A 62,757-nucleotide genomic window follows, 5' to 3' on the forward strand; every position below is an offset into this window, starting at 1 on the left:
CTCCTGAACGCCGATCTATGCTACCTACCTATCAAGCAGAAGAAAAGGAGTTTCACTATAGAACTGTGGCAAGTGATCGCTAACGAGGTGTAGAAGTTGCTTGGTGCCGGCTTCATTCGGGAAGTAAAATACCTTGACTGGATGGCCAACGTGGTAATGGTGAAGAAGGCCAATGGGAAGTAGAGGATATGTATCAATTTCACTGACCTAAACAAAGTCTGCCCCAAGGACAGCTTTCCCCTATCGAGGATCGACCAACTTGTCGATGCAACGGTAGGGCATGAACTCCTAAGTTTCATGGATGCCTTCTCAGGGTACAACCAAATTTGGATGCACCTAGACGACCAAGAGAAAACGGCCTTCATCATCGATCGCGAGCTATATTGCTACAAGGTGATGCCTTTCGGCCTCAAGAACGCTAGCACTACCTATCAGCAGATGGTGAATGAGGTCTTCAAGGATTAGCTCGGCCGAAACATGGAGGCTTACGTCAACGACATGTTCATGAAGAGCAAGAAGGCTAAGCATCACCTTGCTGACCTAAAAGAAGTCTTCGACACCCTCAAGAAGTACAAGATGAAGCTAAACCCGACCAAATGTGCCTTTAAGGTTGGCTCCGGTAAATTCCTGGCATTTATGGTGACACAGAGGGGAATTAATGCCAATCTAGAGAAAATATAGGCCATCCTCGACATGCAATAACCTCAGACTCACAAGGAGGTGCAACGCCTCACTGGAAGAATAGCTGCCCTTAGTAGATTCATGTCCAAATCCGCGGACCGGTGCCTGCCCTTCTTTAAAGCCCTAAAACGTCTGAAGGACTTCTAATGGACCAAGGAATGTGAATGGTCCTTTAAAAAACTGAAGCAGTATCTAAGCTCGCCACCTCCCATCACCAAACCCTTCTTTAAAGCCCTAAAACGTCCGAAGGACTTCCAATGTACCGAGGAATGTGAATGGTCCTCTCAAGAACTGAAGCAGTATCTAAGCTTGCCACCTCCCCTCACCAAACCGAGCCCAGGGGATGAGCTGTTGCTCTACCTCTCATCCGGGGATGAGGTTGTTAGCTCGGTGCTGGAAAAGATGGCTTTAACATTGGTCACCTCAGTAAGAAAGCTCAAACCGTACTTCCAAGCTTACAACATTCGAGTGCTCACCGACCAATCCCTCAAACAGGTACTCTAGAGGCCGGAAGCATCTAGCCGCCTAATCAAATGGAGTGTGGCGCTGAGCGAGTTTGACATTGATTACACACTCCATCCTATGATCAAAGTCCAGTCCTTGGCCGACTTTATCGCCCAATGTACTTTCATGACTCAAGTCTTGGCCCTAACACCACCAGTATGGACTCTCCATGTGGACGGTTCATCAAACCGGCAAGGCAGCGGGGCTGGCCTCATACTCCTTGGCCCGGATAACACGGCATTGGAGCACACCCTCTAGTTCAAGTTCAAAGCGTCAAACAATGAAGCTGAGTACGAGGCCCTGATCGTCGGATTCCGACTTAGCCTGGACCTCGGTGCACGAAGGATAGAAGTGTTCAACAACTCTTAGATGATCGTAAACCAAATTCACGACCAGTTCAAGACTCAGACACCCACGATGGCGAGCTACTTACGAAAGGTGTAGGAGCTCATCCAAAGGCTTGAGCAGTTCAACACACAGCAGATTCCTCGAGCCAAGAACATCCAAGTAGATGCCTTATTGAAGCTGGCTAGTTTGTCGAAAGTAGACCTGAGTTCGATAGTGCGGATGGACACCTTGGCGTAGCCGAGCATTGCACCAACGGCCCTACTCATCTTCCCTATGTAGCACGGCCCATCCTGGATGGATCCCATCATTCAGTACCTCTGGGATGGCACACTTCCAGAAGATAAGACAGAGGTTAAGAAGCTCATCCAGGGACAACTCTACCACCGCTCACATACTCTCCCGTACTTGAAATGTCTTTCCCCAGCCGAGGCCAACTATGTCCTCTAGGAGATACATGAAGGCATCTGTGGAGATCACCCTGGTGCTCGAACCCTGGCTCACAAGGCACTCTGGCAAGGATACTTTTGACCGATCATGAAGCAAGATGCAACATAGCTTGTGCAAAAGTGCGATAGTTGCCTGTGGCACACCAACCTCCACCATCAGCCAACAGTCCTCTTGAAGTTGATCACCAGCTTATGGCCATTCACGCAGTAGGGCATGGACATCCTTGACCCCTTCCCCACTACGGTTGTGTAGAAAAAGTTTCTCTTGGTGGTAGTGGACTACTTCACCAAATGGGTGGAAGCCGAAGCACTAGCACGCATTGCCGCACACAATGCCCATAACTTTTTTTGGCAACGTATTGTCCGCTGGTTCGGTATTCCATGGTTCCTCATCACAGACAATGAGACGCAGTTCACCAACCAAAAATTTGAAGCTCTTTGCATTAACATGAAGATTGACCATTGAACCACCGCCGTACATCAACCCTAGAGCAATGGGCAGACCAAGGTAACCAATCGGACCTTATTGCACGGCCTAAAAACCCGACTTGACCAGGCCAACGGAAGGTGGGTCGAAGAGTTTTTGAGCATACTCTGGGCATACAGGACTACTCCGCAGACGACTATTGGAGAGACACCCTTTAGTCTGACCTATGGGGCTGAGGCCATGGTACCCGTGAAAATAGGCTCCCCATCTCTCCGGACCAAGCTTTATAATGAAGATCAGAATGACGAGGACCTGGTGGAAGAAGCACGGGATTGAGCACACGTAAGGATGGTAGCATAGCAGTAGAGGATGGCCAAGTGCTACGACTCCAAAGTCTGAAAACGAGGGTTCAAAACAGGTGACCTCATCCTCCACAAAGTCTTTATGCCTGCACCAGGAGAAGGCAAGCTTAGAACAAATTGGGAAGGGCCATATGTAATCACTAGAGTCCTCGGACCCGGAACCTACAGACTCGAAGACCTCGATGGCTGACCAATACAAAGAAGTTGGAACACTGGGAATCTCCAAATGTACTACCAATAGTTCATTATCAATAAAGAGTTTATTCAAGCTATATGTTGATTGCTTAACACACCGCACACACCCACAACGCACGACATGCGACACACTATACACAACACATTGCACACACATCACGTAAGCCATGCAACACACGCCGCACAACACATGCTGCACAACCACACGCGTAGCTCGGTGTGCAACACTAACTCGGCTTAACTTTGAATGACTAGAGCCCATGACGCGTAGCTCGATAGCATATTTTTGACCAAGAAAACCACCTCGGCTGACCACGACCTGAGCTTAAAGCAGAGAAGAACGCACCCGCTCATCAGGGCCTGAGGGTAGTCATTGAATTCCACACACCCACTGACTAACAGTTAAACCAGAGCTAGCCGAGTAACGACTAGCCCTCAAAGAGCTAAAAAGCTCCCGAGACTAGTAACTGGGCATCCCGAAGATGAGAGCTCGGAACACACTTCGGCTGCCCAAGTCGGAGACCAACAAGATCTTCGGCAACTTCCAACCTTGGTCGGAATAAGACCGAGGACTAAGGTTTCACAAAAGAGGAAGGGGAAAACGATATACATGCTTGGAATGTGAAGGTAAATATGTTTCCATTAACTGAAGTAGTGGTACATAGATTAAGGCTTGGTATACCGAGCCACTGCAAAAAAAAAAAGAAGGAAATGCAGTACATGGAATAAGGCTCGGAATACTGAGCCGCTACAAAAAAGAGAAGTCAACCACAAAGGGCTTAGGGAAACTCCGCGGCAGCTCATTCCTCGGTAGGGGGATCCGTAACCTCTTCCCCTTCCTCCCCATCCTCGTCCCCGCCATCCTTGGTAGCAACAAGGTTGTCCACAGCATGCGGGGTCTCATCATCGTACATATCCCAGTCCTGTGCAATGTTGAAAAGTTTCGGACAGTGACGCAGCGCCCTCCTCCGGAAGAGGTTGAACCCCGTCTCATAGGATCTCAAGGCATACTCATCCATCTCCTACTTATATTCGACTGATCCCTTGAACTAAGATACGACCTCTGCCTTCTCCTGCTCTTTCTCTACCCTTAGCTCGAGGATTTGCTGCTTCAAGCCTCGAATGACGTTTGCTTGCTTGGTTATTTGCCTCTTCAGCTCCGCCACCTCTACCTCCAGCGTAGTAGTGCGCTTGCCAACTGCTCAAAACTCGGCCAACTGAGCCTTCAAATTCAGATACTCGGTATGCTCCTTTTTGTACATACCGCGTAGTTTCCATAGGCAGTCTACCATAGCAATCGCCGAGCATGCATTATGTGGACAAGAAACAGTTTCAACACAAAGAGACTTCGATAAAATGATGGGGACAAGTATGAACTTACTTGAGCCATGGCACGGATGAGCAAGCACTCTAAGGCTCTGCTTCCAGATTCCTAGCTTCAAGGTTGATGGTCGCGGTCAAGAGGTCACAGAGAAGTTGATCTGGCACCCTGGGCATCTCAAGCCCATCCTCGTTGCGGACCAACCATCGCGGCATGTGGATGGCCAAGCTACTGCCCCCGATTTCCGTCTGTGGAGGAATGGAGGCCCGACAAACGTCCTCTAGATCCACCACTACCACGTTCTCATCATCATTCCCCTACTACCGTACCCTCTTTTGATGTTGGGACACCCTCTCGGAAGATCTCGGTGAGGGGACAACCTCTGGGCGGACCTGAGGCCGCACATCAGCCCGGTTCTCTTTCACTCAACGAACAATCTCTTCCTCACTCACCATCTCCACACCTGCACCACAAAATTATAATAGAGTAAGCATAAGATCGAAAAAAGAAAGGATTCGACAAGTAAATCGAAGCAAAAAAATAGACCAGCCACCCTACACATCAATCTGACGAGCATCAACATCTCAAAGCATGTGTATGCCACCACATCTATCTCATCGATCATGCTCAGGGCCGACCTCTCCTCCTAGGTAAGCATGGGCCACTTGGGTTGCGGTACCTTCATCCTCGGTGTTTGCAGTGTGAATGGGAAAGGTAGGCCCCCAGGACAGTGCACAAAGAAGAACTCCTCCTTCCAATGCTTCATAGAGGATGGGGCCCTGACCAACACTCTAATGTTTTTCCTGGCCGAGAAATAATAGTAGCCCTGCTGGCGAAGCTTCAGCTGGAGGAGATAACTCACCATGCCGAAGGTCAGCTCGATGTCATGGACCGTACAATTTGACATAAGGCCAGGCAAAAATCTAAAAGAGTTCGGCATCAGTTGCATTGACAACACTCGGTACCATTCAAACACCCTGGCTACCCCTTTGTTCAAAGGAAACCTTAGCCCGACTTATAAGCTGCTCTCGTACACACATACCTTGCCCGACCAAGCATTTGTTAGCCTCTCTTCGGCCTATGGACACCTCATCTCAAACTCCTCGGGAATGTCATACATGGCTCGGATCCGAACCAGGTCCCCGGGAATCAAAATGCAGGGGGTGGTCCTGAAACAATGACCAACACGCATAGGAAGCTCTACCTCCACTCTAGAAGGACCAGCCTCGGCCTCCTTGACCTTGGCAGCCTTAAATTCCCTGACCTCAGACTCATAGTTGGAGCCACTAGAATTGGAAGAAGAAGAAGAAGAAGAAGAAGAGGAACGGGAAGATGGGGAAGACATCTTACCGAACTTGAAGCCGCAGAATCAGAGCAAAAGTCAAGCAGCGCCAACAACCCCTGTTGAGCTATCTAAACAGATCCTCTCGCAAATGGCGAAGGAGGAATGCCCTTCCTCCCCTTCTTATAACCCCCAGAAGTGCAAATCGAAGCTAGATCAACGGTGGAGATCAAGCGCCGCTTTAACAAAGCTCGGGAAGACTAATCGATGCGATTGTCACTGCATGCGCGAGGCCTTGGGAAAGGAAGCAATGAATTGCATCGGTCCGCCCTAAAGTGCCGGTCCAACCAACTCTGCAGAGCCCGCGGTTTGTAGATATCACCGGTCCAACCAACTCCTTAGATCTCCTCAGAGGCCCAATGACAGACCCTGATCAAAGGAACTTGCACTGCACCCCAACTGGGCACTCCATTCTTCGACTTCGAAACTGAGGGAGTGATGTTCAGATTCCAAAATTTCAAACACAATTTCCTCATCTGCTCATCCACTCTAACATGTATAGGTTCTTCAGCAGCAAGCAACCCTAGACAATCACAAAGAAATTAAAAATGAAGATTTTCAAGGGGAAACGTTCTCTTGGTAGTTGGTACTGTTTCTGTGGCTAAGTGAAGCAGCTCTGGTTCTGGGCAAGAGACATGTGAGTGCAGCTAAGGACTTTTTCTAGGCCTTCAGCATTGATCAAATATGAGACTTGAGAGTAACTTGAATGTTCCTTTTTTTAGAGAGAGAGAGAGAGAGAGTGGATCTCATACACTCATGCTTTCTAGAGCATAATGGAAGGACACGATTGGTGTAGACGACCCCAATTGGCTGAGATCCATCAAGGCTGAGTTAAGATTAAGGATGGATTGAGTTGAGTTGAGTAGATTGGTTTTTCCTGTCATCAAAATTTCACCCCTAATTAATTACAATTTGTCCCTTAATTAGCCAGTAAATAAAGTGTTGCACTGCTTTTCCTTTCGACTTTTAAACAAGCACTTTTTGAAAAAGTGCTTATTTAAATAAGTACATTTCAACATTTGGTCTGAAGGCTGTAATTGAATTGGATTCAGCAAAATCTGAATATGACCCATTTACTGAAAATTTTTGACCGAATCCACTCCGAAAACTAATTAGATGTAAAGACCTCGGATTTGAATTTGAATCTAATGGATTCAGATTGGATTTGGATTTAATTCAATTCCGTTTTTAATACAAAAGTTAAAATTGTAATTACTTTTAAATCACTACTCATCATTCCAAGTCCTAAGAGAATACAATCAGTTATATATAGCAATAGAAACTAGCTAAATATGAGAAATCATCCAAATTGGCTTCCCAATATTGCTAGATTTACGCACGAATCTGTGCAGTGGTGCAGCCATTAAATGACCCAGAAACGTGCAAAGTGCAGTGTTTACAACCATGATTTTGGCTATTTAAAGAGAAGAGGAACATTTTGGTTGTTCATCTTACCTCACCTCACCGCTTCCAGCAACCAGCAGCAAAGAAAATGAAGATGTTCAACTTCAATTAAACATCCTCATGAGTGTAGTAGTACTGGTTCTGTGCCTGAGTGAAGCAGCTGTGGTTCTGGGCAAGATAGATGTCCGTATTACCAATGAAAAAGGGAATGGACATGGTCTGAGCATTCATTGTCGATCCAAGAACGACGATCTGGGGCAGAAGATGCTCAAGGGGAACATGTACGCAGAATGGGCTTTCGATGCTAACATCTGGGGCACAACGCTTTACTACTGCGACATGGTGTGGCAGCTTGGGTGGGGCCATTACAACGTCTACGAGGGCCTCGAGAGACAAGTCTAGGTGCCATTATAACTGCTGGTATTCCGCAAGGCAGGATGGGTTGTATGCGTATGATGAAGTGAATGGAACTTATTCCTTTTGGGCTAGATGGGAAACCAACCCTTCAGAGTAAGGCCTTTTGTCAAGGGACAATAAAAAAAAAAAGCTAATAAGAGTTTGAAAGTGAATGTTCCTTCCACTTTTTACTTTCTTGAATCCCTTTGTTGTTCTTCTGCTTCCTTTATTTTCTTTGTTGTGGGAAGGAATGAAGAATTGAGGTCGGGAGGTGCTTTTTATGAATAAATTGAATGGAGCAACAATGAACAATCTGTTGCTCTAATGGTAATTGTGTTGATATCCCCCTCTTTCTATGCATTTTGAGACAAATTAAGAGACTTGGTAGCCGGACAGCACATTCAGTAATAGCAAAGTTCTTATACTACATGCTTCTTGGCAAGGTCCCTTCTTTTCTGGGGATTTTGAAGGAGGTGATCAATGGGGTTGTGATTTCCATTTACTAATTTATCTATGTTAATTGATGGTGCTCATGGTTTGGTTAACCAAATCGTAGGCCTAACTTTCAAATCGAACTGATAATACCGATCTTAAAAAACCGGTAACCAAAATTGAATTGAAGTCGATTGGTTGATTGGTTTGGTTTGTTGGTTGTTTGATTTTTTTTAATTATAAATAAATATATAATAAAAAATTAGAAATACAAGTGGCATATAATAAATGAAACATGTTTTTTTTTTTTAAACCAACCTAAGAAACAAAAACAATTCTTTAATCCCTTGATGTCATATGGGGTGAGCTCTTGATGTCATAGTTAAATAATAAAATTTTAAATAAAAATAATACAAAAAATATATAAAAATTTGGGCACATATCTAATATTTCATATTAAAGAAAAAATATAAGTATGATAAACAAGAATTATTTTTAGTGATGATAAAAATGAAATACAAAATTTAAAACTGGCCTAAATGAAAAATTGTCCCCTTTTGACAGTGGATCAACAATCTAACCTTTCAAGCTAGATATGTCACCACTCGAAGTCATAATTAAATAATAAAATTAAACATAAAAAATTAAAAATATAAAAATTTTATAGAAAATGTTTAGATACTTCTCTAATATTATATATTTATCATATCAAACATAAAAAATGTGATAAATAATTATTTTTATAGTTGTAAAAGTATAAAAATTTAAAAATTTTTAAGCACATATCATCATCAATAAAATTGTACGAATTGATTGGTCACCATTTTTTTATTGTTATGCCACTTTTTCGGTATTTCTAGTCCGCCCCTCAAACTTCCGTACTTGGGGTTAAAACGTTAAGTTTTTTGTATTCAAGCCCGGCCCATAAAATTTTAAAGAGTGTAGACCTGGGCCCGGCCCATAAAATTTTAAAGAGTGTAGACCTGGGCCCGGCCCATGATCACCCCTTGCTACTTAGTACTTACTGGTCGGATACTCGGATACGTTTTTTATTTTTATTTTTCCAATTCTAAGTCTCAACTCGGTTTCTCTTTCTCTTCCAAAAAAAACCTCAACTGGATTGCATCCTCTTCCATCTTCTCAACTCTCAAAACCCAAGACACCTGGTGTTGTCTCGAAAAAGCAAACACATAAACAAGCACATCAGAGAGAGAGAGAGGGAGAATGGTTCCTCGACAGTGTGAAGTCTGCAAGGAAGCACAGTCGAAGTACAAGTGCCCCTCATGTCTGACACCCTAGTAAGCAATCACTCTCTCATCTCCTCCTTCCATGCCAGAAGCGTTAAGGAGGAGAAGAAGACGAAGAATAGCTCGTTATTCAATCTCTTCTGAAAATTTTAGGGTTTTATCTTATCTTACTAATTATCTTCTTTTTTTTTTATCTGGTTTCGATTTGTTTTTTTTTTTTTTTTCTATTTCTTGTGGGTTAAGATATATGCTTGCTTTTGTGCTTGGGCAGTTGTTCGCTGGCTTGTTTCAAGAAACACAAAGGTATGCTTCTCTTCTTTTTGTATAGTCATTTACTGAATGGAGATGGCGCTGAATGTGTCCAACATGAGAGAAGAGAAGTTATTTAATTTTATATTATAATTAATAGTATTTAAAAATAAGTTGTGGATGTTTTGAAGTTCGAAGTTGGGATTTGGGTAACAGATCGTATTGAATTCGACATTCTTGAATGTAACCCCTTCCCATCATAGACAATGGTAAGGAGACATCGCTAAACACTGCCAGCACAAATCACTTGCAGATAAGTAACAAACAAAACATAACACTGGGGGGAGGGGGGCATTGCAGTCAACGTACCTCTGTTATCTCCTCAAAGAAGACGTTCCTTAATCCTTACCAACTCGTCATGGGAAGCGACATGGTAGAACATTGTAAAGACTTTGGAATTCTGTTCATTGAGCTTGTCAATGACCTTGTCTTTCTAATGGAATGTATATGCATCCAAGTACCATCTTCAGCTGCCTACATGCATCTATTTATAACTTATAGTTACCTTCCACTTCAATATTATTAAAACTCAAAGCAAACCCCCATTTTTAGCATTGAAGAATGGAAGCCTGATCAGCTTGGACGGCATTCCCTTTTCTTATTCTCTGAATATCATGGAAAAGTTTCCTTCCCCCCTCCACAGACACCACCTACACTTGAAAGGATCCAAGTTGTCCAGGTTTGTTTAGTTGTATTGTAGTAGGATTAGATGATTAGTAGTGGGAGTTTCATTGGTAGTCTAATTCCTTATTTGAGTGTTCCTACGGGTTGCCTACTTGTGGGTTTGTCTTTGTTCTAAAGCAGTTAGGAATTGTATCTATCTATCTTGTCAGTTTTCTAGTAGAAATTGGAGACCATAAGGGGAGATCTGATCCCCTATTGTGAGTCTATAAATTGAGTTAACACCTCATTAGGATATGTTCCTGTCATTTATAACCATTGTTAAGTGTATTCAATGCCTTCGTCCTGATTTATTTGAGTGATATATTCAGTAGAGTTTAGTATTTTCAAGCCAAGGAATGTTGATAGGGAGGGAAATGGTGAAATAATCAAATTGTTATATGTCAACTGGTAATCTGTTCTTGTTGTATTTTACCTACTATCTTTTTTGGACAGATCAGGGACCTTTTCTATGCATATAGTCTATTAATTCATAAAAAATGTTTTCTTGTAATTTGTAAGATTTGACTCTATAAGTGGCCATAAAGTAAGACTTTAGGAAGACTTGTGGTGTGGTGACAATCCTTTCTATCTACAATTTCCTAGACTCTATTCTTTGACCAATCATGGAAACAAATGAATTGTAGATCTTGTGACCTTTTCTTTTTCTGGGTTATCTTGCGATCTTGTTTCTAGAAAGGTTTTTAGGAATATTGAGAGTGAAGAGTAATTCAACTAACTGATCACCTTAAACAAAATTTCCTTCTTGATGGCCATGACAAGAGAGCATGGTTAATGGACCTAATGGGCCATTTCTCTTGCAAATCATTCTTTTAAGTCCTAAATAAATCCCCTCTATCTCTCTCTTTTCCCTACAAATGAAGTTTGGGATAGACCCGCTCCACCAAAAATCAAGGCATTCATGTGGGAGGCTGCTCTTAGGATTATTAATGTGTGTGACAATTTTCGAAGAAAAATGAAATCTTGGTGCCTCTCCCCTTGTGTGTATGCTTTTTGCTATGGTTGTGGGGAAAGCATTGACCATCTATTCCTTTCCTATTCCTACTCATCTAATGTGTGAATTTATTCCTCTCTACTCTTTGGATTGAATTAGTCTCATCCTGCAAATATAATGGAGTTGTCTTTCACTCAATTGTGTCCTATAAAGACAAAAAAGGAAAATGTTCTGCGGTCATGCACTAGAACAGAAATTCCATGGAGTCTTTGGTGTGAAAGGATGGTGAAGATAGGAGGATTTTCTTCTACCCCAACACATCATACATTAGGCTCCAAAGAGAGACCGAATGCGGAGTATGATTCTTCGAACCTATTTGTAATCACCTCAACTAGCTCTGATTGCAGAGAGAAGTAGGGATCTCAGGTGATGACTACTGATGGTGCAAATATGGCGGTGTTGGAGGTAGACATGGGGTGAATAGGAAAACTCGAGGAGAAAATGGCGGTGTTGAAGGCAAGTTTGGTAGGAAGGTTCGTGGGTGTGGACTTGGAGGAAGATAAGGTTGAAGTGTGGGTAAAAGAAACTGATGGGGGTGAGAAAGCTAAATGGAGGATTGTTTCTATTTATGTTTCACAATAGAGAATGGGCGGAAGAGGTTCTAGAAGCAGAATTGTAGAGGACAAGGGAGCTTGACCTTAGGCTGGGATGGTGGTTCCTGGCAACAAACGCATTAAGGGATGATAGGGTGGGGAGAAGAGAAGTTTGGATTGCGGTAGCGGGGATTCCATTGCATGCCTAAAGTATTGTAACTTTCGAAGAGATACGATGACAAAAACAGAAGCTGGGACATGTTAGATAGGGGAAGATTGTTGGTTGAAGTAAAGGATGTGCCGGGCGTACCAGTCAAAATGAAGTTGAAGCTTGTAGGGGAGTTTTACGATTTAAGGATAATGGTGGAGGGAGAGGATGGAACAACACTAGGTGGAGATGGTCGGAATAGAAGGGCTAGAGGGAATGAGGGAGGGAAGAAAGAGGGGGGAAGAGGGTGGAGTGAGAATAGTGCTGAAGCTGGGAAGTCGGATAGTCAGCCAGAGGAAGAAGATGATGTAGAGGTGGGAGGTGAGAGGAGTAGAAGTGGAATTTCAAATAGAGTTGGGGAGATGGGAGAAAAAGGGGATGACATGTGGAAAAATGACCTAAGGAAACTCAATTGACAAGTCCAATGATAAAAGAAGAGGTTTTAAACAAGTGGCGGGTGAAGTAGGAGGAGATTCAAACTCAAATGGGGCCCACTTTAAGGAAGTTGAACTGGATAGAGAAAAGTCGGGTCTTCGTATGCAGTTTGGGAATAAGGAGGGGAAGGGCTCGATTCGAAAACAAACGACCAAGAGTTTGTGCAGGATCAATTTGAAGAGTAAGAAATCAAGAGCTCAAGAAGATGAATGGGTCTGGGTGGTTGCTCATTTCGATGGAGAAAATAAAACAATGAGTATCTAGGGACACACTTCAAACACAGTTGTAGGCGTTAGAACGAGAGTGAGGGAGGAGGAAGAAGAGATCGACTTAGTGGGGAAGTAGACAACCGGAGGAAATTAGGTAACCTCAACTTGCGATGATTGTCAAAACCAAGAAGCGATCACAACTCAGAAGCAAGACCAGCAGCCAAAACCAGTGTTTGAAGGTCTTCTAATCTCAGGAAAGGTGTGCCTGGAAGGTGAACCGACTATGGCAACAACCAAAGAGAGGAAAGACAAAAGTTGGTAAGGTTTGGCCTCCTCCCAGGTGACCCAAATAGTGGATGAGGTATGAACTCGTGAAAACTCAGTTCCTTCAGTATCTAGATTGGAGGGAGCGCACCAATTGAGGGAGAAGAAGAAGGCATGGGAAGGGGGAGGAGAAGAAGGAGCTGGGGGAAGTAAAAGAAAGCCTACTACAAAAGGGGGGGGGGGAGGAAGAAGAAACGGGGAGAGTGTACAATAGAAAGAGAAGATCAGAGGAAGGCAGCCTGGGTACTGAAGAAGGAAAGGAGTCGAAGGAAATAGATAAGGAAGGGGGCAGGAGATTCAAAGAGAGGAGAGGGAGGAGGAGGGGAGAAGGGGTGAGAAGCCAGGTGGGTTGGAGAGTGCTCAAAAAGGAGAAGCGGAGATTAATGAACTTGTATAGAGGGAGGTATCGATTGGTATGTCTCTAGGATTGTTTTTCTGGGGAGGAGAGGAATTTGCAAGAAGAGTCTTCGCACAATTTGAAACAAAAGGGAGGAGAAGGGTAAGAGAAAGGAACTAGTTGGGCTGAACAAAGTGTGGGATGAGGAAGGGGGCGAAGAGGAAATGCTAGAAGAGGATATGTGAGAGTGGAGTAAGAGCTGATTAAGGAGGGTGGAAGAGGGAGGTGAGGATGAGGATACTGAGTTGGAAGTTGGAATGTGAGGGGTCTTAGGGAAAGTAGCAGGAGGGCATCCATGAGGAACTTGATTCGGCACTACCGTCCAGAAGTAGTCATTCTGCAGGAAACAAAACTAGTTTCCTTCAACATGAGTGTGAAGGAGGAGATTTGGGGAAAGGGAAGCAGGGAATGGTTGGAGAAGGATGCTGTAGGGTTGTCGGGGGGTCTAATCATTTTTTGGGAGCCGGGGGTCTTCAGAAAAATTGGTGAAGAGGTGGGTAAGTATTCAGTCTCAGTCTGCTTGAAGGAGGTGAATTGAGATTGGTGTTGGGGGGTAACAAATGTCCATGGGCCAAATTTAGAGAGGGAAAGGGTGGAATTTCTAGATGACCTGAAGAGTCTAAGGGGGGTTTGGGAGGGACCTTGGTGTGTGGGGGTGATTTCAATATAGTAAGAAGGAGGGGGGAGATGAAGGGAGGTAGGGATAAGAGGGTGAATATTGGGATTAGGAGGTTTGAACAATTCACTAACAGTTGTGAGCTAATTGACCCACCATTAAATGGTGGGAGATTCACATGGTCGAATGGTCAGGTTCCCACAATCCTTAGGGTTCAGGAGGTTGGATAGGTTTATATTTTCTGGGGATTGGGGGCAGTACGTGGGGGAAGTGGTTCAGGAGGTTGTGGTTTCAAGTTTATTGGATCACAAGCCGATTCTGCTGAGAAATTTCTTGAAGATGAATGGACCAAAGCCCTTCAGATTCGAGAATGTCTGGTTATCTGAGCCGAGCTTTATGGAGTGGGTAGAGTAAAAATGGAAGAATTTGCAAGTGAAAGGTTCAGCAGCTTTCAAACTAGTGAGGAAGTTACAGATGTTGAAAGAAAAGATTAAGGGTAGGAGGCCAGAGATGGTGGGGAGGGAGGAGGAAAGAAAAAAGGAATTACTAGAGGGGATGGCAAGGCTAGATAGACTAGAAGAAGGAGCCTTCACGAGGGAGGCTAAGTTAGAGAGGGAATACCTGAAGGGGGAACTGGAAAGACTAATTCTGAAGGGAGAAATTAGTTGGAGGCAGAAGTTGAGGGCCGTTTGGCTAAAAGAGGGGGACAAAAATTCATCTTATTTTCATATGTTTGCAAATGCTAGAAGAAGAAGAAATATGATCACGAGGGTTAAGGTGGGGGAGGAGCTTATGGAAACCTGGGAAGGGATTCAAAGGAAGGTGGTGGAATTCTACAAAGGTCTCTTTAGGGATAGAGAGGAGGGTGGAGATGGGTGTCTTTAGGTGGCTTGGAGCCCAAAAAGCTATCCACCTTATCTGCAAACTGGTTAGAAAGAGAGATAGAGATAGAAGAAATCAGAGAAGCACTAAAAGAGATTAGTGGGAACAATGCCCCTGGACCGGATGGGTTCAATTTCAAATTCATTAAGGCTGGTTGGGGCTTTTTGGAAGGAGATTTCTCTCAGATGATTCAGGAGTTCTGCATTTTAAAGGAACTCGACAAAAGGATCAATGCCACATTGCCACCTTCATTACAGTAGAGGGTGCCGCCTTGCTAACTCGGGGTATAGAGGGTGCAATTAGAGATCACAATGGAAGCACTATGAGCTTCATAGGACCGATTGGGGTTGGAAACTCCTTGGAATCTGAGATTCATGCACTTCATCAAAATCTGAAAATAGCCTAATCTTTGGGATGGCCAAGTCTAATTGTGGAAGGGGACTGCAGTGTGGTGCTCAGTTGGATGGAGAAGAGAAGTGAGGGTCGTCGGGTCCTCTAATAAGTGATCAGAGATTCCATATCATTGGTGTCCAATTTGAACTGCGTTTTCAGATGGATACCTCAATCAGCTAATACTTTAATCAATGTCCTTGCAAGAAATGGAGTAACCAGGACTCAACTTATTTGGGGAACACCTGGGCTGGGTACTGAATAGTTTTCAAGGCACCAAGGCGAGGCTCGGCGACAGGGGGGCGACTTGTTGCCTAGTCGCCTAGGCGATGGGTTTTTTTTTTTTTAAGTGAAAAATACGCATCCTAGGTAGTTCCCTAGGTTCCATTACCATCTTTCCTTAATAACTATCCATAATTTTCATAAGAAAATTATAAACTTCATGTTTATGTCTAGAAAATTAACATATTTATGAGAAGAAAAAGAAGAAAGAAAAGAAAATTAAAAAAATATGGGGACTGAGCCCCTATTTTTGTTATATGAAAAGAAGTTTTTCCCTTACTTATTGGCTCAAATTCTGAAGTCTTTGAGGGTTCAATACAGCAGTTAGAAATGTTTGTGTTGATTAAACCCTAACAAATAAGAAAATAATAAAAAGAAATTAGTTTATAAACACAAAAAATGAATATTTTTGTTTAATGTCTATTTTATAATTATAATCTCAAAAAAGTAACAATATAAAAGTATTTTATAAGACACTATGCAAAACTGCTAGGCGACTGGGCGAGGCGATTCTCCAAGGGCACCTTGTCGCCTAGGCGTCGCCTTGACAACTATGTGATGATATATATCCAATATAGTTGTATCAGAAATATTGGATACTCTTAGAAGCTTTATGTTGATTGTACTGCCTTCTCTTTATTCTCTTGGATATTAGGAAGTTTCCCTCTTCAAAAAGGATCCAAAGGTGGGGGGGGTGTACAAAAAGTTTCCCTCTTCATCTTAATACAATTCGAGGTTATTGATTAAAAAATATAATAAGGCATTTTTTTGATAAGTAATAAACTTTATTAATATAAGTTATATAGCTAAGTAGTTGCATACAGTACAAGCATTCCCTAGAAAGAGACGCAAAATGTGAACTCTTCCAAAATAATAAAAGAAGGTGCAAATTATAACTAAGCCCAAAATAATTGTTCCCTTGAAACCCCTTGCTTAGCTAATGTACCATCCATTGCATTAGCTGACCTCCCAACCCAATGAATGCTCATCCTTGTCAACCATTTAAATTTCTTAACTTCATTTCTACAGCACCAAGTGTCATAAGGAAAGATCACTATTAATTGTAAATTTCATATTCTGTATACAATATAATCAATGCCGTTTAGCAAAATAACAAGTTAGAATCATGAATTTTCATATGACAAGAATCCGAAAACATAAGCAAAATAACAGCACAATGAATATGAACAAGTACTCTGGTATTGTAGTAAAAATCAGAGCAAATAAGTAATGAGCAACATACATATTATTAGAGTACAATACAAGTACAGTGCATTACACAAGGCACCTGCATAATCCTTGCCTAAGAGGGTGTGGAAGATTTATGCAATAAAGGCATGATATGAGGCACTCCCTAGAAGATGCCTTATTTGAAGACATATGTAGAAGTACCAGAAGAATTGTGACTGATATTGTGTTGTCAATCATGGATTAGTTACTTTGTCATGATTTTTTTTGACTAAAGGTAAGGTAAAATTTTATTGAATCAGGAACAATGATACAAGAAAGTCCCCTCAAAAGTGTCTTTTGGGCCGGGACACCAGGGATTCCAATCCATTACAAACTCCAGAAATTCCCAGGATACAGCCTATCCCCAGTTGGGTAGCCTGATACCCCTTTACAGCCGAGACCCAAGATGGAAGTGCTGCGGAAAATTCTTTTGTTTCTCTCTGTCCATATAGAACTGATTACAGCAGCCGGAATGGTTCCCCAGACACTTCTTGCTAGCTTTGGCAGCCCCTGCAGTTCCCAGCAATTCAGCAGCTCCTTCACAATGCTTGGCATAGCCCAGCTAACACTCAGTGCTGAAGGGAAATGGTTCCAGATCTTTGTCGAGACAGAGCAATGGAGAAACAGGTGGCCACTGTCTTCCAGATTTTGCCCACATAGCACACATAACAAATGATCTGCACACCTCTTTTTAACAGATGGGTTTTAGTTAAACATCTAAGGATGCAGCCCAATCCAAAGCATTAACCTTTGAAGGGGCTATAGGATTCCAAACTTTAGCATCAGGAAAATCTTCTGGACTGTGGTTAGACAGATGCCTAACAAAATATTTGATAGAAAATTAGTCATCTGGATTCCAACTCCAAGCCCAGCTATCCTCCAAAAGCCAATCCAGGAGCTGAATGTAAATCAGCTCCAACAGTTCAGTTAAGTTTTTAATTTCCCAATCTTGAAAGTTCCTTCTGAAAGAAGGGTACCTGATTACAGAGCTGCCATTAACCTCATAACACTCTGAGACAAAAGCATCTTAGGGATCTGCAATTTGGAGTAGCTGAAGGAACTGACCTGAAAGAGGAGATTCCCCACACCATGGGCCCTTCCAAAAAAGCAGCCTATCCCCTTTCCCCAGCCTGGGTCTCAATCCTCTGCTGATTACAGGAAGAATGTCCATGATCTTTTTCCAAACTGAACAGCCCAATCTTATTTGATTGGTGTAAACTTCTTATTTTGTCTATTTTGGAATTGTGTTGTAATTTTAGTGGTTGTTCTTGATTGGTTGAGTTAGATGTCAGATGGGATCTTGTTGTAATCTATTTTTTTAATATTTTTTCTATTTTCTTGTAAAAAATGCCTTGTTGCCCAGACATCTCCTTTATAATAGGGATGATCATGGTGGGGATGGACTTTATCTTCAAAAAAAAAAAAAGAAATCATGGTAGGTCTGAGCTTACCACCTTTGCCATGGGCTTTTGTCTGGGTGCAGACCCCAGGCTTGAAATATAAGCCAAGGCCTGGGTAGGCATGTGGCCAGGATTGGTTTTGGGCCTATGATTTTATATACATTACATATGCCATGTGTGTGGTAGAAAGATGTACTTTAAAAATTTAAATGTCTTAACTCAATGATTAGATTTAAAGATTAAAATATTTGGACAACCACCATTTGCAATCATTAACATTATACGATACTATTGAAATATTCTGATACAACTTTTATGGCGCCAAGATAAGTATGAGTATCATGTAATAATAGATATATAACATTTTTGTTTGAAAAGGTAAGGTAAATTTATTTGATATATACCATTTTATATTATATGGTATATGTAGAGAACACTGATGTGGGCCCCACAACTACGGTCCCACTGTGTTCGTAGGGTAGAAGATGTTCTAGTCTGCCTAGGGTTAGCTATTGGTCATTTAGTTGTTTCAATTGTTATTTATTTCAGTCTTTGTTTTACTCTATTTGTTATGTAAAGACTAAGGGCAGATCTGTCCTTTCCATGTAATGAGCATAACCTATAAATATTAATTAAAGTGGCGGCGGCAGAACATTAAGCTTCTGCTCCTTTCAACCCTTGTGTTCTACTGCTTCTCCTCCCTCTTTCTCTTCTCTCCTCTTTCTTTCTTCTTATCTTCGATCATGAGATTCATTAGGGTTCAAGACTGATAACAGTCCTGAACTTCTAGTTGGTATCAGAGCCAAGTTCTCTCATGTGAGTCTAGTCCAGCCAACCACATGAGAACCATCTAAGGTTGGAAGCTGAGAAAGCAGAGTTCGTTGACTGGTTCTTGGAGATCTCCAGAGGATTAGCGGCTATTTGAAGAAGTGTCACAGTTGTAGCAAGTTGGTGATTAGGAAGAATCAGAGAAGGCTAGGGTTCGGGTAACCTTGGTAGGCAGCGAACTGCATTCTACTGTAAGTTTTTTACTTTCTGAGAGAAGTAACATCAGAAAAGATAGGTTGGACTTATCCAGTAAGGGTGGCCGAACTACTCTAGGGTTTTATCTCTCTATTCTCTAGGGTTTCTCTAGGGTTTTGTCTTATCCCTACGGAAAACCCTAGTATTAGGCCGAAACTTATGATCTTATTCCTGTGGCAAACCCTAGAATTCTCCTCAACATTGATCAGTTTTAGGGTTTCATATTAACCCTAATACAAACCTTATCCGTACGGCTCTTAGGACTGATTAAAACCTCGAATTGGCTTCAGCATATCAGTTTCGAACACTTTTGAAGGGGTGAAAACAGTTCGGGCTGTTGCTGTTGTGTGTGGTTATTGATTTCAGATCAGTCTTATGTATATTTCATGCACATCTATCGTGAATACATATTGGTTCTCTACTGATTTTGTGACTGTTGTTGGGAGTTCTAGTGCTGGTTTTGACTGTAGTAACCATAATATTTGATACTTCTGGTTCTTGACTGAAATGAAGTTTAAGAATCAGGCAGAAGGCAGTTTTGGGAATAGCAGTTATGGTGGTGGTTCAGAGACAGGTTTTCAGATTACAACCGTAAAGTTTGATGGATCAAACTACTTGGAATGGGCCCAATCAGCCATTGGGGGAAGGGGCAAAGTAGGGTATCTCTTGGGAGATGTAGCAGAACCTTCCAAGGGAGACCCTATGTATACCAAGTGGGTCCAAGAAAACTACTTGGTTATGACATGGCTCTGTAATTCAATGCAGCCCCATATAAGCCGAAATTACTTATGGGCAAAGATAGCCAAGGAGATATGGAATATGATGAAAGAGACTTACTCCCAACCCCTTAATGTTGCCAGAGCATATGAGTTGAAATGTGAGTTGAATGCCCTTAAACAAGGAGAGAAACCGGTGTCGGTCTATTTCTCTAACTTGCAGTCCCTGTGGCATGAGATTGATCACTTAGAGACTCTTGAGTGGGAGAGTCTCAAAGATGCTCAAATAGAGTGTTTGAGTTTCTGGCAGGACTGAATTCAGAATATGATATTGTGAGGCAGCAGATCTTGACCAGAGATAGTGCGACCCTCTCTCAAGCATACTCCTTAGTGCACAGTGAAGAGACCAGGAGGAAAGTCATGATGCAACCTCAGCCGCTTACATTTGCCTTGGTAGCTGTCAAACCCAAAACAGAGGGTGATTCAGAGAGGGACAGAAAGAAGTAAGATAAAAGGGATGTGGTGTGTGAGCATTGCAAGAAACCTAAACACACAAAAGAAACATGTTGCAAGCTGCATCCACATTTGGTCCCGGCAAAGTTGAGAAATAAAAGGAGTAATGCTCATGTGGCTACGACTACTGATTCAGCACCCTCATCTGGCACGTGAGGCACACCATTAGAGACCTTAGTTGCAGTTCGAGTAGCTCTAATACAATTGGAGAAGGAAGTTGGTAGTTCAGCTCAATTACCGCAATCATCATCAGCTCCGGCTATATCGGCCTTTGCACTCAGGTACTCGAGCCTCAGCCTACCATGCCTCCGCTCCAAGTACTACTGAACCGTGTTGGGTAATAGATTCAGGTGCATCTGACCATATGACCAGCTTGCCCTCTCTGTTTACTACTTATCACTTATCTTCTGGTAGGGATAAAGTATCTATAGCTGATGGCTCTCTTGTTCCTATTTCTGGTAAGGGTGACATCAAACTGTTAGATACTATATCTTTGTCCTCTGTCTTGCATGTTCCTAAACTAGATATTAACCTCATTTTCGTCAGTAGCATTACCAAACATTTGAACTGCTCAGTAACTTTCTTTCCTGACTGATGTGTTTTTCAGGACATGGAGACGAAGAAGGTGATTGGGACTGGCTGTGAGACGAATGGGATCTATCTGCTCGGGGAGAGTTCTCGTCGGGAAGAGTTAGTGGATAAGAAGTTACTTGTTTTTCAAGTTGTGAGTCCGGTTATGTTGTGGCATAACCGATTGGGTCATTTATCTTTTTGGTCATTGAAGAGTCTGTTTCCTACTTTGTTTGTCTGTTGAGTCATCTCAGTTGAAGTGTGAAAGTTGTGAGTTGGCTAAACATTGTAGAAACTCTTATTCATTGAGTAATAAAAGGAGTAATAGTTCTTTTGATTAAGCATACTGATGTTTGGGGGCCATATCACATTCCTTCTATGGGGGGGGGGGGTACATGTATTTTTTGCTATTTGTTGATGACCACACCCGTTTTTCATGGGTTTATCTTATGCGATCACGAGATGAGGTGCCTGTCCTGACCCAAAACTTCCACCAAATGATCATAACACAATTTGATGCCAGGATAACAGTGCTTAGATCTGATAATACAAAGGAATACTTTGCTAAGCCATTGGCATCGTACCTCCTTAATCATGGGGTTATCCACCAGAGCACGTGTCCTCATACACCTCAGCAGAATGGGGTTGCAGAGAGGAAGAATAGGCACATTTTGGAGGTGGCTAGAAGTATTATGTTTATCTCCAACGTCCCTATTCGCTTCTGGGGTGATGCTATCCTTACGACGGTATATCTTATCAATCGGATTCCTTCTCGGGTTCTTGATATGAAACCTCATTTTTCCCTTCTATACCCCAATGAGGAGTTGTTCACTATTCCCCTCAAGACATTTGGTTGTACCTGTTTTGTTCAGCTTCTTGGTCCCAATCACTCCAAGCTTCAACCCAAGGCCTTCAAATGCATCTTTCTTGGTTATGCACAAACTCAAAAGGGTTATTGTTGTTATGATCCTGTCTCAGGGAAGAAGTTTGTATCCATGGATGTCACTTTCTTTGAGGAGACACCCTACTATTCTCGGGTCTCTCTCAGGGGGAGAGTAGTGAGCGTGGAGATTTGGGTCTTTTTCTTCAGGGGGAGGAGGAGTGCAGTGAGGATAGGGTTAATACCTTTGGGGCTGTTCCCTTACCTATTCCAGTTGATGATGAGGGCTGTAGTCAAAGGGATCGGGAGTTGAGAGTCTATCACAGGCGATGCAGGCATATTGATCCTGGTCATCAGCAGTCCCAGCCAGCTACAATCTCTTCTGTGGCTCAAAGTCCAGATATTACAGTCCCAGGGCTCACAGAGACTCCCTCCATTGTTGCTACCTCACCCTCTGCAAATGACCTTGACCTTCCCATTGCCCTCCGTAAAGGAAAACGACATTGCACCACATCTACAACCCACTGCATCTCCCAGTTTTTGTCCTATGATCATCTATCACCCTCTTACAGGTCCTATCTCACCTCTGTTGCTGATGTCCCTATTCCGAGAACAGTGCAAGAAGCCCTATCAGTCCCGGAGTGGAGAGGTGCAATGCAAGTTGAAATGGATGCCCTGTTGAAAAATAATACCTGGGAGCTAGTTGACTTGCCCAAAGGAAAGAAACCAGTTGGATGCAAGTGGGTATTTACTGTGAAGCATAATGCGGATGGTTCCATTGAGAGGTACAAAGCTCGACTAGTTGCAAAGGGGTTCACTCAAACTTATGGCATAGATTACTTGGAGACATTTGCCCCGGTAGCCAAGATGACCACCATTCGGGTTTTATTATCTCTTGCAGCAAGCTACACTTGGCCTTTGTACCAAATGGATGTTAAGAATTTTTTCCTGAATGGGGACTTGCAGGAAGAGGTCTACATGCATTTGCCTCCTGGATTCTATGATATAGAGGCAGGTAAGAAAGTTTGTCGGCTCAATAAGGCATTGTATGGTTTGAAGCAGTCACCTAGAGCTTGGTTCGACAAATTCAGACTAGCCCTTGGGAAGTTCGGTTATGTACAGGCCCAGTCAGATCATACACTGTTCATCAAGAGGGTGGAGTCGTCACTGACACTACTTGTAGTCTATGTTGATGATATTGTGGTCACAAGAAACGACAACCATGAGATTGAGTCCCTCAAATAGCTTTTCATCAAGAGTTTGAGGTGAAAGATCTGGGTACGCTATGGTATTTTTTGGGTATTGAGGTTGCTAGATCTTAGCAGGGGATCTTTGTCTCTCAGAGGAAATATATGTTAGATCTCTTGGCTGAAACTGGAAAGCTAGGTGTCAAACCTGCAGATACACCCATTGAACAGAACCACAGGATTAATGCAGAGAGTGGGGAGCTGCTTGAAGACAAAGTTATGTTCCAGTGGTTAGTGGGAAAGCTCCTATATCTATGCCTTACCCGACCAGACATCTGTTATGCCGTTAGTGTTATCAGTCAGTACATGCATTCTCCTAGAACCACGCACCTTCTAGCAGCAGAAAGAATACTAGCATACTTGAAGAGATGCCCAGGTAGAGGTATACTGTTCAAGAACAATGACCACATGAAGGTGGAAGTCTATACGGATGCCGATTGGGCTGGGAGTGTTGATGACAGAAGGTCTACCTCTGGATATTGTGCTCTTGTGGGAGGTAACCTGGTTTCTTGGCGGAGTAAGAAACAAAGTGTTGTCTCTTGATCCAGTGCTGAAGCTGAGTACAGGTCAATGGCTAATGGAGTGGCTGAAATTCTTTGGCTGAGATCACTACTTGAAGAGTTGGGTGTTGAGTATGAGAAGCCCCTGATGCTGTATTGTGATAATCAAGCGGCTATTAATATAGCACATAACCCAGTGCAGCATGACAGGACTAAACATATTGAAGTTGATCGACACTTTGTACGAGAGAGGGTCTCATCACAAGAAGTATGTCTCCCATACATCACCTCCAATATGCAACTGGCAGATATCCTCACTAAAACTGTATCACGGAAGAAGCTAGAGGCAGATCTATCCAAGTTGGGAATGATAAACATTTATTCCCAACTTGAGGGGGAGTGTAGAGAACACTGATGTGGGCCCCACAGCTATGATCGCACTATGTTCGTAGGGTAGAAGATGTTCTAGTCTGCCTAGGGTTAGCTATTGGTCATTTAGTTGTTTCAGTTATTTATTTCAGTCTTTGTTTTACTCTATTTGTTATGTAAAGACTAAGGGCAGATCTGCCCTTTCCATGTAATGAGCGTAACCTATAAATATTAATTAAAGTGGCGGCGACAGAACATTAAGCTTCTGCTCCTCCTTTCAACCCTTGTGTTCTACTGCTTCTCCTCCCTCTTTCTCTTCTCTCCTCTTTCTTTCTTCTTATCTTCGATCCTGAGATTCATTAGGGTTCAAGACTGATAACAGTCCTGAACTTCTTGTGTATATAATGTATATGAAAATATATACCATATGAATGCATTGCAAGCCTGGCTAGAAATGATTTCCCCAGTGATTTAAAAGGCGTGCCTAGGTGCATAGGCGAGGTGCATTTTAGGGTATGTGCCTCGCCTAGGTCCTAGGTGCAGCCCTTTCAAAAGGTGTGTGCTTGATGCATCTTGTGCCACAGCCCAGGCGTGCGCCTTTTAACAATTTCACGCTTTTTTTCCCTTTTTGAACCTAGTGGCTGGGCTGGGGGACCATAGATCTAACATGGACTTGTTTGGGCTTGCATTGGGGGGCGTGGCACAAAGGCGGCTGGTAGAATCGGGAATGTAATATGTTTTATATCACATTAGCTACTTGAAGTAATGCAATTGAGGAAAAAAAGAGATTGTGCGTTTTACATGCTTGAAAATGTTTTGTATGTTTGATTTTATTTTTAAATTTTCATTTGAATACGCTTTACATGTTATGTTTATGTATTTTAATTTTAGATAATAGGTTTTTTAAAACATTTATTTTGAAATTTAAGCTTATATTTTTCTTAATATTATGTTTATTATTTTTATTAGTTTTTGTATTTTTTTTTATTTTGTTGACATTTTTTTGGCGCCTTGCCTTGTGCCTTACGTCTCGGGCGCAAATTGGCCCTTGTGCCTTTTTTGCACCTTGCGCTTTTAAAACACTGGATTACCCCTACTTGATAACTATGCTTGCATAAAGCACTATGAGAAATTTGTGGTGGCCTACACTGTTGTGGGGTTGTTTTCATTCAATTGGAAGCTATGCTAATGTCATCTTTAACTAATTAACCAGTTTAGCAAATTCAAAAGAAGCCTATAGTTAGTTACCCATCTATGTGTATCATGTATTACTGTTTTCCTCATTAAGCAAATCCTTGCAATGGTTTGCATCTTTGTACTGATAACTATGGTGCTTTTTTTTTTCGATGAATGTACTGACATGGTGCTTATTTGAATATACAGAAATTCCATGCTCAAAGGCAGTAACATCTGAGGCATCTGAAGCAAAACCAGGTAACACTATAACTCAAGTTGCTCACATCCACTTATATTGCTACATTTGTGCTATGACATGAAGGTGTTTCTCAATTTATTGTAGACAGAGACTTGTCAAAAGAAAAAGAATATTGTAGATAGAGTTGCAGTTACTGTGTCATCCCTTCCATCCCCCTCTCTCTCTTTATAGTACATCATGGTATTTATTACAGTCTATATCTTAGACTGGTACTAGGTCATCTAACCAAATAGCTTTTTATTTACAACCCACCCCCCCAAAAAAATTGTTGTCTTTTTCTGTTCACTCCTTTCTTTACCACTTTGCAACTCCCCCCTTCTCTTCTCACCCAAGAGAACTTATAATATTTATTGTTTGTGCATTTGATTAGTTCCACCCTCCTATATTGAAGATGATTTATAATTGGGACAATGAATTCACCACTCGTATTTAAAGTTGATACTTGTAAGCTTGATGAGGCAAAAAAAAAAAAGGAAAAAATTAAAAAAATGTGAATGTATTCAGTTTTACATGTTTTCATGTAGTAGGATCCCAAATTGTTGTTTTTGGGTAGCTTTGTTGTCAGTTTGGGACCAGGGGTATTTTCGTCATTTTATAAGTCAGATTCTGGTCAGGGGCAATTGGGTGCATACCTGTTGGGTTTTGATCTCTTGGGTCTTTTCGTAACAAAAGTTATATTTTGGGGGTTCATTTGAAGTTAGTTTTGTTCTCAAGGAGTTGCTTGTGAGAGGGAAACATTCTAGAGGCTTGTGTAAATATTTCAACTGGCTTGTCAGCAAGCTAGTGGGTCTTGTAAAAGAGAAGGGGGCTGTTTCTATAGAGGCCTTTTTTTTGGGGTTCTTTCTCTCTTGTTTGAGCTGTAGCTCAGTCCTAACTAGGGTTTTCAAGTATTAGGAACTTGAGTTTTGAGGAGTCAACCAATTTTGACCCCTTCCAACCCCTATATCGCTGCATGTCCACGCGGGAGGCCAACTTGCTGCCATTGTTACTGTATCAGAACTGTTCCAAGAGGAGTTTTACTTCAGGTTCAGGTCTGAAATCCCTAAAATTCCAGCTTGTTTTGTGTTTTCAGCTTTGCTATTTCTTGTTCTTATTGCTGTATCATTCAAGTGTTGCCATGTAATTTGTTTTTCTGTCCACATCAAGTGGTATTAGAGCAAGTTCTTTCCTTGGGTTTGCTTCAAAGTTCATCTCCTTGTTGTGTTTTTTTATATTATCATGACTGCAAGGGGTGGATGTGGTAGGGGTGGTAGAAGACCACAACATGTCACCGTAGAGGTTTTCCAAGAGACTATAAGAGGGCTGTAAGGACAGATTGAACGTCTTGCTCAAAATGCTGCTAGGGATGGTGACGTAGCAAGTGATGTGGGGCTAGGAAGCAGAAGACAGGCTCCTAGAGTTGATAAACAACCCATTGGCATTATTATTGAAGAATCAATTGAGGACATTGGGCAACTTGAAGGTTATCAACACGAAAGGGATAACAACCAACAGTGGGAAGACCAAATAGTGCAAGCTTTACAATCCTACAATCCTATCAAGGTCATGGTGTTCAACTTCATATTAATGAGTTTGATGGTGCGTTGGAATATGAAGAATTTCTAGATTGGTTGGACAGCATTGAAAATTATTTTGATTGGAAAGAAATGAATGAAGAAAGAAAAGTGAAGCTTGTAACAACAAAGATGCGTGGGAAAGCCTTGGATTGGTGGGAAAATTACAAGGGGCAGAGAAAGGAAGGGGAAAAGAAAGGTTAATTCCTAGGGAAGAATGAAAGAGAAGATGAAATCCCAATTCTTACCACCAGATTATGAGCAAATTCTTTACCAAAGGGTGCAGAATTTAAGGCAACGGGAAAAGAGTGTAAAGGAGTACACAAAAGAGTTTAATAGATTAACTCTTCAGAGTAATATGACAGAAACTGGACAACAAAAGGTTAGTAGATATATCAATGGTTTGAGGTTGCCAATACAGGATTAGGTTAGTCTACATTGCTCATATAAAGTAAATGATGCATATCGACTAGCTTTGAAGGTTGAAGCTCAGTTGAGTTGGAGCTCGGGGCGAAAACTAAGTCTGTCCAAGGTACATCTTCATCAGTAGGCCAAAGTGTTGGGGTTGGTAAGGGTCGTGTGATCAACCAAACACGGCCTATAGTCCAAGGGACTCCAAATGCAACCAAGAGCATTCAAGGGCAGCCTACTGTTAGATGTTTCAGGTGTATGGAGTTGGGACATTGTTCCAATGAATGCCCTAAGAGAAGGTTTGAAGGGCAAACACATCTAGTTGATGAAGTCACTGATGAACAACAAGATGATATAGGCCATGTTGAGGATGGACAAGTGGTTGAAACTACTGACGCTAATGCTTTAGAGGAAGAAAACTTGGATGGGGACATTGAGGTTGAAGCTCTGGTGATATGACACTCCATGGTTGCACCTAAAGAACCACTACCAGGGGATTGGTTGAGAAAGAATATCTTTAGAACACGTTGTATAACTGGTAGGAAGTTGTGTAACTTGATTATTGATGGTGGGAGTAGTGAGAATCTTGTTTTTCAAAAGTTAGTGGATAAATTACAACTCAAAACTGTTCAACACCCCTGACTATATCGTATTTTGTGGTTCAACAAAGGAAATGAGGTAAGAGTTTCTTCTAAATGCTTAGTTAATTTCTTTATTGGTAATACATTTGAAGAATCACTATGGTGTGATGTTGTCTCAATGGATGCATGCCATATTCTTATTGGACGTCCAATGGCAATATGACTATAAGACCATTCATCATGGGGACAAGAACACATACAACTTTGTGAAAGACAATAAGAAGAAGATAACTCTTAAACCAATGCAACTTGATTCATTTCCAAAGAAGGAAATTAAGCCAACCACTACTCTCTTCACCTCAAACAAATTGGCCCAAGAAGAAGGAAATTTGGATATTGTTTACGTGCTGGTTGCAAAAGAAGCTAGAAAAGAAACACCTATTCTAGAGATGGTGAAGAAGCTACTTCATGAGTATGCTGATGTGATGCTTGAGGAATTACCCAATGGCCTTCCTCCTCTAAGAGATATACAACATCATATAAATTTAGTGCCAGGAGCAGCATTGCCTAACTTACTCCACTATAGAATGAGTCCTAAGGAGCATGAGGAGATCTAGAGACAAGTACAGAGTTGTTGAAGAAGGGGATGATCTGTGAAAGCTTAAGCCCATGTGCTGTACCAGCTTTGCTCACACCAAAGAAAGATGGTAGTTGGTGTATGTGTGTTGACAGTTGTGCCATTAATAAGATTACAGTTAAATACAGGTTTCCCATACCCCGCTCTGATGACATGTTAGACACATTGGTTGCCTCACAAATCTTTTCAAAGATAGATGTGAAGAGTGAGTACCATCAAATCCATATCTGAGAGGGTGATGAGTGGAAGACTGCATTCAAGACTAAGGAAGGTCTTTATGAATGGCTGGTTATGCCATTTGGGTTGTTTAATGCTCCTAGTACCTTTATGAGGTTTATGAACCAAGTTCTATGACCGTTTATGGGGAAGTTTGTGGCAGTTTATTTTGATGACATACTCATCCACAACAAAGATCATGACAGCCACTTAGAACACTTGAGAGCAGTCCTACAAGTCTTGAGACAAAATCAACCATATATAAATTTGAAAAAGTGTAATTTTGTGACAGATCAGTTGGTGTTTTTGGGATATGTTGTTTTAACCAAGGGGATTGAAGTGGATCAAGAAAAGGTTTAAGTTATTCAAGAGTGGCCAACACTAAGAACCTTAACTTAAATTTGTAGTTTCCATGGGCTAGCAACATTATTGAATGCTTGAAAGGAGGTGAGTTTACTTGGACTCCCACAGCTGTGAAAAGCTTCCAAGAGCTAAAGATGAGCATACCTCTTTGATTACCATGGGGATCTAGAACCAGCAAAAAAAGTTGGGCAAGGACAAGCACAAAGGGCCAGTAGTTCTAATGAGTTTGAACAAGTAGAGGGTGTAGAAAATGTCCGAGTCACTAACACTTGAAATGGGACCTATTTTAGGTTCTTGGTGAAGTGGAAAGGGAAGCCATCAATTGAGAACTCTTGGATTAGTGAAGAGGAGTTTATGGGGCTAGATGGAGACATGTGCATGGTTGCTAAAATTTCTGCTCGCATTGGGTCGAACTCTTTTTAACCCGGTGGGAATGATGAGGCAAAAAAAGAACAAAAACAATGAAAAAATAATGTGAATGTATTCTGTTTTGCATGTTTTTTGTAATAGGATCCCAAATTGTTGTTTTCGGGTAGCTTTGTAGTTTGTTTGGGTCCGGGGGTATTTTCGTCATTTTATAAGTTAAATTCTGGTCAGGGGCAGTTGGGTGCATATCTGTTGGGTTTTGGTCTCTTCGGTCTTTGTAACAAATTTATCTTTTGGGGGTTCATTTGAAGTTAGTTTTGTTCTTAAGGAGTTACTTGTGAGTGGGAAACATTCTAGAGGCTCATGTGTAAAATATTTTAACTGGTTTGTCCAGCAAGCCAGTGGGTCTTATAAAAGAGGAGGCTGTTTTTATAGGGGTCTTTCTTTTGGGTTCTTTCTCTCTCGTTTGAGCTATAGCTCAGCCCTAGCTAGGGTTTTCAAGTATTGGGAGCTTGGGTTTTGAGGAGTCGACCCATTTTTGCACCTTCCAATCCCTATATTGCGGCGTGTCTGCGTGGGAGGCCAGCTTGCTACAATTGTTACTGTAGCGGAACTGTTCCAAGAGGAGTTTTGCTTCTGGTTCAGGTCTGAAATCAACTAAAAATCCAACTTGTTTTGTGTTTTCAGCTTGGTATTTCTTGTGCTTATTGCTGTATACTTGAAGTGCTGCATGCATAGTTTTCAAGGCGCCTAGGCGAGGCTAGGCGACCACAGGGTGCCCAGGTGCCTATGTGTTGGAATTTTAAAATGCTTGTTTTATTGAGTTTTTACTTTATATATGCTTTTCAGACATGTAATTCAGCCTTAAAATAACATTTGATTCAATTCAGCCATACAATCACTGAATCAGCCATAAAAAATTTGAATGAGAAGAAGAATCAGCCATAAACATTTGATTCAAGTTTCAGATTCAAGACATTTAATTCAACCATAAAAAAATCAGCCACATAATCAATATATATTAATGATATAAAAAAAATTGAATGAGAAGAAGAAGAATTAAAGAAGAGACTAGAGAAGAGATTAAAAACTGAGATGATTCAAGACTTCAAGTGTTAAACTGTGAATGACTGAAGGGAGGAGAAGAGTAGGGTGGAGCCCCTGTTTTTTTCAAAAAAAAAAGGGGACTCATGGGGCGGACTGACGATTGAGAGAGTGAGAGTGACTGACTGAGAACACCACTCATGGGGTGGGTGGTGTTTGCCTGCTTGGGCGAGGTGGCCTTCACCTTGACAACTATGGCTGCATGTAATTTGTTTTTCTGTCCACATCAAAGCTCTAGTCTACTCCTTTCCAAGGAGTGATTAAACTTAATCTTGATGGATGCTCATTGGAAAAACCAGGGTCTTCACAAGTTGGTGGAGCTTTTAGAAGCCGTGGTGGGGAGATAGTAGGGCTGTTCGTAAGAATGCCCAACCCGACCAAACCGACCAGCCCGAACCGACCCAACCCGAGTCGGCCGGGTTTTCATCCGTACCGGTCGGTTTCGGGTTGGGCACATACATAAACAGAAATCTCGGGTCGGTTTTGGTTTTCTTGCGTGAAAAACTGAAACCAACCCGACCCGAACCGAACTAGTATTCTACTAGTTTGGTAGTTCCTACTTCCTAGTTTGAGTAGTTTCCTAATTCCTACTAGTCTTCTACTTTTAGACTTCTACTAGAACTAGAACTCTAGAAGGCCCATTAGGCAACTACAATTAGAATTCAATTAGGTGTCATTTTTTTAGTTTTTTACCTAGATTAGAATTTAGAAGGTTTCTAAATTTTTATTTTATTGATTTACCTACCTAGATTTACCTAGTTTTTTACTCTAGAAAGCCCATTATTGACACTTGTTTTTACATGAAGAATTTATTGATTTTATTCTTTACCTGAATTAAATTTAGATTTATCTTGGACTCTTGAATATCAAATTATCAACCAATTCAGATTTTATTTGGCTTTGTACATGAGCAAAACCGAAACCGACCCAAACCGACCCAACCCGACTCAAACCGACCAGGTTGGTTTGGCCTGTCAGTGGGTCAGTTTCGGTTCCCACCTTTCGGTTGGGAAAATCCCAAGAAATCGACCCAACCCGACCCGTGAACACCCCTAGGAGATAGTACAGTTCTAGTCAGGTCCCATGGCACATGGTGACTCCATTTGTGCAGACATGTATTCCCTTCTTAAAGTGACTCATTTGGTATCTTATTCTGTATAGTTATTTTTCGGAGTGTGTACAATCCTCTCTTTTATAAATTTCTATTTTCTCAATGATACCACAAGTTACTTTGTTATCCATCCAGAAAACAATGAGAGTGAAAAATTTTGTATTTTAAAAATCTTGAATAATGTTATTCATCAAAAAAAAATCTTAAATAATGTTTTGTTATTACCCTTAAAAGAACAGGTCTGAAGCTGTTTTAGTCATTGGGTCATTGGGTTGTGTGAAAATTAAAAAGAAATTAGAAAAATACTAAATGGTTCCAGATTGTCTTTAGGCTATTTTGTATCAAAATAGGCTTAAAACAACAGATATTATAAGCTAACACCTACTAATACATGTATTTGGCTAACTTTGCATCTGCAAAACTATTTCAGCTGCTGGTTGTCAGTCCAGGTGATCTGATCATCCAGTCTGATATGTAGTCTGGCAACATTGTTTTCAACTTCGATGACATTTTTTTTATGGTTTTTAGCTCCATGTGGAAGTTAGCTCTGTTGGAGAAGTACTTTCTCTTACGGTGCTTCCTATGCTAAACCCAGGATGTAATGGGATTCATATCCTAAGAGATTTCCCTGCCAATGGGAATGACTTGTCAACAAACAACTTGGGCTAATAAGCATGGAATCAGCAGTCAGACTAGCAGATTTGACCAGTGTTTGGAAAAATTCTTCTTTCAGGATGTGTATTTAGGGGTTGTTCTGAATATAGTTGTCAAGGCGTTGCCTGGGCAAGTAGGTACCCAGCAAAGGGTGCCTTGCCTAAACACTTTGTTTATAGAAACTAGGCGCCTGCCTAGGTGACTAACACGACAAGGCGGGTGCCTTATTACAATACTTTTTTTTTGAGAGAAGGTAAAGTATAATTGTATGAAATAAAAAGGACCTGTGTACAATGAGAAGCTGTACATAAAACTAACCAGAAGGACCTCAAAAAAGGTCATCGTCAAAAAAGTACAATCAAAAGTATCACCTTTAAAATCAGTATGCATAGACAACCAACTCCTAATAGCCCCTGCAGCCGAATTGATGACCTTGGCTTCGGTAGAAGCTTTGTGCTAAAAAGTCCTGTCATTCCTTTCTAACCAAACAGCCCACAGTACTTCCGTAGGAATGGAGGACCAGCAAATTTTCCCTTTCTTAGTCAACCGAGGTATTTGCCATTCCTCCAACAAAGCTTTCACTGAGACTGGCATGCACCAACTTAGATTCATGGCCTTCAAAAAATGATTCCTCACTGCTGTGCTAAACTTGCAACGTAAGAACAGATGCCTAAAGGACTCCACATCCACATTGCCATAGGTGGCAAACTAAATCTGAACAATTAAAGCCTTTTTTCAGTAACATCTCTTTGGACAGCACCTCTCCAAAGCTGTCACCCAAACAAAAAGCTTTACTTTTGAGTGAGACAGTCCCCCAAATGGCCTGGCTAGGAAAAGGGGCTTCATTCTCTCCCACTAGAAAGTTGTAAAAGGATCTGACTGAGAAAACACGTGACTTATTCCACTGCTGTTATATTGCAATATCATTTATATTGCTGCATCTTACTAATAGTATGTTACTACATCCTATATATATATTTTGATGAATATTTCTACATCCTATATATATACATATTTTGTTTTAAGCTTTTATAAAACTAGAGAACTAGGGAAAACATAGTTTTTTTTTTTTTTTTTGTATGAAATTCTTATTGTCTAGGCGCCTTGACAACTATGGTTCTAAATCTACAAGAAGTAATTCTGGTGATTCTCACATATCCAAAATTGAACCTTATTCTCAGAACCAAAGTCCATTAATTGCAATATTGTGTGGTCACATGCTTTGATAAGGAGCCTTGATGTACCATGTATTGCTATATTACTATCAAAGAGAAACGTACTGCTGACCTGCCATATAAGGCTACCAGGAAAGTTTATTAAAACTAGAGTATATTTCCAATCCCACGGTATCATAAATTGGGAAGGCAAACAGCCATATAAGGCTACCAGAGAACAAGAAACACAAATAGTTAGTTAAGTCTACTAGTTTGCTTATCATGTGAAAATTCATTTTACTTGAATCATGCTTTTCTTTATTGCAACTGTTTTGATCTATTCTGCTACATGTCTTTCATTTATGTGATGACAGGTCCAATATTATATCCGAAAAGATCATATCAAGTGGATGACCCGAGTCAGGTGCTTCAGAAGGTTCAACTAGAGGCCATAGGTGCAGTCCTTTAACTAGCCTTAGGGCCATTGCTTGTTATTTAACTTACATTTGATTTTCATTCATATAGTACTTAGCTTCTCTGACATCCATTGCTGATTTAAAGAAAAAGGTAAGCATTCCAATTTAGTTCATGTCTATGATACATGAATACACAAGCTGAATGTTTTTGTTCAGTTACTCTCCTACTTTCTTCCTGAATAACTACTCTTGATCTAATAAAGTTTTGTTGAAGTTTTTAACTTGTCTTTTTTGTCTCTTTACAGTGGATTCCACTGAAATTCGCGATGCCTTGAAGAATGAAGAACTTCAGAAACTCATATACCAGATTGATTGTTCTACAGATGCAGAAAATGTAATAATACAACTTCAATCAAATCTGTGGAGTCAATTTTCTTTACTTCATCTTGTCAATTCCAAATTTCCTTATAGAATAACCTTTTAAATAAAGGCCCAAATACAGTGCATTTTGAATATTTGTTGCACGTTAAATTGAAATTTCCATCAATCACGTTAAAGACGTCACGTGGTCTATTTACTTTTCATTGGGTTCATGTTTCACAAAGTGTACTTTCATGTTCCACAAGGTGTACATGTACTTACCATTAAAGACCTTAACAATGACAAACATTCAACTGTGACGTGTCACCTTATCATTGGTTCAAGTTTTTTGCTTCACGGTGCAGTTCATGCACCATAGATTTTGCCTTAAACAAATGTAGAACTATTGACAGTCTTGGTTTTTTTATTATTATATTTTTTTTTTCTGTTTTGTTTATTGAATACTAGCAAGCAAACCCATAAAATGCATGGGGTTGAATAGAAATTTGGTTAGGTTTGGGTTGGTAAATTTGGGTTTTGACAGCAGTTTAGATCCAACGCAAGGTCAATGTTTAGGATTAGTCCTTGCCTTGACCCAAACCACCTAATCCATACTCCTGTTTTATTAAGGAGGGCCAAGGTGGTCATAGAGATTTAAAGAGGAAATAAGAATTTTAATGGGGGGGAGGGGAGATGCTACAATATTGAATTATTGACTATTGGGGAGAGTTTTAAGAATTGTGGGGAAGGTAGAGTTTTAAGAATGATTTTATTAGAGAGAATAATGATGATTTTTATTAGAGAAAATTAGAACCTAAGAGAGTTTTTATTGTGATTTCTTATATTTTTAATAATTTAATTTAAAAATAGACAATCACGTGTGTGAGAAGTGAGAGTAGGAGGTTCATGTGAGCTCTGTGGTGAGAGGGCCCTTGGCTTCCTTACTTTCTTTCCTCTTTCAAATATAGATATAGATGACAACAGGGTTATTTATGTCACGCACTCTAAAGTCCTTGTGTAATGGGATCTCTCTCTCTCTCTCTCTCTCTCTCTCTCTCTATCTATCTATCTATATATATATATATGTGTGAAAGAAAGTTCATGTCCATATTAGTTTTCCTTTTCTCAATCTTTCTCTCTACTCTCTTCCTTGATCTAATCTTTCTACTTTCTCTGTTTTGATTATTAAAATATTTTAAAGTATAGATCATTCTTGAACTAGAAAACAAGATGGTATCAAAGCAACATGGAGAAGACAGTAATGATGATGTAGATGTTGATAATGATTAGATCTAAAATTGATTATGGTTTGATCTGAACTGTTAGGTTCTTTTAGTGTTTGACTGTTTGTTATTCCTTTTTGCATTATTCGTGGACAGTTTTCATTCAGTTCTTGTTTAGTTCTTTGGTATGTTTGAATCCCCCTTATTAGTCCTGTTAGTTTGATCTCCCTATTCTAAATCTCTACCCTCTTTTGGGATTCCTATTATCAGATCTGGCCTTTTACTATAAATGCTAAGTCACAAATTCTAATATAAATACTAATTATGGGAATTACCATAAATGGTAAGTTCATATATTATTATAAATAGTAATTCATTTTCTTAAAATAATAATCATGTGTTATCCTTAAATTGGCTGATTTTTTAGAAGAATGTTGGAGAGTTTATTGATGCCTAGGATGGTGTCCTAGAGATTTGGCCAAAAGTCCAAGAAAATTGGAGATCTGCTTCAATTTTGGTCGTGGTGACTAGAGATTATTTTCTGGGTTGTCATTTGGCATTGTTTGGTCACTTACATATTTTTACAGAGATAGGAAGTTGGAAAGAGGTTTTTTGTGAAGTTGAGAGCAAGTGCCCACCTCTCGTCCCTCTCTATTATAGCATCAACTCATATTAGGGTTTATCCATGCAATATTTTGGGAGTGATTTCCTAATCTGTTGAATAAAAATTGGTGGAAATATTATTCATTCTTTAATATCCTGGTTTTAGATTATTTTTGGAAAAATAATTTAAAATGGTCAATCTTAAGAGAAGAGTCTTGTAATTTTGCCTAAAAGTCAAGAACCAGATAATGTTTATTGGGTGGAATCTTCTGTGGTGCATAGATACTTCTAGTGTACTTGGATCATTCTGGAGTGAACAATTTGGATTCTTGAGGTTCCCAGGGCCTTAAGTGTAAGAGTGCCCCATATTTCTCCAATTCTATTAGTCCCTAAAGGGGTGATTTCTTGTACTTTGTGTATTGGGTTGTATTTATCTTCTAGAAAATGGCCCTTGGAGTTGAGTTTGATCTGTTTTTGGTTATATGATCATCAAATCTTGATATGGATTCCTTTGGAGTGGTTACAAGTCAGTCTTGTTCATATTCTACTGGAAGAGTTCAAAGGTCCAATATATGGTTGGAGGAACATCAGGTCTGACAATTATATGACAATGGGAGTGATTTCTTGTTTGTGAGCTTATTTATTTTGGTTGAAGATCCTTGGTGATGCATGTTGCTAACTTCTGTTTCCAGCACCAAGATTCATTGTGAAATTCTTGAAATGCTACAAGTCTTGATTATGGAGGATTTCTTTTATGTTTTGGACTAACTTGTTTTTTTTGTTATTAGATTATTAAAATGTTGCTTTCCAAGCAAGAATTTTGGCATTCCAGGGTCTGCTGACAACTCTTCAAAATCAGAGTATTGACATCAATTTGGAAGATGGGTGGATTTGGGAGTGGAGTAAGGATCTCAGTTAAATCACTGGCTCTTAAGCTAAGTAGTTCAGATGCTGTGAACTTCCCAAATAAGCAGATAACTCTGTCAGTCCTTCTAAAGTTAACTTCCTAATATGGACTATGGCCAGAATCTACTGATCATCTGTGCCTGCATTGTTCTGTTGCAGCCCAGGTGTGGAGACTGTGCATAGTTGTCAAGGTGTCCTTTGAGGCTCGCCTCGCCTAATCGCCAAGCAGTTTTGCACTGTCATAAAATACTTTTTTTTCTTTATTAAGGAAATATGGCTATGGTACCTAGGGAACTACACTAGGATCTATGTTTTCTATATAAAAAAATCCATTGCCTAGGCGACTAAGCGACAAGGCACCCCCCTGACGCCCAGCCTCGCCTTGGTGCCTTGAAAACTGAGTCTGTGGACTCATTTCATCAATGCTGCGGGGATCAAATGGGTCATGCCGAACTCTGTCAAAAAATTGTTAAGCTGTTGGAAAATCATTGGTTTGAAGGAAAGAGGAAAAGTAGTCTGGAAGACAATCCCTGCAGCTGTTCTTTGGTCCATTTGGACTGAGAGAAACAACAGAGTTTTCTGCAACAAAAAGAACCCAGAAGAGATTGTGCAGTGTGCTGTCAGCAAATTAGCTTCCTGGATTGCTTCACTCCTGCCTTCAATCATTTGAATGTATTTCAATGTCTGAGAACTCAGTCAATCTAGTGTCTGCAACAGCTTGTTGAGTACTGGCCAGTCCTTTTTTGGGCTGGCTCCTGTTGTACCTTCTTTCTATCAATGAATTTACCTTATCTTTTCAAAAAAAGAAAAAAAAAAAAACTTTCCAAGGAAGTTGGCTTGTGCTATCTTGGGGAGAAATGACAGTCTTGGTTTTGTCTTTTTTTATTTTACTGTTTCTGTTTTATAATTTGCAATGTGTCATCTCTCTCTCTCTCTCTCTATCTATCTCTCTCTCTCTCTCTATATATATATATGTGTGTGTGTGTGTGTGCGTGTGTAATACACATTTTCCCCTTCTCAAATTTTCTCTTTGCTCTGTCATCCTTCAATCTTTTTTTTTGCTCATCTTTCTAATTTCTATTTTGTTTTGATTCTTGAAATATTTTAAAGAAGCTTAAATCGTTCTTGAGCTAGAAAAATAAGAAAACAAATGAACATTCAAACTCTGTATAATCTATTCATATATTTCATCAGGAACTTGATAAAGCCATGGAAAGGGAGGACTTCCGCAAATTCACTGACAAGGTATAGGCTTCACTTGCTAATAATGCGATTTCTTGTGGGTAAATAATATCTATTTGATGAACTAGATGTGATTTCCCTTGAATTGCTGATTGATGAGGGTATAGACTTTGATACTTTGTTTTGCAGATTCTTTCCATTATTAGCCCACAAGAACAATCAATTTTTGCTGGAAGATGACATCACAGGTAATTTGGTGACTTGGTGTTGGATTTGAGAAGCATCTTGTAATGCTCTAGTTGCTTCTTCAACTTCAGCTTGCAAACGAGCCTTGATGTTGAAATCTCTGGTTGTTGCTGGCCATACATGTAAGAGAAACTAAACTAAAAAGGAAGTCTTCCATTTCTGCCACATGGGCGGTACAGGTTCCTCAATAGTTAAATTATATTGTACCGTAAATATGAAATATTTATGCCAAGAAAAGAATCTTGTTTATTAGTGTAGCTGCGTACTCATAATTTAATAGAATCCATGAATCTTCAAATGCTGGTGATACTTACCACCTATCTTTTGCACTTGAACTTGATCAAACTTAATGTGATTTTCATCTATGAGAAAAAAGGGAAAATTGGGGAGCTACAGAATTGCCAGTGGCTAATGCAAATGTACATCTTGTTTAAACGTTGAGAAATAACTTTATGTGATTATATTCTTTGCATTTCTTCTTTTGTTTCTTTTTCCATTCTTTAAGTGGCATATAAAACTATAATTTAACTTGACAGCCTTGTGACATAAGAATGGCTTCAGCACCAATACTATTCATCTCAACTAAGCCTTGTTCCAAGTCCCAACTGTATGGGGTCGTTCTATATGAATCTTGTTCCACTATTCCACTTTGTCCAGTGCCATACCCATTGTTTAATTATGGACTCTTCAATCATCATTAATAGTTAATAAGTCAATTTATATGTGTAGCAAAGTATGCCACTGTCTCTGTGTCTCATGGCTTCTCATTGTAGTTAAATCTTTTTTTTTTCATCTTTTATGAGTTTTTCTCTGCCCTACCTTCTCGTCTCCCCAAAACCACTTCTCCCCCAAACAACTCCTAAAATGTCTCCCTCTTTTCTCCCAAAAATCAATGTGTTTTACCCTCCCCCCCACCCTCCAAGGATACCTCTAATGTGTATTTCATGTATGTGAATTGATATTTTCCTAATCTGTGTATATATATGGTTTAATTTATATTTTTTATATTCAGTTTCCAATTATTTATAAATAAGTACAGATAAAAATTGAAAATTGAGGCAAAAGGGGCCTTTTTGGCAAAAATGGTGGGGCTTCGGGGTATATATATAAAGTAAAAGATCACCCAATCCACTAACGAAGGCTACCAAACACAAGGTTTGGCCTCCAGAAGCTTCAATACATTTTAGTGTGCAATATGTGACCCGGTGACCGGGTTGAGTGGGCCGGCTGGTCTCTGACTAATCAACTCTTTTTGATGATTTTGTGGGTTTTAGGAAAACCGGACCTAAAAAGAGGGGCAGGGTAACATTTTGTGATTGTGGCTAATCAACTGTTTTTTGATGATTGGTGCCAATCAAAAATATGTGATGAGCAATCACCAACCTGTTTCTAAGAAGCAGAAGCTTTAGCCCATTTCAGAAAATAGAAGGGGATGTTTAATTAATTTTCCTAAAATAATAAAAAAAAGGAATCCCATGAGGGATCGGGACCCCATTGGATAGGGTCGTTTTGGACCCTCCAACTCCAAAGTAAAAACATATTGCTAAGTGGGTGGGATATTTGCAGGACGTTCATACTTCATACTGCAAAGCAACAAAGCGGATCAGAGAGCAAGGTTCAAAGTATTGACACGTATCAGCCAGTCGAAATGTATCACTCCAGGTCTCATCCGATACGCCCTTATAGAGGATGTATTGAGGGTCTGACTGGTTCAAGAGGTTGAGGAACCCTAAATCGGTCCCCCTGAACTGGTTTTAGAAAAAAAGTAAAAAAAATAGTATTGATTCATCCGATGCACCCTTACCGGTGTATCGATATTTTGAACCTTGTCAGAGAGGTGTAAACCGTGAAATGGTTGGACCACACAGTTTGAACGGCTCTGAGCAAATGGCTGTTGGGGAAATAACATCAAAGCATGAGCAGTTCGACAGTCCATTCAAAATTACCAAATTAAGCCTTCTTTTTGTTAGTGTTGTAGTATATAGCTTTCATGCTGCTCCTGGCGCTTCAGATATGAGATCTTGGAAATCACCTGAAGTTTCGGCGTTTGATTGGAGCAGAGCAAACCTAGAAATCCAAATTCTTTGATATTTCTAGAAAATCAGAGGATAATAATTAATTAATTAATTAATTATTTTTTAATAACTAAAAGAACTATGTTAAATAGTAAACTGTACAAAGTTACATACGGAAGTCATGCAGGATGATAGTCAAATCAAAAGGAATCTAGATCAACACGTTTAGTGTACCGAGCTAAACAGACATTAATTTTATTTAATATTCTAATTTGTGCTTTCTTTTATAACGCCAAGGTTCAAGGGTCCCAAAATGATACATATTAGCCGATACGGGCCGATACATGTTGATACTTTGAACCTTGGATAGGGCATTTGTGCGTATGATGTTTTAATATTTTTGTTGCATATTGCTTCCTATTCTAACTCAAATAGTCAAACCCTCTAATTTTGTCGTATACTAGCAGGATCCGTGCGATCCATGGGATTTGTCAAGGAAAAGTAAAACAACGGAGACTAATAATTATGTTAATAATTTTAGTAATTTGTTACAAAAAATAATTTAGTAATTTAGATTAATTATAATAATAAAATTTAACAAGAATACTAAATTACTGTTAATTATTTAATAAATAATTATTTTTCATATTATATTTTAGTATTCTATGTTATTTATTTTACTTTATTAATGATTAAATGTTATAATTAAATTAATTTATAGACTAACATTTTTAGTATAATTAAATTAATCTAAGCCTAAACTCAAGGTTTAAGACTTTAGGTTGGGCTTTGGTTTATCCTCAACCTGACCCAACCCCCTAAATTGTACCCCTAAGAGCAATGTGAAATTCGTAATTAGGCTGAACCAAAACTAAGCACAACCTACGTATGCATTATTTTTGTGTTTTTAACTATTTTTAAATAAAAATTATTAATATTGAACCCAAAGGCACTATGGGGGATGAGTTAACCCTGTTGTGTAGCATAATGAACTAAAAACATAAATGATCTCATGCCAGATTTTGATAGTGTATTAACAATTTTATAGGATGTGTAGCCCAACCCTGCCCACACCCTAAACATAATAATATTTGTTTGGGCTTGGGATAAGGACAAGCTCACCCGTGTTAATTATAAAACTATGGCCACGGGGTGGATTCGAGGCAAGGATCATAGTATACTCCCTGTCCCCCATCTTCGCCCTCATCCTCAGTTGGGTATCACTATCAATCCTCGCCCTTGCCAAGGCAATCTCCATCCCTGACCCAATGCTGAGTACCCTAATAAGATGGGGAACATTGACATCCCTATTCATATTCAAATCTTATTATTTTGTTAATTGTCAAAAAAACTTTAATTTGAAACCTAATAAATAAAATTAATAAAATATTAAATTTTAGCAAGTTTTATCTAGCAACTATTAAAAATTAAGAAATTAATAAAAAATCCGTAAGTTATAAAATAAAAAATAAAATACATTTGAATTCTATTTAAAAGTAACTAATATTAATAGGATAATAATAATAATAATAATAATAATAATAATAATAATAATAATAATAATAATATTAATAATAATAATAATAATATTAATAATAAGTAAAAAATATTAAAAGTAATAAAATAAACCACTTGCATCCATATAAAACTAATAACGACCTAATTATAAATGTCATAAGACTCCTAGTCAGGGATGATCATTTATACCTTAGCCCAAACCTAGCTGGACCTATATGATTACTATTAACTTTTATTAATTATTAATTATTATTATTATTATTATTATTATTATTATTATTATTATTATTATTAATATTATTATTATTATTATTAATATTAACATTCTTCTTCTTCTTCTTCTTCTTCTTCTTCTTCTTCTTCTTCTTATTATTATTATTATTATTATTATTATTATTATTATTATTATTATTATTGTTATTATTATTATTATTATTATTATTATTATTATTATTATTATTATTATTATTATTATATTTCAAAAATAGGATTGGAATCGAAATAAAAAATCCTTGAGAATCGGAATCAAAATCACCTTCTTTTGTATCTTATGACACTGCCCAAGTTGTCCTTGATTTGATACTTTAGCTATGGTAATAGGCATCATACATACATACTAGCGAAGGGGGCCCTATGTTGCAGGGGCTCGCTCATAAATTATCAGGCTTGAGCTCGATTCAAATTTGATAAATTTTGGGAAAAGGTTTTCAGTTTTCTATATGTCATTGCCATTCGGCAGAAGGTGATATATATACAACTTCGATGGAGTCTTTCACTCCTAATTTCATGCCTAAAAACTTCCTAAAATCTGCTAACTAACCAAAAGATATGTACAGAATATATACGAAAAATCTGTGAAGTATATCGCCTAAAATATCTCCTAAGATTGGTGAAGATCTCCTAAAATCTCGCCCAATACTCTCCCTCAAGTTGGTGCATGAGGATTGCGAATGCCCAACTTGGGAATGAAAAAATCAAACTGCTTTTGCCCGAGAGCCTTCGTAAAGATGTCGGCAAGTTGTGCATCGGTACGCACATAGGAAGGCGCAATAGTGCTAGCTTGGAACTCATCACAGATGAAATGACAATCAACTTCAACATGTTTGGTGCACTCATGGAAGACAGGGTTCGCAATAATGTGCAGAGCAGCTTGATTATCACAAAACAAGCTTATAGGTCGAGGGTGAGATATACCCAAAGACGACAACAGACCTTTGAGCCAATTCAACTCACAACTGGTAGTAGCCATTGATCGGTATTCAGCCTCAGCAGAGGAATGGAGACAATATGCTGTTTCTTAGTCTTCCAGGAGATGGGGAAGCGCCCCAACATGACAAAATACCCAGTAAGAGAGCGATGAGTTAAATGACAACTCGCCCAGTCGGAATCACAGTAGGCATACAATTGCAAATCACTATCAGAGCGCAAAAATATCCCTTGACCAGGATGTCCTTTCAGATAACGAACCACGCGCAATGCCGCATCCCAATGATCCACATGAGGACACTACATGAATTGAGCCAGGACATGGACGCAATAACTGAGCTCCGGCCGTGTAATGGTTAAATAAATCAAGCGGCCCACAAGACGACGATATCGTTCAGGATCATCCAGGAGTGCGCCATCAACGAGGGCAAGATTATGATTCTGAGCAATAGGGAAGTGAGCAAGTTTGGACCCCAATAAGCCTGTTTCTGTAATAATATCAAGTGCATATTTCCTTTGACGAAGAAATATCCCAGTTGGACCGCGAGCCACTTCAATGCCCAAAAAATATTTAAGAACATCCAAGTCCTTCATGCGAAAACAATGGTGCATATACTGTTTAAATTTGAGTATGAACTCCGAGTTATTCCTAGCAACAATCAAGTCATCAACATAAACCAAGACATGCAAGATAAGCCCATTTTTGCGATATGTAAATAAGGAATAGTCAAAATAGGACTGAACAAACACAAAAGTTTTCAAGGTAGTAGCTAATTTAGAAAACCAATTCTGGGGAGCTGGTCATAAGCCATACAAAGTTTTTCGGAGTTTGCATACCTTTCCAGTCCCAGAGGCCGAAAAACTTGGAGGAAGTTTCATATAGACCTTCTCATGGAGATCACCGTGCAGAAAGGCATTGTGGACATCCATCTGATGCAAGTCCCAATTTTGAGCCGCAACAACTGTTAAGAAAGTTCGAACTGTGACCATTTTAGCCATAGGGGCAAAGGTCTCATTGTAATCAAGACATTCAACTTGAGTGTTGCCTAAGACCACCAATCGTGCTTTAAATCTTTCAATGGAGCTATCAGAGTTGTACTTGATTTTGTAGACCCATTTGCACCCGATTGCCTTCTTTCCAGGTGGGAGGTCTTCCAAGGTCCATGACCCATTATCTTCCAAAGCTTGTATTTCTTTGTGCATATCCTTGCACCACCGAGCATTAGTTATTGCCTCAGAGAATCAAGTAGGTTCACGGCCTGCAGTAACAACTGCCAAGAAATGTCCGTGTTTCACAGAAAAATTATCATACGTTACATAATGAGCTATGGGATAAGGAGCACCTGAGGACTGAGATGATATAGGGGAAACAACTATGGGGTCTAAACGACGAGCAGAGTGTGCGACAAAGTCCTTTAATAGTTGGGGGTCCACTTTTCTCGATGTCCATGACCTAACAACTTCGTGGTAGGCCGAGGAGTAGGTTGAGTTTCATTATTCCTGTAACCTGTATGGCTCCTTGTGTCATCAAAAGAACCTGCCTCAACATCATCACCTGTGTTCTGATACCATGGCAGGAGGAGAGGTCACAGAGTTCAGTGGTTGGACAATCAAAGGCAACGCAATGTCTTCCATTGCTATGGGAGAATTGGTCACTGAGGGTTGATGTTTCGAAGTCGGAGAAGAGGCAAAAGGAAACTCGGCCTCACTAATCACCACATCTCATGAGATGAAGTCTTCATCGGACTTAAGATCGTATAATCTCCATCCCTTTCTCCCAAATGGATACCCAACAAAGATACATTTCCTACTCCTAGTAACGAATTTGTCATGATCCCGAGTATGTGAAAAGCATAAACAATCAAAAACTCTAAGATATTTATAAGATGGACTTTGTCCAAACAGCACCTCGTAAGGTGTTTTACCACCGAGGAGGGTCAAAGGTGTCCGATTAATCAAGTACCCTACAGTTAAAACACACTCACCCCAAAAATTGATAGGAAGATGTGCTTGAAACCTGAGTGCTCTAACCACATTCAAGATATGACAATGTTTTCTCTCCACACGACCATTTTGTTGTGGTGTTCCAACACAAGAAGTTTGAAATAAAATTCCTTGCTCTTCAAAATATGATTTCAAGGGCTTAAACTATGTTCCATTATCACTTCTTATCACCTTAACCTTCTTATTAAATTGTCGTTCAACCATTGTAAAAAAATTTTTGAGTGTTCGACCAACTTCCCTCTTTTTTAGCCAGCAAATATATCCTAACCGCTTGAGAAAAATCAACAATTGTCAAAAAATATACAGCACCACAAGATGCAAGAACTCTATAAGCACCCCACAAGTGACAATGAATCAATGCAAAACAATCAGTCACTTTATTACCACTTTGAATAAAAACATCTCTAGTTTGTTTTGCCTTCAAACAACATCACATGCTTTATTCTTATTACTATCATTGATATTAAGAAGCAAGCTAACTGTTTGATAAGAAGGGTGTTCCAATCTCCGATGCCATAAATCACATGAGCCAACTTCATTTGTCTTGTAAGCACGAACTGGCACCACACCCTTGAAGACATAGACCCCATCAAGCTGTTCACTCGCACCAATCAGAGTCCTCAAGATGCGGTCCTATGTCACACATAACTTATTAGTAAATGTCACAGTATAAGTAATATCATGAAGTAATTGACTCACTAACAATAAATTACAATTGAGTTTTGGGACATATAATAAGCGAAGCAATTTAAAATTATTCCCAAGTACAACAGTGCCTTCTTTCACAGCTTCGGTGTGCACACACCATTGGGCAATCCAACAGGACAAGGTGCAACATCATAGGTGTCAATGAGCATATTTAAATTCCCCATCATGTGATGCGATGCCCCAGAGTCAATAATCCATTCATTGGAGCATGCCTTACTAGTGACTTTTTCATTAGTCTCGGTTTTGTGAGCATTAAGCATGCTTACAAGGGTCTGCCATTGCTTGTCATTAAGCCCGCTCAGTCCAGTCCGATCCCCATCAGTCACAGTAGCATTAGCAGCAATTTCACGCCCCATTGATACTTGAGCAGCGTGAGCCTTTGTTGTACCTTGGCCACGTCCACCAAAGGGTCCTCCCCCTCTTCCTCGTCCCGCTCCACGCCCGGCTGAAGTACCACGGGGTCTTCCCCCCACCATTTAGGATATCCAATCAATTGGAAGCAATTCTTTGCTTCATGGCCAGATTGACCACAATTGGAACACACGATTGATTTGTCCTTTGAAGTGGCTCTACTGTCTCGCGATATTTGCGAAGCTTGCACTGCAAATCCAACAACATCTGCCCGTTCCTCCTTACCCCGTGCCAACGATCGATGTCGATTTTCTTGTATAACCATTGAGTAAACTTTGTTCATATTTGGAATTTGCTCCATACTCAATATGTTGGAGTGCACAATTCCAAATACATCATCATCCAATCCCATAAAAATTTGATGGATTTTCTCTTCTTCTCTTTCTTTGACCAACTCAGTTGTCGCTCCACACTTGCACCCGCATGTACACATAGGTACCTTAGAGTAGCTTCCTAATTCGTCCCACATTACCTTCAACTTTTTGTAATATGCAACCACAGTTTGTCCCTGTTGCTTGCAGTTAGCAAGCTCGGATTTAATCTAATAAATCCGTAGTCCGTTGCCAATTGAGAATCGTTCCTTCAAATCATCCCAAAGTTCTTTTACCATCTCCATATACGTGATTGTTGAATGCAGTGATGGATCGACGGTATTGAAAACCCAAGCAACCAACATCGAGTTCACAATCCACCAAAGATCCATCTCAGGAGCATCATTCTACGGCTTTGTGACTTTGCCTTCGATGAAGCCAATCTTGTTCTTGGCACAAAGAGCAGTTCTCATCGCCTTTGCCCATTCGTTGTAGTTATCACCTTTCAAGACCATTGGACTAATAATAATTCCAGGGTTATCTGAGGGGTGAAAATAAAGAGGAGAAGACGGTCCAATAATCTTGCTCGAACTCTCCCCGTTCTTGCCGTCGTTGGCAGCTATGGTCATCGATCAGTGAGAGTCGTCAGAGGTTGGCTAGGGCTCCAAGTTTTGGCTCTGATACCATGATAAATTTTGGAAAAAAGGTTTTTAATTTTCTATATGTCATTGCCATTCGACAGAAGATGATACATATACAACTTCGATGGAGTCTTTCACTTCTAACTTCATGCCTAAAAACTTCCTAAAATCTACTAACTAACCAAAAGATATGTACATAAAATATACAGAAAATCTGTGAAGTATATTGCCTAAAATATCTCCTAAGATCGGTGAAGAATATCTCCTAAAATCTCGCCCAATAGAATTAGAAACTTGAGCTCGAGCTCGAGCTCGACTCGAGTCAAAAGCTCGAAAGTTTGAGCTCGGCTACCTTTGATTACAAGTCTCTCAAGCAGCCGAGGTGCTGAATTGAGCTCGGTTATATTTCAACTTAATATATTTATATAGATATAGATATAGTTATATATGTTTGTATTTATATTCATTTATTTATAAGCTACAAATATTTATATTGAAGGTCCTTGAATTGGCATATGGTAGGTTATAGATTATTAAATGTATGTTGTTGCAGCACGTACTATCAATATCATTTGAACTAAGTTGGCTTTTAATGTTACCTGCCGCCCATCCAAATTCCAGTTTAGACTTTAGAGGGTTACTTGTGTTGGACAATTTTGTATGCCCTTAGCTTCAATCTGATTTGATGTACTTTTGATATTTAGTGTAAATAAATAAAGTGCATGTCTGATTCGTGTTGTTTAGTATGATTCTGTGTAAGACCCTAAAACTGGACACTTATTGAGACTCGTGCTAGTTTTAAATGTTCATAGCCATTGGATAAGTTTGGGGAGATTTATCTTACCAATGCTAATACAGGTGTGCCGCCAAGTGTTGGGATGGCCTATCTTGGCCACCAGGGTAAGACCCAAGGCACATGCAGTATGAGATTACTTGAATCCTTGAACCAGACCAGATTTCCAGTATTGCCTTGGACCTTAGAGATAGATGGGCAAAACTGAAAAGTTACACCTGACCCCTAGACTCGATTATGATACTTCACTAGGTGTCGGATCGGGCTATCTTTGATATGCCAATTAGTGAGATCATAGGGGGTCAAAACCTGGGAATGTTGGGGCAGTCTGAGAATTCACCTGAGTGGGTGATCATAGTGACAGGATCAGCCCCTTTGTCGGACAAAGGTAATGATCGGGAATGCACTCTCCCTGATGGAAACCAAATTGCCGGTAGTTGATTTCAATCGTTGGAATTTTGTTTTGCAAAATTTATATATGATATATAAATATATGTATGATTTCAAAACGTTTGCAAATGGTTTTAATTCTCGAGATCCATGTGAGTGGAGAGTCCAACACTGTTCCTTGCAGCTGAGAGAGAGGTCCTCTCTTGTCAGGCAGTGCTTGATCATTATGGGCTGAGAGGTTATGTGTAAGGCCATTTAGGATAATACCTGATGGGCTAATCTTGCACCTGCCTACAGTCCCTGGGTTTTTATAAGATGGCTTGGCCCAGGGACCACTTAGTGTAAGTGTTGGGCCCATAGGGTCCATGTGATGGGCTCAAGGGGTTCATTGGGACATCTAGTAAATTTGGCTGGCTGGTGTGTAGATCAATGCTTGGGCCCCATGCCATACAAGGAGGCCCAACTGGGCGGCAGATTGGAAACTAATTAAGCACTAAACACTTAATGGGCCAGAAACCCATTTCTAACTGGGCTGATATGATCACCCACTTATTGGGCGGATCTGAGATTAAGGTTAGCAAAAGGATTGGGCCTTTAACCTTGAAAGAATGGTAGGATCCATCTAATGGACGCCAAGAAGGGTGCGGAATGGGGGGCGAATTTCAAAAAAATTTCCTATCTTCTTCCAACTGGGAATCATATTCCTAAATTTTGAATACATTATTCAATGATTCTACTTGAACCATAAACAAACCAGATCTGAACCAAAAGGAAACAGGGAGGATTATACCTGATCCGGAGAAATAATATCTCCCAAAGTTGGTGTTCACGCCCAAAGAAGAAACCAAGATCTGCTCCTAGTGAAGATGACACAGCTGTGGATGGAAAGGAACCACTAACATTAGTCTTAGATTCACCCCATGAACTGGTGATCATATCAGCCCAGTTCAAAATGGGCTTTTGGCCCATTAAGTGTTCAGTGTTTAACCAGTTTCCAATCTACTGCCAAGTTGGGCTTCTTTGTATGGCGTGGGACCCTAGCATTGATCTACACACCAGCCACATGGGTTCGGCCCAACCTTTATTACAAGGCCCAGTCGAATTCACTGATAGACTCAGTGACCCCTTGAGCCCATCACATGGACCCTATGGGCCCAAAACTTACATTAAGTGGTCCCTGGGCCAAGCCATCTTATAAAAACCCAGGGACTATGGGCAGGTGCAAGATTATCCCATCAGGTATTATCCTAAATGGTCTTACACTTAACCTCTTAGCCCTTAATGATCAAGCACTACCCGACAAGAGAAGACCTCTCCCTCGGCTGCAAGGAACAGTGCCGCACTCTCCACTCACATGGATCCCGGGAATTAAAACCTTTTGCAAATCTTTTGAAACCGTACATATATATATATATATATATATATTAATTTTGCAAAACAAAATTCCAACGATTGAAATTAACTGCCGGCAGTTTGGTTTTCATCAGAGAGAGTGCATTCCCGATCATTACCATTGTCCGACAAAGGGGCTGATCCTGTCACTATGATCACTCACTTAGATGAATTCTCAGACTGCCCCAACATGTCCAGGTTTTGACCCCTACTAAGGATCTCACTGATTGACACATCAAAGATAGTCTGATCCAACACTTAGTGATGTGTCATAATCGAGTCTAGGGGTCAGGTGTAACTTTCCAGTTTTGCCCATCTGTCTCCAAGGTCTAGGGTAATACTGGAAATCTGGTATTGTTCAAGGGTTCAAGCAATCCCATACTGCATGTGCCTTGGGTCTTACCCTGATGGCCGAAACAAGCCATCCCAACACTTGGTGGCACATCAGTATCAGCCTTGGCAGGATAAATCTCCCCAGACTTATCCAATGGCTGTGAACATTTAAAACTAACTCAAGTTTCTATAAGTGTCCAGTTTTAGGGTCTTACATAGAATTACACCAAACAACATGAGTCAAACATGCACTTTAATTTATTTCCACTAAATAATAAAAGTACATCAAATCCGATTGAAGCTAAGGGCATACAAGACTGTCTAACAAACCTAATCCACTTTGGGAGACCAAATTCAAATCAGATTTGAATTTGGTAACCTCCTGATAAGATCAGGAGTAAGCTAACCTAATATATAGATAGGATTAAGATCATCCCCTATCTAGATGCTGATTTGGATTGGGATAAATCCTAATTGGATTAGGAGGTTTCTTAATCAAGAAGGAAAATAGGAGAAAACCCTAAGAGATATACAACAACAATTTTCGAACCTAAGGTTTTGTGTGCAAGAAATCATCCTGCGAATTTAGATTGGATCTCATACACACTCCAGAGAGAAGAGAAGCAAAATCAGCCATCTTCATCTCAGGAGTTCTCCTCCAGTCGCTGCCATTTTTTTGACAATATTCGATATTTGAAGAAAAGAAATTAAGAAATAAGTTCTTGACATCAATTTTGCAGAAAAGATTCGGTACTCGGTGTTTCCAGAGGATTCTTGCGAAGGATTCAGTGCGTAGGATGCACTCTACTAGTTCCGTTCCATACATTGCTGTGTCATCTTCAGCAGGAGCGGTTCTTGGTGTCTTCTTTGGGCGTGAACACCAACTTTAGGAGATACTGCTTTTCTAGATCAGATATAATTCCTCCATTGTCTTTTGGTTCAGATCTGGTTCAATTATGGTTCAAGTAGGATCATTGAATATTGTATTCTAAATTTAGAGAATATGATTCCCAGTTGGAAGAAGGTAGGAAAATTTTTGAGATTCGCCCACCCACTCCGCAACTTTTTTGGCGTCCATATGATGGATCCTACCATTCTTTCAACTTGTTGTCTAATAAATAACAATGGATAGGGAATACAAAGCCTAAGTTACCCACAATTCATTGGATTTTTATTTTATATATAGATTGCCCCATCTCATTAGAGGGCCTTTTGGGTGTGGGGTGGTCTGACGTTTTAATTTTGTATTCTAGATGCTTGGAGGTCTAAACCTAATTGTTATCCTAATTCAAAATCTTGATGCAAATGTTCCTTTTCCAATAACATAATTTCTAAATACATTTGGTTCCCAAAGCAGATACATTAATGTAAGATGAAAAATCAACATGAACATGGCAAATGCCTTTTATATTGATAATAGTGTAAAGCTTTATTAATGATAATGATTAATTTTTATATTTTTTAAATAAAAAATAAGAAATATAAAAAAAGGAAAAAATAGATAAATACCTTTGCTCAAAAGAGAGGCCTGCTGACATGAACAGTCATGTTATATATATATATGTAAAATGTTGGCCAAATTTTCTCATTTTTGAGCTAAGATAAACTGAAATTTCAGAAGTTTGGTGCAATTGTAAACCAGAACATTGTATTCCCTTGTTATCTGGGATTCCCTCGAGCGATGGTGAAAACCACTCACAGGGGCTAGAGTCTTCTTTTTGCAAGAGAATAAACTTGTCTTGCCATTAGACATATGTCATATATATAAGGTCTCAGTCGATCATGACCTTAGGGAATAAGATGATGATGTAATGGTTTTTATTCATGACATCTAGTGATTATGATCATAACTAATGTTGGACAACAAGACGTGATGGGAGAATGATTCGGATATCATTCGGTTAATTCCTTTTTAGCGACCACGTGGCATTCTGAATGGGTCGGGTCCTTGGGGATCCGCATCATTTCTTCCCCCCCTAGCATTAGCCTTATCCTCAAGACTCAAGGCATTTCCTAGGAAACTTGTTCATCAAGCTAGTCCACTTTTACCAGGTGGCATTAGTTTCTGCAGTTCATTCCCACCTAATAAAGACTTCAGTTTCAGCCCAATTCCCTCTCTTAATCACCCGTAGGTCCAAAATAGCTGTAGGGTGAGGAAGTAGTGAAGGTAAGGGGTAGGACTGAGTGTGTGAGTCGGGACAATCTTCTTTTTAAGCCAAGAGATGTGGAATAAGCAGACAAGTTGTGATTTTCCTTGCAGATATAGTTCTTTGCATTGCCTGTAAGGCTGTAGTTTCAGGTAGGCGAGAACGTGATCCCCTATTTCAAAACTCTTCTCAATTTGCCGAAGGTCTGCTTGTTTCTTAATTCATCCTCTATTGAGCAACTTATCTGTGTTGTTTTAGTTTTGCTAAGGCATGATCTCTATCTCTTTTACTCAGCTTCTATTGCTTCCACTCTTGTCGTTCTCGGAATGTAGCTAGGCTAGCTTGGTAAGGTTGGGGGCGGATAATCGTATACAACTTGGAAGGGGGTGCTTTGAGTAGCCAAGTGGTAGCTAGCTAGCTAGTGTGTTGTACCACCACTCGGCTAAGGTAGCCATCTAGTTCATGTCTGGGGTTGGGAGTTTGCGAAGCATCACATATAAGTTTTTGAAGTTCAGTTTAGAACCTTAGTCTACCTGTTGGTCTGGGGATGATACGGAGAGCTCTTGTCTAATGATGTGCCTTGCAGCAGCTTGAAGAGCTCAGACAAGAATAAGCTTGTGAACACTGAATCCCTGTCACTAACAATGCTGGTTGTGAGTCAATGCAGCTTAAAGATATGGTCTATAAGCAATCAACTTCTGTTGAACCAGAGTGGAGGTTTTCTGTTGTGAAATGAGTCATAAACTCTGATGATTAGTCAAGATTTTGAACTTCTAGCCCAGAAGATAAGGTCTTCATCGTTGGATTTCCATGACTTTAGCTAGGAGTTCTTTCTCATAGGTTGAGAGGGTTAGGTGCTTCCCTTCGAGAGCCTTACTAAAGAAGTCCATGGGTCGTTTATCTTGGGTCATGACTGCTCCAACCCCTGTATCACTGGCAACACATTCAATTGTGAAGGGCTTGTCAAAGTCAGGTAAGTCCAAAACTGGAGTTTTAGTCATGGTTTGCTTTAATTTAATTGGTTAAAACCACAGTTAGCTTCCAGGTCCACCAAAGCCCCTTTTTTTAGCATCGTTGTGAGAAGTGCCACTATTTTGCCATAATTCTTAACAAACTTCCTGTAGTAGTAGCCGACCAACCCAAAAAATCCCCTCAACCCCTTCAAGGTTTTTGGTCTAGGCCATTGAAGCATTCCTTTGATCTTTGAAGGATCAACCCTTACCCCATAAATGAGGATGTCGTAGATCGCGAAAGAGCATTTACTAATCTTGGTAAATAGTTGATTTTGAAAGAATGGTAGGATCCATCTAATGGATGCCAAAAAAGTTGCGGAATGGGTGGGCGAATTTAAAAAATTTTCCTACCTTCTTCCAACTAGGAATCATATTCCTTAAATTAGAATACAATATTCAAGGATCTTACTTGAAGCATAATCGAACCAGATCTGAACCAAAACGAAGGAGAGGAATTATATCTGAACCAGAGAAGCAGTATCTCCCAAAGTTGGTATTCACGCCCAAAGAGGACACCAAGATCCGCTCCTGCTGAAGATGACACAGCTGTATGTGGAACAGAATCAGTAGAGTGCATCCTACACACTGAATCCTTCGCAAGAATCCTCTGGAAACTCTGAGCACCAAATCTTTTTCAGTCTTTTCTGCAAAACTGATGTCAAGAACTGATTTCTTGATTTCTTTCTTCTTCAAAGATCGAATCTTTTCAGAAAGAGTGGGGCGGTTGGAGATCTCCTGAGACGAAGATGGCTGAATTGCTTCTCTTCTCTCTGGAGTGTGTATGAGATGCAATCTCAATTCGCAGGATGCTTTCTTGCTTACAACCCTTGGTTCGAAATCTGATATATTTCTCTTCTTAGGGTTTCTCCTCTTTTCTTCTTGATTAAGAAACCTCCCAATTAGGAGTTATCCCAATCCAAATCAGTATTTGGATAGGGGATGATCTTAATCCTATCTGCAAATTAACTTAGCTTACTCCTATTCTTATCAGGAGTTTACCTAATTCAAATATGATTTGAATTTGGTCTCCCAGAGTGGATAAGGTAAAATCTCAATCCTTTTGCTAACATTAATCTCAGATCTGCCCCATATATGGGTGATCATATCAGCCCAGCTCAAAATGGGCTTTTGGCCCATTAAATATTCAGTGCTTAACTAGTTTCCAATCTGCTGCCCAATTGGGCTTCTTTGTATGGCATGGGACCCAAGCATTGATCTACACACCAGCCACATGGGTTCGGCCTAGCCTTTATTACAAGGCCCATATGAATTCATTAGAAAAGCTCAGTGAACCCCTGAGCCCATCACATGGACCCTATGGGCCCAACACTTACATTAAGTGGTCCCTAGGCCAAGCCATCTTATAAAAACCCAGGGACTGTGGGCAGGTGCAAGATTAGCCCATCAGGTACTATCCTAAATGGTCTTACACTTAACCTCTCAGCCCTTAATGATCAAGCACTACCCGACAAGAGATGACCTCTCCCTCGGTTGCAAGGAACAGTGCCACACTCTCTACTCACATGGATCCCAGGAATTAAAACCATTTGCAAACACTTTGAAATCGTACATATATATGTATATCATATATAAATTTTGCAAAACAAAATTCCAACGATTGAAATCAACTGTCAGTAGTTTGGTTTCCATCAAAGAGAGTGCACTCCCGATCATTACCTTTGTTCGACAAAGGGGCTGATCCTGTCACTATGATCACCCACTCAGATGAATTCTCAGACTGCCCCAACATGCCCAGGTTTTGACCCCCATTAAGGATCTCACTGGTTGGCATATCAAAGACAGTCTGATCCGACACCTAGTGAAGTGTCATAATCGAGTCTAGGGGTTAGGTGTAACTTTCCAGTTTTTTCCATCTGTCTCCAAGGTCCAGGGAAATACTGGAAATCTAGTCTAATTCAAGGATTCAAGTAAACCCATACTGCATGTGCCTTGGGTCTTACCCTGGTGGCCAAGACAGACCATCCCAACACTTGGTGGCACACCAGTATCAGCCTTGGCAGGATAAATCTCCACAGACTTATCCAATGGCTGTGAACATTTAAAACTAACACGAGTCTCTATAAGTGTCTAGTTTTAGGGTTTTACACAGAATTATACCAAACAACATGAATCAAACATGCACTTTATTTATTTACACTAAATGTCAAAAGTACATCAAATCGGATTGAAGTTAAGGGCATGCAAAACTGTCTAACAGATTTTGCTGGAGGGTTGTTTGTGTTCTTCCAAGGTTCGACTATAAATGAGGATGTCATTAAATAAGACGAGTTGGAATAGCTCATTCATCAGTGATTGGAAGGTTAATAATGGAGCATTTGTAAGCTTGAAGGAGTTACAAATGTCTTCCTCCCAGACCACAAATTCATAGTGTCCATCGTGGGTGTGAAAGGTGGTCTGTGGAGTGTCTTCCTCTTGGACCCTGATTTGAGAAGATTGCTGAATCCCTCAACTCATCCAAGAGTTCATCTATTACTGGTATGTGGTATTTATTCTTCACTATAGCTTGATTTAATGCCCTGTATTTGATGCAAAGCCTGCACCACCCCTGTCCTTGTTCTTAACCAATAAGATAGGTGAAGGAAGGGGGCTAGAGCTAGGTCTGAAGGGATGAGAAATCCATCATATGGATGCCCGAATCTTGTGGAATAGAATAGACAAATTACAAAAAAATTATCTCCATCCTACTGGGAACCGTATTCCCTATTTTAGAAAAATCATATTTTTCAATGATCAATCTTGAACCAAGAACCGAACCAGATCTGAACAAAAATAGTAGGAGAGGGATATACTTGATATGGAAAAATAATATCTCCCAATGAAGGTGTTCACGCCTAAGGAAGGAACCAAAGATTGCTCCCATTGAAGATGGCGAGTGTAGGATGGAGCAGAATCAACAACGTTCTTCAAAAGAACCAGATCCTTTGCAAGAATCAGTTGGACGACATGTGAGCACGACTTCCAATCATTCCTTTCACAAAGAACTGATATCAATATCCAATCTTGATCAATCCTATTGAGAATAGGATATCGAACTGGCAGATATGGCGGCGGCAAGGAGGCGGCAAGAAAGAATTTTCACAGAGGTGCTGAATTATTTCTTCTGTGATTTCAGCTCTATAGAGAATGTGAATATGAATTTCTATAAAGGCTACCGCCCCCTCCTCCTTTTATAAGCTTAAAGGGATAAACTCCTAATACCATTAGTAGTTGCTGATCCAAATCATATTTGGACCAGAATTTCCTTTAAGTGATAAGGGTAAACCCTTATCTTATCTGCAGATTAAATCATCCCTTTCCTAATCCCATTAGGAGGTTTCTAAATCTGCTAATCTAATATCAGAATTCGCCCATCATTTAACTGATCAAATCAGCCCAGTTCAAAATGGGCTTTAGGCCCAATAAGGATATGTGCTCACTTAGCCTTCTAAACTACTGCCTAGTTGGGCTTCCTTGTATGGTGTGAGACCCAGACATTGATCTACACATTAGCCACATGGGTTCGGCCCAACCTTTGTTACAAGGCCTGGCCGAATACACTGTTATGGATAGTGCACCCCCTGAAATTCATCACATGGGCTCTATGGGCCCAACACTTACCCTAAGTGGTCTCTGGGCCAAACCACATTGTAACACCTAGGGACTAGGGGTAGATGCAAGATTAGCCCATCAGGTATTACTCTTAATGGTCTTACACTTAACATCTCACCCCATAATGATCAAACACTGCCCGACAAGAGAGGACCTCTCCCTCGGCTACAAGGAATAGTGTTGTACTCTCTACTCACATGGATCTTGGGAATTAACACATTTTGCAAACATTTGAAAACCGTAATGTATATTAGTATATAAATATATTTTGCAAAACAAAATTTCAATGATTGAAATCGGTTGCTGATAGTCTTGGTTTCCATCAGAGAGAGTGCATCCCTGATCATTACCTTTGTTCGACAAAGGGGTTGATCCAGTCACTATGATCACCCACTCAAATGAATTCTTAGACTGTCCCAACATACCCAAGTTTTGACCCCCGCTAAGGATCTCACTAATTGGCATATCAAAGACAACCCAATCTGACACCTAGTACAGTATCATAATCGAGTCTAGAGGTCAGGTGTAACTTTCCAGTTTTTCCCATCAATCTCCAAGGTCCAGGGCAATACTGAAAATCTGGTCCGATTCAAAGATTCAATTAATCCTACACTACATGTGCCTTGGGTCTCACCCTGGCGGCTGAGACAGGCCACCCCAACATTTGGCAGCACACCAGTGTCAGCCTTGGCAGGATAAATCTCCCCAGACTTATCCAACGATTGTGAACATTCTAAACTAACACGAGTCTCATAAGTGTCTAGTTTAAGGGTATTACACAGAAACACATCACAAGAACATGAATCAAATATGTACTTTATTCATTTACAATAAATTCATAATGTACATCATTCTGATTGGAGCTAAAGGCATACAATTGTTTAACAAGGTCTGATCAGCCCCTGTTGTAGCATTTCTCTAACTATGCATACTATTTCAATTTTTTTTTTGTAGTAAGGGTATTTGTAGGGTTAGAGGTTGACTAGTTTGATTTCTACTAACAAGGGTATGAAATGGTCACAAGCTCAGTGTGGAGTAAGTTGTGTCGGGGTTTGGAAAATAAAGGTAAGAATGGCTAAATGTCTGAGTTCACCGTAGGTGGCTGAGTTGGTTCAGTCAGGAAGCACATATACAAATTAAACATGGATATGATTGGCCTTATTCATCACCTTGGTTATTCGGTTTGGTCTCAACACCTTCCATTCCTTTGATCTAATGGCTCTTAACAGATTCAAGCCTTCCTGGTCTTTTAATTGCAATGTCATGTTAGTAAAATCCCATGTCACATGGCCAAGACATCGAGCTTCGAAGGGGTCTTCAAGAAGCCCCCTCTTGTAGATCTGTGGCTGATCTATCATGTCCATAGATCATTTGGCATTTTGGCATTTATTCTTTAAATATATGATTTTTTTTTTAATTTTTTTGTATTTTTTAGAATTAAAAATAAATGTTAATTAATTATATTTTATTATGATTTGTCCATAAACACTGAATATATTCTTAATATATGGTTGATCTATCACATCCATAAATCATTTGACATTTATTATTGAAATATGATTTTTTTTTAATTTTTTTTTGTAATTTTCAGAATTAATAATAAATAATATTTAATTACATTTTGTTATGATATAGCCCTAAGAACTAAATATATTCTTAATATATGGTTAATCTATCATATCCGTAGATCATTTGACACTTGACATTTATGATTCAAATATGATTTTTTTAATTTTTTTTGTAATTTTCAGAATTAATAATAAATAATATTTACATAATATATCCCTAAGGACTGAATATATTCTTAATTTATGGATGATCTATTAGTTTTAGAATTAAAAATGAATATTAATTACTTATCTTTTATTGTGATTTTTTCGTAAACACTAAATATATTCTTAATATATGGCTAATTTATTACTTCCATAGCTCATTTGTTTTTTTTTTTATTCAAATTTGAATAATTTTGAAATGTGGATCATGAATAAATATGAAATTTATATTGAATAAATATGAATATGATTATGAAGTGCTTTCTAATTTATTTTTATGGTTTACATGAATTATAAAGTGCTCTTTACCGAGTATTTGATATAGCACCTAAAAGGGAAGATACCTAGATATTGGATGGAGATATGGCACTAGAGTAAATAATAATAGACTCCATATCAAATGTAATTTTTGTGGGAAGATTATGAAAGGCGGTGGTGTAACCCCTCTTAAAACATCGCTTGGCTAGAAGGTATCTAAACATTTTTTTATTGTCCAAAATGCCCAATGGAAATTTCCAAGGAAATGAAAGAATATTTCAAAGAATAGGAGATGCTGAAGAAACAAAAACAAAGAGAGAAAAAAATGTTAGGAAGAACATTGAAGCCCAAAAGGGATGACGAGGATGAGGAAGAAGAAGAAGATGATGATGAAATGTCTGAATATGTTAACATTGATGATGATGATGATGATGTAGAGCAAATGGCATTCAATCTAGGTAGACATGCATCACGAGCTTCTCAATGAGAACAAGAACAATTACAAAGATTCTATAGCACTAGCCCCAATTTAGAGAATCACAGCACCAAGAAAAGGGTTCTTCACAACCACAATTACCTAAAAGCAACAGTGGTATATTTCGAGCAAAGAGTTGGAAAGAAGCATTTAACATATTTAAGCCCTTTAAGTCCAAAAAGTCCTCAAAAAGTGACACTCCTAATATAGAAGAGATGGCCAGGTTTTTATATAGAGACAAAGATACTGGACAAAAAAAAAAAGGAGTGTGATGACCATGGATCTAGAAATGATGATAGAAGTGTTGTTTCAAAGTTATTTCTATACAATCATATTCCTACAAATGTAGCAACCTTTCCATATTATAAAACCATGACAGATGAAATTGCAAAAGCAAGAAAAGGTGTACGAGGGCCTACACCTTATGAAATTTAGGAGAGGTTCTTAGATGAAGAAGTTAAAGAGTTGAAAAACCATTTCAAAATATTATTCCAAAAAGCTGAAATATATAGGCTCACTATTATGTGTAATGGTTGGACAGGACCAACTAGATTGTTAATCATCAATTTTATGTTGTATTGTAATGGGAAAACACTGTTTCATAAATTTATTAATGCATTTAGTGATTGACATAATGCATAATATTTGTTTAAGTTGATGAATAGTGGTTGATGAAGTTGGTGCAGAAAATGTTGTACAAATTGTGACTGATAATGGAAGTGCTTATAAAATAGTTGGCAAAGTGTTAAAACAAAAAAGAAAGCACTTGTATTGAACACTGTGTGCATTGCCTTGATTTAATGTTAGAAGACATTGCTAAAGTTTCCATAGTGTTTAGTCATTGAAAGGGAAAAAACAATTACCAATTTCATTTATAATCACTCAATTGTTTTCAATTTGATGAGGAGTTTCACAAATAATAGAGAGTTAATACGTTTAAGGCCAACTCTCTTTGCTACTCATTATATTGTTCTTGAAAGTCTAAATTCTCAAAAGACAACATCAAGACGCATGAAAATCACTGCTACAAGCAATAACAAAAAAGGGAGAAGAAGTTGAGAAAATTATCAATGACAACAACTTTTGAAAATTAGCTTAACAATATGCTTTGATGACTGAGCCCCTTATAAAAGTATTTTGAATTATTAACGGTGAAAAGAGAGCAACAATGGAAATTGTATATGAGACAATGCATAGAGTGAAGAAGATGATTGTAAAGAAATTTTCAAATTCAAATAAACACGTCTTAGACTATAAACAAGAGATGGAATGCTCAACTCGTTCACCATTTGCATAAGGCAACTATTTTTTTACTCTATTTAATTATATCATTAATTTCCAATATTTTATATATTTATGCTAATTATTAAATGAGTATTTAAGATGTAAATTAACAATATTTTTTTCTTAAATTTTAACATATTATTTAAATCCAACTTTTCAATATAATCATGATCTTGTTGTGAATGAGGATTTATTGTCATATTTGAAAAAAGTCATTACAAGGTTGGAGCCAGATGAAACCAGAGTTGCTCTTACCTTACAAGAGGTAAAAGTATAATTGTGTAAGTTGATAAATTATATAATTATATGATACTAATATCTGTTATTTTCAATTTAGGCAAAAATATTCCCTAAAGCATTAAGTGGTTTTGCAAATCCAATGGTCGTTAAAGCAAGAACAAGAACTGACCCATGTAAATTGAAATTTTAATGTATTCTTGATTTTTCTATTTTTTAATGTTAATTATCAAGTTGTTAACTAATTAATTTTATTTTTAATATTATACATTTTATACTTATATTAGATAGATAGATAGATGGATGGATGGATGGATGGATGGATGGATGGATGGATATGGATGGATGGATGGATGGATGGATGGATAGATATAGATATATTTGTTTTTTTTTTCAGTTGAATGGTAATTGATTTATGGCCAAGATGCCCACATCTTCGTAAAATAGCAATAAGGGTATTATCACAAACAACTTCTTGTGGTGGTTGTGAACAAAATTGGAATACCTTTGGCCTTATTCATACAAAGCAAATGAATCGTCTATCCTATGACGCTTTGGAGAAGTTAGTATATATCTACTATAACATGATATTGAGAGTTAGACATCTCATTAGAGATAGAAGACATCTAGAAGATTACTTCAACCCAATTGATCTTGATGATATATATGATGAAAAGATTTAGTGATATTTTGGTTAAAAGATAAAAACAAAAAAACAAGGGTCTTAGATGAACCAAGTAATCCTCCAAGACCTAATCCCTATATTGCAAGTCAAATGGGGATAAATGTTGGTGATTGGGCCAGAGAACAGACATGCAATAGTGTGATTGGTAATGGTAATGCGTCTACTGATGATGGTGGTGGTAATGGTAGTGGTGATAGCGATGGTGGTGATGGCGGTGCAAGATTTAATTCTAGCTATGAATATGGTAGAGGTGGCTATGATAGAACAAGTGGTCACAATGAAGGTAATGCTATTAGTACTTTTGTCAAATATATATACCGCCTATGGATGATTCAATGCCACCTAGTTAAGAGCAACACCAGCCAAGTCGCAGAGACATGCAATTAATGGATAGTTTTAATTATGATTCTTATGGTTATGAAATATCAACTCTTTTCAGTATGGATATGACTCATATGACACAGGTTGTATAGTTATAACCCTTAGAACTACAAATAATTATTGGCTTTTTGGTAGTTTTGCTGAAGGATACATGTCAAATTATCAGACTCAACATTGTTATCAACAATGTTGTACTAAGGAGCAATTTGAGCATTTAAGACAAATATATATAACATCATACTCTAATAGAATGAATTGGGGCAAATATTACACTTTGGTTAGATATTAACACAATATAGATATAAGCAATTATGAGCCTACAAGAAACTCCCTATGGTACTGAATTATTGGTTGTCATCACATGATTTTAGGTATATAAGTAAATAACTTATCAAATAAATAATTTTTATTATGCTTTTAATATTCATTTATTAATTATTTTTGAATTGTATGTTATATAAGTTATTAACGAACATTATCATTTATGAAGGTATGTTTTACACTTCTATTACTAAATGTTTTTTTTTTATTTTAGACATTAATATTTTGTGTTGAATTATGTTGTACGTGTTGAATTGAATTATTAAATGTTGATGTGATTATAATTTTAATAAACATTATTTAGATGTTCACATATGTTGAGAACTCGAGTATGATGCGATTCCTCATGAATTCTATTAAAATATCCTATTAAAGCCTTATATTTAGTGTTATTAATATTTTTTATGTTATATTTAAGCTTTTATAATGTTCTTGTGCATATCTTAAATTTTCTCCGATACACATCCGAATCCAAAGCGTATCTCAATACGTTCTTAAAATTGCCTTCCCGATACTCTA

The 62,757-nt window shown here is 39.4% G+C and overlaps 1 protein-coding gene across 2 annotated transcripts; it reads left to right on the top strand.

Annotated features, from left to right (window-relative positions):
• The first annotated feature begins 8,900 nt into the window (after positions 1-8,900).
• Positions 8,901-38,632, top strand: LOC148878566 (HIT-type Zinc finger family protein). 2 transcript variants are annotated; one of them, XM_088956644.1, is made up of 7 exons: positions 8,901-9,156; positions 9,377-9,408; positions 25,197-25,247; positions 33,773-33,853; positions 34,120-34,208; positions 38,101-38,151; positions 38,256-38,632. In XM_088956644.1, the coding sequence occupies exons 1-7, from the start codon at positions 9,083-9,085 to the stop codon at positions 38,292-38,294; spliced, it is 417 nt and encodes a 138-aa protein (XP_088812770.1). In that variant the 5' UTR covers positions 8,901-9,082; the 3' UTR covers positions 38,295-38,632. The 2 variants fall into 2 exon arrangements, with proteins under 2 accessions (XP_088812770.1, XP_088812761.1); XM_088956635.1 differs by having other exon boundaries at positions 38,278-38,632.
• The last annotated feature ends 24,125 nt before the right edge of the window (positions 38,633-62,757 follow it).

Source organism: Nelumbo lutea, chromosome 1 (assembly GCF_056320005.1).
Source record: "Nelumbo lutea isolate HS-2025 chromosome 1, American lotus-T2T, whole genome shotgun sequence".
NCBI classification, from domain to species: domain Eukaryota; kingdom Viridiplantae; phylum Streptophyta; class Magnoliopsida; order Proteales; family Nelumbonaceae; genus Nelumbo; species Nelumbo lutea.

Excerpts from the sequence above, each read along its gene's own strand:
- LOC148878566 (XM_088956635.1), top strand. The coding sequence starts at position 9,083 with ATGGTTCCTCGACAGTGTGAAGTCTGCAAGGAAGCACAGTCGAAGTAC. Across the intron at positions 25,248-33,772 it reads GGCATCTGAAGCAAAACCAG|GTCCAATATTATATCCGAAA; the intron begins GTAACACTATAA and ends ATGTGATGACAG. Across the intron at positions 34,209-38,100 it reads GTTCTACAGATGCAGAAAAT|GAACTTGATAAAGCCATGGA; the intron begins GTAATAATACAA and ends ATATTTCATCAG.